This window comes from Entelurus aequoreus, linkage group LG26 (genome assembly GCF_033978785.1).
Source record: "Entelurus aequoreus isolate RoL-2023_Sb linkage group LG26, RoL_Eaeq_v1.1, whole genome shotgun sequence".
In the NCBI taxonomy this organism is placed as follows: Eukaryota; Metazoa; Chordata; class Actinopteri; order Syngnathiformes; family Syngnathidae; genus Entelurus; species Entelurus aequoreus.
In genome coordinates, this window is record NC_084756.1 from 33,517,296 (window position 1) to 33,589,384 (window position 72,089).

At 39.9% G+C, this 72,089-nt stretch overlaps 4 protein-coding genes across 4 annotated transcripts in view; 2 read left to right on the plus strand and 2 right to left on the minus strand.

Annotated features, from left to right (window-relative positions):
• Positions 1 to 1,908, minus strand: part of tafa3a (TAFA chemokine like family member 3a) — a 112,787-nt gene extending 110,879 nt beyond the window's left edge. Inside the window, exon 1 of the mRNA XM_062038231.1 lies at positions 1,504 to 1,908. The gene's annotated coding sequence lies outside the window, so the exon portion shown is untranslated. The remainder of the gene's footprint in view (positions 1 to 1,503) is intronic.
• A 12,872-nt stretch (positions 1,909 to 14,780) lies between these two features.
• On the plus strand, positions 14,781 to 40,286 carry LOC133643611 (gastrula zinc finger protein XlCGF28.1-like). The gene is made up of 2 exons (XM_062038282.1): positions 14,781 to 14,893; positions 38,524 to 40,286. The coding sequence occupies exon 2, from the start codon at positions 38,574 to 38,576 to the stop codon at positions 39,930 to 39,932; it is 1,359 nt and encodes a 452-aa protein (XP_061894266.1). The 5' UTR covers positions 14,781 to 14,893; positions 38,524 to 38,573; the 3' UTR covers positions 39,933 to 40,286.
• On the plus strand, positions 20,365 to 21,046 carry LOC133643612 (oocyte zinc finger protein XlCOF22-like; the record flags this gene model as incomplete). Its single annotated transcript, XM_062038283.1, is given in 3 exon segments — positions 20,365 to 20,641; positions 20,644 to 20,826; positions 20,907 to 21,046. Coding segments are annotated over 3 exon segments (600 nt in total), but the record flags the coding sequence as incomplete, so codon positions are not given.
• Positions 40,287 to 60,011: 19,725 nt separating the features above from the next.
• On the minus strand, positions 60,012 to 65,628 carry LOC133643608 (zinc finger protein 391-like). Its single transcript, XM_062038279.1, has 2 exons — positions 65,138 to 65,628; positions 60,012 to 61,344 (listed from the first exon to the last, which is right to left on the minus strand). Exons 1-2 carry the CDS (start codon positions 65,322 to 65,324, stop codon positions 60,047 to 60,049), a joined length of 1,485 nt encoding a protein of 494 aa, XP_061894263.1. The 5' UTR covers positions 65,325 to 65,628; the 3' UTR covers positions 60,012 to 60,046.
• Between the last annotated feature and the right edge of the window lie 6,461 nt (positions 65,629 to 72,089).

Genomic DNA, 72,089 nt, shown 5'->3' on the forward strand with positions numbered 1-72,089 from the left:
TGCAACAATTATATAACAAGCTCTAAATGAAATTTGATGCATCTGTTCCCCAATAACTACATATGTACATGCTCTAGACATTGTAATAACAACCAAAAAATATATAAAAGACATTTTAATTACTTGAATCTGATGAATCCAGTCCGATGAAACAAATAGATTTTGTTCGAAGGAAACCTCGAGAGGTTGTGTGGGTTCATGGCCAGAAGGCGTGACTTATAAACAAATGTACGATCCAATAGCCTTGTGAGACTGAACGATAGGACCCAATGACTATGTAAATGTGGTAAAAAAAAAATGAAAAAATATATAACGGATTGTTTTTTAGGATGGTTAAAGGTAACGTTGTAATTTTACAACAAGGGGTGTTACAGGGTTAATCTACTTGTTAATTTCCTGTTAATATCTGCTTTCTTTCAGCTGAGAGGTGGTTCAATCTACAATTTGTCAAGTTTACTAAGCACTCAATTTTTGTCTTCTTTCCAGCTAGTTTAGCGGCGAGGTTAGACATTCGCTTGCTCTTCTTCTGTGTGTAACATGCTTAGCTTTGTCCTCCATTCCAAGAAATGTAGTTTATGTGCCACAATGGAGGATTATTGAAAGAATGAATATATCTAGCAAGAACAAATTAAGTACTATACGCGTGCCTTGGGCAAATATCGGATTTTGATGCACTTTGGAGACTTCTGATTCCGATTTGAGGAGTTGTTGGGTCTTTACTTTACCTGTTGTAGTGTGAATCCAAACTTAGCAGTGGCTGTTTGTGTACTCTATTTGTATTTTATGTTTAGTGGCAGGGCTAACAACCACATAACTTGAAAACTTCCACTGAACATGTGACTCACCTGTTGCAAAAATGTTTTACTTTTAAGCAAGCAGTTGAAAATGACAAGAAGAGTATACTTTTCCAAAAAGCTTTTCTAACAACTGACGAGCGGACACAAGTGGTAGTTTTCCACCATCAATGTGGAAATGACAAGTTATTTCTATGACACTGGCCCACATTCCACTGGATTGTGTTTGCCCTGAATGAATGGTAATACAATAACATCCTGGCATTTCCCCCAATGGTTGCCAAGATCAGGTCCTGCATGTGCAGCTAAACACTGTCAATTGTGTCTTTGCGACAGTATGTCTGCCATTCTTCCACACAAGCTGCACCACAAGGTGGAACCGTGAAGTGGGATTGTTTACGGGGGCATGGAGTCATTTTGTCTTTCACACTCCTGCTGCTGTTTGATCTGAACGGCACGCATAGATCTCGCCACTTTCTCAATGAACATCACTCATTGCCTTGGTCGTGCAAAGTGGACTTGGCCATGGAGGCTGCAAGTTGTGTGCACACACAGGAGCCCTGGTACATTCCAAAAGTGCATGTTGCATACTGCCTGCCAGCATGCAGCTGCAACATAACCTCGTTATTGGCTGCTACTTCATGAGTGGACACCATTTTCAGCCTCTTTACATTTTTGCATCAGGAATTACAAGTTAAAGTCCTCTTACCTTTTGGTTGTGCTTTCAGTTAATCCCAGTTGTCATTTATTATCCATTTTTCACCACAAAGCCCAGACATCTTCTTTCAAGCAAAAGCACTTTGCATGCCCCCGCTTCAATTGGAACTCCACATAACATAATCTACCTTAAAACCCACATGGTTTGTGTTTCCCTGGTCCACAGAAGTGTCTCCAACATTAAGTGAGGAGACAGCAGGCATCAAAGTTCCTGCTCCTCAAATTGTCATCGTCCCGATCTGCAGAGCACCTGGACCACCCTCATGCATACTCTGTACTGTCAGTCTTTTTTCTTTTTAAAATTGTCTTTCAAATACTCCATCCATGCTCTTGACGCAGTTGGCTCTACAGCTGCATGTGCGAGGATGATCTGGAGGCGTCGGAGGGAAGCGAGAGAGCAGCCATTCATTGCGGAGCAGCTGGGAGCGTCTGGACCGGTGCTTTAGCGCTCCTCAGTGGTGTTGTCCGGTACTGCTGGCAGGAGCTGCAGCGCCATTCACCTCATGATGATGATGATGCTGATGGTGCAAAAAGCCCTAAGTGAATTCATGTCAATATTTGGATGTGAATACGTGATGAACTGTACAGTAAAGTGACTGAAAGTGTATTTGCATGGAGGGCTCATGATCATTTTGCTTCCACTCTCCTCCAGCATTAGTGTCAGGAACTCTTCTTCCTCTTGGAATTTCATTACCATCGCAATTGCATTTTCTATTTCTCACGCAGTCCCGCATGCAGCGTCTAAAAGCTTTATTTACAGAAGAATAAAAGCGAGTTGTCGAAGTGACGCTTCGCCTCGTGAGCAGGCCAGCTGGCACGGTAAACAAAAACAAAAGCAGAAAAACATAGTTATTGAAAAAATAACTAGGAAGGAAATGTATATTTACATGCGACAAGTCAGTTGGAAACGTTTCGGTAGAAAATCTTCATCAGGCCTGACTGGTCAAAAGAGAAATAGCAATAGCAGGCTAGCGCGACAGGTAGGAGAAATTGTCCTTCACCTTGTCGTGGAATAAAGGTCATGTAAATGGCTAGGTGCTGATAGCTATAAACAAGGGGGTAGGATCCCCGTAATTCACTGTGTTGGACTTCAAAATAGAAGTTTTACCAAAACTAAAGTGTAAAAAAAAAAAAAACACGGCGACCCTCTGTGGCCCCAAACTGCTAAAAGTCAGCGAAGGTCGGGTAAGGTTCGCTTCTCAAAGAATAAGATGTATTTAGGCCGTCTGGGTCGTAATAACGGTCGTCTTCCGGGGGCACCAATCTGGAGGCGGAACCTGGCGCTGCGGTCTTCGTTTCCGCCCCGCCTTGACCGGAACCCATCCGTCGTTATATCACTCCGACATTGTTGTAAAAAATTATTTTGCGGGTGTGGATGGTTTGAAAAAAGTCAGCGAAGGTCGGGTAAGGTTCGCTTTTCAAAAAATAAAATGTATTTAGGCCGTCTGGGTCGTAATAACGGTCGTCTTTCGGGGGGAACCAATCTGGAGGCGGAACCTGGCGCTCCAGTCCTTGTTTCCGCCCGGACCTGACCAAGACCCATCCCTCGTCATACCACTCTGACGTTGTTGTAAAAAATAATGTCGCGGGTTTACGTATGCGGCTGTTGTGTATCACTAAGGGGAGGTGACGGCAAACAGGCACCAGGGGGAAGTATGTACAATTATTTATTATAAATATATAAATATTCAATATATATATAATAATAACAAACAATAATAATATAATAAACTAAGGAAATGGAGTGGGAACTAGATCCGAAAGGGAATGAGTGTGTGGTGTAAGACTATGTGTGTAGTTAACTGAAGTGTGTTACCAAGTGTTGACGAGAGCAAACGGGCAGTCCATGGGGCAGGCAGGTGATCCGGGGCGAGAGAGAAGCGTCAGAGAAGGAAGTCCAAGCGGGAGGTCGAGAATCCAAAAGGCAGTCCGGAACAACAAGGGATCACAGACACAGGGGAACACGGGAAGCGCTGCGGGGAGACAACAAGAACATAAGAACAACGGAAACATGGAAGTCACAGGGAAAGAGCGAGTTCGCGGGATGGAAGCCAGATACAGGATGCTTACAAGGGTAAAGAAGACTATACTCCGGCGCCGCCTGGCAGGTTCTGATAGCTTATGAAGGCAGGTCCTTCATTAAGTGCAGGTGTGCAGAATGCCAGTGATCGTTTGCAGCTGGCGGCTGCTGCGGGGCGGAGACGCGCACGGCGCGCTCCTGGATGTGCGCGCCCGTGGGCGTGTCCCGAGGTGCGCTCACTGGAGCGCACAGACGGATGAGAGGCGTTGGCAGGAGCCTGAGCCGTAACAGCGGTTATTTCTTTAGATGCTAACCAACACATATGTAAGACTATTGACAATATACTTGTTGACTTTATTTGGAAAAACAAAATTCATTATATTAAGAAATGTGTTATAATGAACAATTATAATCAGGGTGGTCTAAACTTTCTGGATTTCACTACACTAAACAACACCTTGAAGATGAATTGGATAAGACACTATTTGAAAGACCCTACCTCAATTTGGAACTTCATTTCTCATCATGTATTTTCTAACCTTGGAGGCCTAAAATGTTTGCCATTGTGTAACTACAACATTGATAGGATTCCTGTTCTTCTTTCAAACTTCCACAAACAAGCCCTTCTAGCATGCTCTCTTGTATACAAGCACAATTGCTCACCTACCAAATATTTCATTTGGAACAATAAATACATACTGTATGTTACAAAAGGAAATATATTTTCCTCAACAATTGGTTCAACAACGATATTATTTTAGTGAGTCAACTTTTCAATAAGGAAGGTCAACTTTTTAATTACCAAGAAATTCTCAACCCTTTTAAGGTCCATGTGACTCCCAAACAAGTTGCTATTGTATTTGATGCCATTCCAACAGGTGTTGTTATGTTGTACATTCCAACAGGTGTTGTTATGTTGTACATTCCAACAGGTGTTGTTATGTTGTACATTCCAACAGGTGTTGTTGTGTTGTACATTCCAACAATTGTTGTTATGTTGTACATTCCAACAACTGTTTTTATGTTGTACATTCCAACAACTGTTGTTATGTTGTACATTCCAACAACTGTTGTTATGTTGTACATTCCAACAGGTGTTGTTGTGTTGTACATTCCAACAACTGTTGTTATGTTGTACATTCCAACAACTGTTGTTATGTTGTACATTCCAACAGGTGTTGTTGTGTTGTACATTCCAACAACTGTTGTTATGTTGTACATTCCAACAGGTGTTGTTATGTTGTACATTCCAACAGGTGTTGTTATGTTGTACATTCCAACAGGTGTTGTTTTGTTGTACATTCCAACAGGTGTTGCTATGTTGTACATTCCAACAGGTGTTGTTGTGTTGTACATTCCAACAACTGTTGTTATGTTGTACATTCCAACAACTGTTGTTATGTTGTACATTCCAACAGGTGTTGTTGTGTTGTACATTCCAACAACTGTTGTTATGTTGTACATTCCAACAGGTGTTGTTTTGTTGTACATTCCAACAGGTGTTGTTATGTTGTACATTCCAACAGGTGTTGTTATGTTGTACATTCCAACAGGTGTTGTTATGTTGTACATTCCAACAGGTGTTGTTATGTTGTACATTCCGACAGGTGTTGTTATGTTATACATTCCAACAGGTGTTGTTATGTTGTACATTCCAACAGGTGTTGTTGTGTTGTACATTCCAACAACTGTTGTTATGTTGTACATTCCAACAGGTGTTGTTGTGTTGTACATTCCAACAATTTTTGTTATGTTGTACATTCCAACAGGTGTTGTTGTGTTGTACATTCCAACAACTGTTTTTATGTTGTACATTCCAACAGGTGTTGTTGTGTTGTACATTCCAACAGGTGTTGTTATGTTGTACATTCCAACAGGTGTTGTTATGTTGTACATTCCAACAGGTGTTGTTATGTTGTACATTCCAACAGGTGTTGTTGTGTTGTACATTCCAACAGGTGTTGTTATGTTGTACATTCCAACAGGTGTTGTTATGTTATACATTCCAACAGGTGTTGTTATGTTGTACATTCCAACAGGTGTTGTTGTGTTGTACATTCCAACAACTGTTGTTATGTTGTACATTCCAACAGGTGTTGTTGTGTTGTACATTCCAACAATTTTTGTTATGTTGTACATTCCAACAGGTGTTGTTGTGTTGTACATTCCAACAACTGTTTTTATGTTGTACATTCCAACAGGTGTTGTTGTGTTGTACATTCCAACAGGTGTTGTTATGTTGTACATTCCAACAGGTGTTGTTATGTTGTACATTCCAACAGGTGTTGTTGTGTTGTACATTCCAACAGGTGTTGTTATGTTGTACATTCCAACAGGTGTTGTTATGTTGTACATTCCAACAGGTGTTGTTATGTTGTACATTCCAACAGGTGTTGTTATGTTGTACATTCCAACAGGTGTTGTTATGTTGTACATTCCAACAGGTGTTGCTATGTTGTACATTCCAACAGGTGTTGTTATGTTGTACATTCCAACAGGTGTTGTTATGTTGTGCATTCCAACAGGTGTTGTTATGTTGTACATTCCAACAGGTGTTGTTGTGTTGTACATTCCAACAACTGTTTTTATGTTGTACATTCCAACAGGTGTTGTTGTGTTGTACATTCCAACAGGTGTTGTTGTGTTGTACATTCCAACAGGTGTTGTTATGTTGTACATTCCAACAGGTGTTGCTATGTTGTACATTCCAACAGGTGTTGTTATGTTGTACATTCCAACAGGTGTTGTTATGTTGTACATTCCAACAGGTGTTGTTATGTTGTACATTCCAACAGGTGTTGTTATGTTGTACATTCCAACAGGTGTTGTTATGTTGTACAGGGCTTACTCATCTCCTCTTTCTGCTGTAAAAATGGTGAATGATCCACTTGACACTCCTGTGGGGAAACTGTGCTTTGATCAGAAAAATAACAGAAAAATCCGCAGCTTATTCCAAAATGATTGTGTGTCTGTCTCCTATGTAATTGCGCTCTGGAATAATGTTGTGAATGACATCTGCTGGGTCAAAACATGCTCCCTTCCTAACAGGTATTTACTTATCAACAAAGTCAAAGAGATATCTTTTAAAATCATAGATAAATAAATAATAATAATAATAATGGATTAGATTTTATATTGCGCTTTTCTATTATTAGATACTCAAAGCACTCACAGAGAAGGGAGAACCCATCATTCATTCACACCTGGTGGTGGTAAGCTACATTTGTAGCCACAGCTGCCCTGGGGTAGACTGACGGAAGCGAGGCTGCCAGTTTGCGCCTACGGCCCCTCCGACCACCACCTACCATTCATCATTCATTCACCAGTGTGAGCGGCACCGAGGGCAAGGGTGAAGTGATCTGCTCAAGGACACAACGGCAGTGATTTGGATGTCAAGAGGCGGGGAGCGAACCTGCAACCCTCAGGTTTCTGGCACGGCCGCTCTACCCACTATGCCATACCGCCCCAAAGACTGTGATGGTTAGATACAAGAAGGACATTGATTTTACCTGCAGCTTATGTAACATGTATGTTGCACCTTATGTTATTTACACCTTATGTAACATGCATGTTGCACCTTATGTTACCTGCAACTTATGTACCATGCATCCAGAGACTGTTTACCACCTGTTTTGGACTTGTGAAAGCACTCCATCAATATGGCAGGCATCTGTCGCTTCATCCTGGACAATATTCATGAGAAATTTGTGCTTTGTTTTAAAGATGTGCTATTTGGATTTACACTGTATGAAAAAAAGGAATTTTACCTTTGCAACCTCATTATACAATTGGCTAAGTTTTATATTCATAAATGTAAGTTTCTCAATACCCGACCAGTTTTTTTGTGCCTTTAAAAAAGATTTAGAAGTCTACGTTAAAACACTCTCTACCTCTAACAACCAAAAAGCTGTGAAAACGATGATACTGTGTTTCAAATTTAAATTATTTACTGAAATTGTGTGAGCCTATGGCTTTGCACTTTGTTATATATATATATATATATATATATATATATATATATATATATATATATATATATATATATATATATATAGCATTTTAATGTAGTTACTTTGAATTTACAACCCCTGGCGCTGTTTTGTACTGTTTTTGTACTGTTTTTGTACTTATTATTTCTCAACTGTTTGTAAATGTTGCAATTTATAAATAAAGGTTTATAAAATTCAAAATAAATAAATAAATAAATGAATAAAAATTTATAAAAATGAATACAAATAAATAAATAAAAGGTCAACACGGAGGCATAATTGTCTTGCTATGCCGGTGATGGGGGGACAGCACCCCCCTCAGGCCAAACACAAATACAACAAGGTGTACAGTTTTTCTCCATTGTCGAAATGATGTAGAAAATAGAAATAATAATCAAAAATAATAAATAACAAAATATCAATTTTCAAATAAATAATATGAAATAATTTGAAAAATAACAAAAAACACCCTTAGTTAAGAAGCATAACCAGGTGAAAAGAGAACTGTGTCCCAAAAAAAAGTGTTTTTGGTCAGTTTTTTAAGACTAAAATTCAGTTCTCTGCAACCCCAAATAAGTAGCACAGTAGTAATAGTAATAGTCAGTATTGAAGCTCTGCATCTCCAAATAGGTAGCATAGTAGTAATAGTATTCCAAATTGATGCTTAAGTAGTATAGTAGTAATAGTAATAGTCAGTATTGAAGCTCTGCATCTCCAAATAGGTAGCATAGTAGTAATAGTATTCCAAATTGATGCTTAAGTAGTATAGTAGTAATAGTAATAGTCAGTATTGAAGCTCTGCATCTCCAAATAGGTAGCATAGTAGTAATAGTATTCCAAATTGATGCTTAAGTAGCATAGTAGTAATAGTAATAGTCAGTATTGAAGCTCTGCTTTTCCAAATAGGTAGCATAGTAGCAGTGGCGTGCGTTGAGGTTAATGTCTGGTGAGGCACTGCATCATCACAGTCAGATTTACAAACATATGAACCCTACATAGTATCTTATTCACCATGTGATTGGCAGCAGCTAACGGGTTATGTTTAAAAGCTCATACCAGCATTCTTTACACATACAAACTGTGGCACACAAAAAAGCACATTTAATAAAAAAAACATTATTATGGTCTTACCTTTCTTGCTGGACATCCACACAGCCAGCCTTTGTGTGTGTACCACACCCTTTGAAAAGAACGGGTCTTCTGTCCCGAAGTCAAAAGCAAACCTTTTAGCTCCGGCGTTGGTCTACCTTAAATTATTACCTCCTGCTTCGATTGAAAGTCCAGTTTAGAAAACTGTTTTATTTTACATATGTAATCCTCCATGTTTTTAATAAAAGTCCAGGCGAGAGGAAATAAACAATCGCTTGCAAACTTTTTTTTTCTTTTTTTTTTTTTCTTCTGCGGCCGAGGAATGATCTCTGGGATCACTACCGCCCTCTACCACCAGGAGGCTGGATTACTGCGAGCCTCAACCAGTACGTCTTTTGCAGCAGATTTATGAATGCTCAGCACAAGAAATACGTTACACACATACAGTTTTTGACAAAATACACTGTACATTATATACCTCAGCTAACTAAACTATGCTATAGTTTAGTTAGCTGATATAATTCATATAGCAATACAGTCTCACTGCACAGCAGCTCAGCAGTTAGCCCAGTCATTGTGCACAATCCATGTTGAGGCACAACTGAGTGACGTGCCTCAACTGGCTGCTGATCACCGCATCGTCTCTTCTCAGTATTTGAACGGCAAATGTGAAAATAAAAATTAAAATAATGTAAAACCGGTGAAGTTAAATGGAAAATAACTTTAGTATAATCACTGAATACATATAACAATTTAATTTTTTTTTTTTTCTTTTTACATTTTTTTTCTTTCCATGATGGCAGGTGAGGCCCCGCCTCCCCTGCCTCTAGTGACTGCACGCCACTGCATAGTAGTAATAGTATTCCAAATCGATGTGAAGTAGCATAGTAGTAATAGTGGCAATCAAGCTGATGTAAACATGTATGTTGCTTTAAAGAAAATGGGCTCCCAGAGAACAGCGATGGTCTCTGGCTAGTTAGGTTTAGAATAGAGGATGGGGGAGGGGTTAGGGTACTATCTTAACACATCTGGGAGATCAGCACAATGCAACCTGGGTGGCGTGAAATAAATGATAAATGGGTTATACTTGTATAGCGCTTTTCTACCTTCAAGGTACTCAAAGCGCTTTGACAGTATTTCCACATTCACCCATTCACACACACATTCAGAAAGAAGATGTGCAGCCAAGACAGGAGCCAGCAGGATATGAAGGAGTGATGAGGGGCCCAACACAGGTGAGGACAGAAGGCAGGTGCAGCTAATGCAATGTTTGCTGTAGAGTAAGCTAAGAAATAATGTCCAATCACCTTTTTTTCAAAGCATGTGTAGCTCATGTAACCACAAGACAAAATATCCCTGCTGTTGAATTGGCTGTGGGAGTCCAAGGAAGACATTCCAAAATGTTTGGACACAACTATAGCTATTTGAAAACATGCTATTACAACTACTACCTAAACATTGGCACGTGAACATTATAAAGTCTTTTAATAGGTACAACATATGTTTTTAAATGACTAAGTACAAACCCCGTTTCCATATGAGTTGGGAAATTGTGTTAGATGTAAATATAAACGGAATACAATGATTTGCAAATCCTTTTCAACCCATATTCAGTTGAATGCACTACAAAGACAACATATTTGATGTTCAAACTCATAAACTTTATTTTTTTATTGCAAATAATAATTAACTTAGAATTTCATGGCTGCAACACGTGCCAAAGTAGTTGGGAAAGGGCATGTTCACCACTGTGTTTCATGGCCTTTCCTTTTAACAACACTCAGTAAAGGTTTGGGAACTGAGGAGACACATTTTTGAAGCTTCTCAGGTGGAATTCTTTCCCATTCTTGCTTGATGTACAGCTTAAGTTGTTCAACAGTCCGGGGGTCTCCATTGTGGTATTTTAGGCTTCATAATGCACCACACATTTTCAATGGGAGACAGGTCTGTACTACAGGCAGGCCAGTCTAGTACCCGCACTCTTTTACTATGAAGCCACGTTGTTGTAACACGTGGCTTGGCATTGTCTTGCTGAAATAAGCAGGGGCGTCCATGATAACGTTGCTTGGATGGCAACATATGTTGCTCCAAAACCTGTATGTACCTTTCAGCATTAATGGCGCTTTCACAGATGTGTAAGTTACCCATGTCTTGGGCACTAATACACCCCCATACCATCACACATGCTGCCTTTTACACTTTGCGCCTATAACAATCCGGATGGTTCTTTTCCTCTTTAGGCTGCTGCCCCCGCGATCCAACCTCCGAGAGCGGAATAAGATAATTAAATGGATAGATCATTCACTCATATGTTTTCTGTACATAAACTTTGTCTACTTTCTCACAAGCACACACATTTTAGACAATTTCCAGACTTTTACAGATAGCGGGGCTGTGAGAAAAAGCGTGAAGGGAGGGGAGGGGGGAGGTTGCGTGAGGGAGGGGGAATACCGAGAGGTATAATGTTGTCCTTTCATAAGAGGGGAATTAAAACCGATAAGAAACCAGGTGCTACACAAAAGTTATTAAATTAAGCATATATCTAAATGTACCAACATAAACTGACTCACTCAATACACACACATTTCAGCATTCATCATTATACACACACATTTATAAATTGCAATACCACCCCATGTCCGGACAAATATAAACAACTAATGCACGCGTGCTTTTGTGGAATCGGCCGTCTCATATCACAAAAACCAGGTTCCATCATTGCTCATACAACGGCGATTAACCCGTTTCATTGGAGCAGCACCTGCGTTATCCTTCCTGACCAACACGGATAACCGGCCTAAGGCCCTGTAGAATCACTAGGAATCACCCAACAATCCTACAGTACATCGTGTCTGGTCAGTCCATATAGTTTCACCAAGGCTTTACCATATGGAGCCCTTAACTCTATCCATCTATACTGCAGCAAATTTCCAAATTCGTGACAACTTGGCTCAGTTGATCTCCTTTACCGGAGTCACTGAACGATCACCTTATATCAGGCTTTTTACCCGGCTGCAGTTTCCACATAGACAGATACGTAGGACCTTCATAGACGTCATAAATTTGTGTGGGCCAAATGTCACACCAGTTAGCAAACCTTGCCTTAAATTTCGCTGTGTCCAACTCTGGCTAACCTAATGTACGTGCAGAAAAAAGCATCCTCTGCCAACAACGACAGAGGATGAAGAGGTTAAAAGAAATTTTTCGTCTCACATAGTCTATGCTTCAAAAACACTCCAAACCACCAAAATTCTATTAACAATCCCCTTATAGCTAAAAACAAGAAATCACAAGTTTTCAACAAACACACAGACAAATCATCACATATAAAACAACTCAAGCCAACCATAATTTACCCCATTCCAGGTTGTTTTTGGAGAACCTGACTAAACCTATCTTTTATCAAAAACAGGTTCAGCTTTAGTCTTATCGATCTGGCTCTCTCCAGGCAGAAAATGTTTACACTTTAAAGCAAACTGCTTACCTTGTGATGCGCGCGTGCAACACACTGTCTGCCTGACAGAGGGAGCGGGAGCGGCTGTCGACCTGTAGCTTCTGGGCCATCCTGTTTGTGACGCCAATTTGTGTAGTGGATTGTCCGAAGCTTAAGCAGGCAACAAAAGTAGTTTAGTACAACACATTTATTTACCCATTATCAGAAGTGCAGGTTGAATTGAGTTGTCCGTGCAAGCAGACACAATGTACTCCAGAGCACACAAGACACACACAAGCCAAAATCACTCCCTAGTCCTGGTCTTCTGCCATTTTTTATATGTCTCTTGTGCGTCACTGTTTTTTGTCTCGTGCGTCACTGTTTTTATCTTGTGCGTCATGATTGTTTTGTTTTGGTTTGTCTGTTCCAAAACAACCTCGTATCTCTTAGTCATATTTGGAAAATCTAAACATTCTGTAGACAGGTTGGCATAACTCCATATTCACCTTTGTCCCACAACTGGTCCATTCAATGGCACAAAACAGAAGAGAATTGAAAATGAGCAGACATTCTTAATAGACAAGAAATATAGGTCAAAAGGTCAGAAATTCTACGACAGGATGATGTTTGATAAGAAATTATGGAGTTCGAGCCTATTATCGAATCCTCTTATCGAACCGATTCCTTATCAGTTCTCTTATCGAGTGCAGATAGGTTGTTGTATATGGAAAAAAACACACAATATTTGGTTTAACAAAAGCTCACTTTTATTATATAAGAAAAAATAAAATCTAATAAATGAATAAATATTGACTGTTACCCCCCTAAAAAAATTAAATAAATAAATATTGACTGTTGTTACCCAAAGTATATTAAGTGTGATTTTTCAGAAAAACAAATATATACAGTAACACAAAAGCAACCTGTCTCTGTGATCACTATAGGTGTATAAATAATAATATAATGTTAAATAAAATCAGTCCCTTGGGCACAAAACTGAAAATAATACAGTTCTCCAAAAAGTGCCCTTCTGCTGCTATTGGAACATACTAACTACAGCTATTGGAACATACTAACTACAGCTATTACTCAGGAAAAGGCTCAACATGACTCAGCTGGACCTGCAGAACTTGCTGACATGGAGCCTGACCTTGCTGACCAAGAACTGACAGCAGTGTCCGCGTCACCTGCTGTTGAGAGACTGTCTAGACCTAAGAGACATGTTCAGCCACCTAAGAGGCTGATTGAGAGTTGTTAAGAACTCTTGGTTTTTTCGAGTTGTTTTAAAAAAAATAAAAAATAAAGTGTTGACATAACTATTTATGATGCTTTTACATTTTTGCACTTTATTTCTTTATTGAAAGAAAATTCTATGAAGAGAAAAGTTGTTTGCAAATATGGTTACAATGCTAAAAAAATGAAAAGTTAAAGCTAAAAAAAAAGAAATACACTTTATTGAGTTAACATTATTTCTTTATAAGGGGAAAGATGTGATGTTATGAGCTAGGGAATATAACAACTACACTACCCAGCATGCAACGGGAGTGACGAGCATGCGCGGTATCCCTGAAAAGTGTTGTTGCATGTCGCCACCCGGCAGCTAAGAATGTGCACGCTGTGAAAGTAAACGTCAAGAACTCAGCCAACACGCCTCGTCTGCATTATTTATAATTAGACAGACAACACATATACGGTGTGATTTTGTTTTGTTTCAAGGAAAGAAAAACAAAAGTTAAAAAAGGGAGATGTCATATGTTGTATATATATGTATGTGCTGCGGTCGATGTAAGAACGTTGCGACAACTGCTGTAAAGGAGGTGCGTTGCTAGCCTGGTTGCTATGTTTCCGGTTGGTCGTAAAAGTGTTGGTCATGTGTTTGTACCCTGCTCAAATCTCTCAGTAAAGTTATTCATTGGATTATACCTTTTGTTTTGAACTTTATTACACCTTGGAGCGCTTTTTCCTGTCCATTTTTTTCCTGCTTTCCCTATCTGCGCCTAATGACTGAGCTACGTGACGTCATTTCTTGTGATGTCCCACGGGGCATTTCTGGTCGGGACGGGATTTGTTCCCAGGGATTGGAATAAAGAACCAACTCTTTTACTTCACTGTAGTGGTCTCGATAAAGGGTACCGGTTCTCAAAAAGAAATTCGAGTCCGAGGAGTCGGTTCTTTTCTTATCGAACAATCGGGAAAACCGGTTTCGAGTATCATCCCTAGTGATGGGTCAAATGCAGAGAACAATCTGGCCACACCTAGTGTGTGTGTGACAATCATTGGTACTTTAACTTTTTATAGTGGCAGTGATTGTCGAAAAAAACAAAGCCTGATCTAAAGATGACATCTTGATCTCATACCATCTCAAACCAATTGGCCGTTCATTATTAAGTGAAATGTCTTATAGTCGCTTAAATTTGTCTTTAACCAAGCAACACAATGTTTTATCCAGTTACTCGATTAATCGAAAACATTTCCAGTAGAACACTTGATTAATAACATTTTCAATAGCCACAGCCCACTATTTTATGTACGATTTAATATTTAGCATGTAGGAGTTAAAATGTGTTTTGTTTGTGTCCTGTAGACATCCATCAGCTGATTGGACACCAAGAAGAATGTCTCCCTCATCTGCAGGGGGACCGTTTCACTTCAGAGTATCCACAGCCCTCACATTTTAAAGGGGACGAGGAGGATCCACAGCTCACTTATTTTAAAGAAGAAGAGTAGAGAGGGTGTCTTGTAGGGCAGGAGGAGGCTGATGTCACCAAGTTTCCACTGACTGTTGTCTCTGTGAAGACTGAAGAGCATGAAGACAAAGCACCTGAGTCCTCACAGCTTCATCACAGTCCAAGTAAGCACAACATCCACATATCATCTAATACAATGTTTGTGACACATGTATATTGTGTAGTTATATTTATATGGTAATTATTATTTTGTGACTGTAAATTGTTTGCTTGTTTTTTATTGATGCTTTTATTTTTTTCTGTATTGTGTAGTTATAATTATATGCTTTTACTTGTAATTGTATTGAATTGTGAACCCCAGGAAGACTAGTGGGTTGTTGAGGCAACCAGCTAATGGGGATCCTTAATAAAAATCAAAATAAAAATCAAATGTTCATCCGGGGGCCACATTTATGACTAAAAATGGATATATATTTGCCATTTAAAAATGAATGCTCATCAATCGTGTGAATTAGTGAAGTGAATTATATTTATATAGCACTTTTCTCTAGTGACTCAAAGCGCTTTTACATAGTGAAACCCAATATCTAAGTTACATTTAAACCAGTGCGGGTGGCACTGGGAGCAGGTGGGTAAAGTGTCTTGCCCAAGGACACAACGACAGTGACTAGGGTGGCGGGAGCGGGGATCGAACCTGGAACCCTCAAGTTGCTGGCACGGCCACTCTACAAACCGAGCTATACCGCCCCGGTCATATCATCAACAATGTAATTGCTGGGTTTTAACCATGTGACCTGGAGGCCGTCCTCCTTACCTCACGTGGTCAAGTGAAGTCAAACATTCAATATGGCTACTGTTTATTTACCTTTAGCAGCACATATGTCAGCATATTTCAAAGGTTTAGTGGTGAAGATTAGGGATGTATACCAAGTATCATTTTTTTTTTTAGTACTGGTTCCTAATTATGTCATCCATGAGGACCGTGGAGATTCTGGACTAATGACACAACTATTGGTATTTTTAATTCTAGCTGACTGACGTAACTATGACACGTTGTCACATTGAGTTCAGCTGCCGCTGCTACACATTAAAGTCAGCTTTGAATAATGACAAATAAGGGAGCAACCACACGCAAAAGTTTGATGTGTGTGTTCTTTACAAGAAGATGACATAACTGCATTTCACCTTGCACTGCACACATAGTTGACTTCTTCAATACTTCAAATAAACAGCTGTTGATAAAAGACTTCCCTGCTCTGAGATGTTACAGAACATCATGTTGGAGGTGTTCAACCTCTTGTGCTAATAGAGATGCTAATTAAAATGCCTTTTTTTTTCCTTTTTATTTCCACAAATTACATATAGTACTGATAAATACTTGTATCGATAAGGAATATCAATTGGGGTATCATATCGATAAATTCTTAACGATTTACATCCCTACTGAAGATACAAGCCAGATATCTTAAAAAAATAATATCGATGTTTATTTGGATTTAGTTACTTCTCTGCTGTCTAGCAATGTCTCAACACCTATGATAGATGAATGAATCTAGTTTATTATTACTAATTAGCTATGTTTTGTTGATGTTAAACATTGCAGCATACAAGCTACAACAACACACAAATCCATTGTATGTGAAAGTTTCCTAAAGGAAAATGTTGATATGTAAATAAGTAGAGTAAATAAATCATTAACAGGATTTTACAGTTTAAATGCAAATGTCGATGCTCCTCTTAGACACACGTAATAAAGGTGTTTGTGAAATCCCCTGATGTCTTTTTGGTGCTAAATTAACCAAAACATTAGCGCCGCATAAAACACCATGTTGCTATTGGTTCGACATTTCAGGAAAAAAAGTTTAAAAAATACTTTAAAGCCTTATCCAGCTATTTACTGATGTAATCTAGTCATGTTTAGCCAAATTCTAAAAGAAAATGTGCAGGTGCAGTCTCCCTTTAAAATATCACAGAACTAATGCAAACAGGTGCTACTTCAGTGGCGCCATTAATACAAACAGCTACAAAAGTAAAACACAAGTTTAACATGTAAATGTGGCAAATATGAACATTTGCTTGTAAACCACTATCACAAACATTTGAGCCAGGCCTCAGGTTTCTGAAAAGTAGGTTTTATTTTTTTTAGTCATGTTCTTTGTTCTCTTTCGGGTGCACAAGCAGCTGTCTTGTTTGTATATAAGTGTTTTACTGCTGTGTTAATTTTTTTCATGAGTTTTTGTATTGCTTCCCTGATGTACGGTATGGTTTTGACATCTTGAATGCCAACGTGGTGACTGATGAGATCCTCAGAGACATTATCAAAACATATACTGGTGCAGGACAATGTGTCATGTGACTGGGTAAACCTGGACTTTTTAAAGCATTTGTTCGTCTAACTTGTGTATTGAAAAACATCTCCCTGAGCAGCAAGAGCGGACCTCAAGAATGGAGCAAAATCAGTCACAACCCCCCTATACCAAAAAGGAAAATGAGGAGCTACTTTAACTTTAATTACCTGAGATACTAAGTATGTCATTATTTTGACTTAGTAAATATTGTTTTACTAAGACAAAATAATGACTAAGTTAAATTAATGACTTACTGTAAATAAGCGTTTGCAATAAGCGTTTGAAAAAAAGAGTTAAAAGTGGGGCCACATGCTGACATATGCTCAACTCATCATGCTTAATTTATTACAGCATTTGGGAATAGGGATGATGTCTGATAAGAAATTATCGAGTTTGAACCCATTATCGAATCCTCTTATCGAACCGATTCCTTATCGATTCTCTTATCGAATCCAGATAGGTTGTTGTATATGGGAAAAAACACAATATTTGGTTTAACAAAAGCTCACTTTTATTTTATAAGAACATTTAAAAAACATAAAAATAAATAAATATTGACTGTTACCCCCCTAAAAAATAACAATAAATAAATATTGACTGTTGTTACCCAAAGTATATTAAGTGGGATTTTTCAGAAAAACAAATATATACAGTAACACAAAAACAACCTGTCTCTGTGATCACTATAGGTGTATAAATAATAATATAGTGTTAAATAAAATCAGTCCTTTGGGCACAAAACTGAAAATAATACAGCTCTCCAAAAAGTGCACTTCTGCTGCTATTGGAACATACTAACTACACACACTATGACACTAAGAACACCACAGTCATCAATCAACAATTCTTCTTCCAAAAATTTAGCATGTCTGCTTTTTCAGGATCGAGTCTGACCCGCTCTTCGCTAATTGTGTCGCCAACGGTGGAAAAAACACGTTCGCTTGGCGTGGAACTAACTTGGACACACAGATAGGTTTGACGACATCCTCCTCCAGTCTGTATCTAAACCTTCTGGGGTCCATCAGTGTGGCCTCCTCCAAGAATGACTGCACGTCCTTGTCCTGGAGGGAAAATGAGGGACAGACATAGCATAGAATTAGGGGGGACATTAGCTGAATTGATTGATTGATTGAGACTTTTATTAGTAGATTGCACAGTACAGTACATATTCCGTACAATTGACCACTAAATGGTAACATTGGAATAAGTTTTTCAACTTGTTTAAGTCGTGGTCCACTTAAATCAATTCATGGTACAAATATATACTATCATCATAATGCAGTCATCACACAAGTTAATCATCAGAGTATATACATTGAATTATTTACATTATTTACAATCCGGGGTGAGGGGGGGGGTTAGGTTTGGTTGATAACAGCACTTCGGTCATCAACACTGAATATGAAGACTAGGGTGTCTGTTATTAAGTCTTTAGTATTAGTATGTGGAATTAAATGATGGACTGGATTAAGTAATGAAGTTAAACATTGTACTGATATGATCCACTTTAAGAGGTTGTTCAAATTAATAGTGCTTACAAAGTACAAAGAATTATGAGAAATACTTTCAACCTTATTGAAAATAAGATATTCTTCATCTCAGTATATTAATAATGACTGAATTATTAATTACATATTACAAAACTGTTGTATATACTAATTCACAGATGTTATTTTATTATAAAAAGGTCAGTAAATGATGTATATATTTGTAAATGCTCTGAAGTGGGAAAGGGGTAGGACTAAATAAGCTTTACTTCTTCCTACTCTTTTTCGGACATGATTTAAAGTGAAATGATATGAAACTGTGATCATATTTAACTAAATTAGGAGTCTGTGTAGCCTGTTTTAAAATGGTTCTATTAGTAATTCTATACGAAATAATAAATCGCAAAATCAATTTCAAACCATATCGTCTATCCATAGTAAAAAGTCCTGTTGTCCTGTTTTGTTTTTATTTTCCTGTGAAAAATGTTGTGAAGAGCAGCGTGTTTGTGCGTCACTGAGATTTCAAGACAGTTCATAAGATAGCTAGTTTTTCCTAAGTGCATGTAAAAGTACTGAATGCATGGTATGTTTATCTTGCAGACATCTGTGAAGACCATCTTCACCCTGAGCAACAGAAGTGGAGCTTCAAGATGCGGACGGAGGAGCCACAGCCCTCCTACATTAAGAAGGAAGAGGAATACCCACTGATCCCCCATTTTAAAAAGGAAAAGGAGGACCCACTGACACCCCATTTCAAAGAGGAAGAGGAGGACCCACTGACACCCCAATTCAAAGAGGAAGAGGAGGACCCACTGAGCCCTCACATTAAGGAGGAAGAGGTGGATCCACTGACACCCCATTTTAAAGAGGAAGAGGAGGACACACTGAGTACCCATTTTAAAGAGGAAGTGGTGGATCCACTGAGCCCTCACATTAAGGAGGAAGAGATGGATCCACTGACACCCCACTTTAAAGAGGAAGAGGAGGACCCACTGACACACCATTTTAAAGAGGAAGAGGAGGACCCACTGACACACAATTTTAAAGAGGAAGAGAAGGACCCACTGACACCCCATTTCAAAGAGGAAGAGGACCCATTGACATCCCATTTTAATGAGGAATCAGTGGATCCACTGAGCCCTCACATTAAGGAGAAAGAGGTAGATCCACTGACACCCCATTTTAAAGAGGAAAAGGAGGACCCACTGACTACCCATTTTAAAGAGGAAGTGGTGGATCCACTGAGCCCTTACATTAAGGAGGAAGAGATGGATCCACTGACACCCCATTTTAAAGAGGAAGAGGAGGACCCACTGACACACCATTTTAAAGAGAAAGCGGTGGATCCACTGACCCCTCACGTTAAGGACGAAGAGGAGGACCCACTGAGCCCTCACATTAAATAGGAAGAGGAGGAACACAGCATCAGTCAGCAGGGAGAGCATCTTGAAGGACTGGAGGAGGTTGATGTCACCAAGATGCCAGTGATTGGTGTCCCTGTGAAGAGTGAAGATGATGAGGTCAAAGGTGAAAGTGAGGAGAAGAGAGAGGCGGAGCCTCCAAGCAGCAGCTCAACACAACACATGACAACAGAAGCTGATGGAGACCACTGTGGAGGATCACAAGCAGACAAGATGTTAGCTCCACTATCAGATAGTGAGGACACAACGTCACACTCTCCTGACACTGATGATGAACACTCTAAAGATGATAAGACATGTCACACTGACTGACAACACTCACTTCACATGTTCTCACTGTCACAAAACTTTTAAACACCATCGTAGTCTGAAAAGACACATGAGAACACACACTGGAGAAAAACCTTTTTCATGTTCAATCTGCGGTAAAGATTTTACTCATAGGCACGCTTTGAAAAGACACATGAGAACACACACTGGAGAAAAACCTTTTTCATGTTCAATCTGCAGTAAAGATTTTACTCATAGGCACAATTTGAAAATACACATGAGAATACACACTGGAGAAAACCCTTTTTCCTGCTCAGAATGTAGTAAAAGTTTTGTAATAAATCAAAGTTTAAAAGTACACATGAGAATACACACTGGTGAAAAACCTTTTCTTGCTCAGAATGTGGTAAAAGTTTTGTAAGAAATCAAAGTTTAAAAGCACACATGAGAACACACACTGGAGAAAAACCTTTTGCATGTTCAATCTGCGGTAAAGATTTTACTCATAGGCAACATTTGAAAACACACATGAGAATACACACTGGAGAAAACCCTTTTTCCTGCTCAGAATGTAGTAAAAGTTTTGTAATAAATCAAAGTTTAAAAGTACACATGAGAATACACACTGGTGAAAAACCTTTTCTTGCTCAGAATGTGGTAAAAGTTTTGTAAGAAATCGAAGTTTAAAAGAACACATGAGAACACACACTGGAGAAAAACCTTTTTCATGTTCAATCTGTGGTAAAGATTTTACTTATAGGCCACATTTGAAAACACACATGAGAACACACACTGGAGAAAACCCTTTTTCCTGCTCAGAATGTAGTAAAAGTTTTGTAATAAATCAAAGTTTAAAAGTACACATGAGAATACACACTGGTGAAAAACCTTTTCTTGCTCAGAATGTGGTAAAAGTTTTGTAAGAAATTGAAGTTTAAAAGAACACATGAGAACACACACTGGAGAAAAACCTTTTCATGTTCAATCTGCGGTAAAGATTTTACTTATAGGCCACATTTGAAAAGACACATGAGAACACACACTAGAGAAAAACCTTTTTTATGTTCAATCTGCGGTAAAGATTTTACTCAAAAGCACAGTTTCAAAGCACACATGAGAATACACACTGGAGAAAAACCTTTTCCATGTTCAATCTGCAGTAAAGATTTTACTCGAAGGGACCATTTCAAAAAACACATTAAAATACACACAGGAGAAAAACCTTTTTCATGTTCAATCTGCAGTAAAGATTTTACTCGAAGGGACCATTTCAAAACACACATGAGTACACACACTGGAGAAAAACCTTATAAATGTTCAGTATGTTGTAAAAGTTTTATACAAAGTCAGCATTTGAAAAGACACATGAGAACACACACAGGAGAGAAAGTGTTGAGTTGCAGTGTGTGTGGTGAAAGATTGTCTTCTAAGTACCAGTGTAAGAAACACAAGTGTGCTGGTGAGAACAGCAGCAGCAAATGAAGATGCAGGATTTGAAATAAACTGTCAAAAATTTTACTCTGACCTTCTAACAACATCAGCACATAGATTCTAACATTTATAGATTAGATATTTTAGATTATTGCTTTTTTTCAGTCAAGTACATGTTTTAATATACAACATTGTGTACTGTTATTTAAAAATGAACACACCACTTTGACTGTAAAGGTGAGAATAAACAGGACAAAACATGTTGCAAATACTTTTTATGTGTATATAGATATTCAGAAATCATTTTTAATGTTTAATGATGTTATAAATGAACTCCTTTAAATGATGTTCATATTTTTTTACATTTGTTCATACCTCTGCTTTTGAGTACACATAAATCCCTCTTAGTGCATATTTACTGGTTCACATGTGAAACATCTTCTGGACCACTTCTGGAAGCATATTATTATTTACTTTATACATCATTTGAGCAGTTGTGTTTTATACAATTTTAAAATGTGTGACTTTATGAATCATTTGTTGGGTCTCTATAATCCAATTTATTAATTGTCTTTATTCCTCTCTTGTGTAATATGAATATTGTTGTGTGATTGTTTTATATGTATGTCCCCAGACCTTTATGCAATAAGCAATGTATGCTTCAACTAAAGTTGTGTACAATAAATGTAATTAATATTTGTGGGTATGTATTTTATTGTATTTATTATCACAGTCAATTTTGTAAATGTTATCTTTATATGACTTACATGTAGTTTCCAGCTTACTTCATCATCTAGACCAGGGGTCTCAAACTCAATTTACCTGGGGGCCACTGGATGCAGAAACTGGGTGAGGCTGGGCCGCAAGAAAAGATTTCTTAAAAAAAATCTAACATGCACTTTTTAATGAATTCACCTCCTTTGAATGGCTTTCCCGCCCTAGCAACCATCTCACTCACCATGTAGCTAGCTTTGACTGCTGCATCGCTCTTTTCGCTTGCTTTCTTGACGAAATCTTGTTGCCTCAGTAGACTGGTTTTAAAATTTGCAACCCGGTTCACTCCCCTAGTATTTTGCATACTCCTCAGCATGTCTAGTTGTATAATGACGTTTCAAATTGTATTCCTTGTGCAACGCAACTTTCTCTGTATCAACTACAGAAAAGAGCTATAAGGATTATTCATAAAGTAGATTACTTAAAACACACTAACATATTATTTATTAATTCTGGTTTATTGAAACTACAGGAGCTAGTAAAGTTACAGACATTATGTGTCATGTTTAAGGCTAAAAGTAAAACATTACCAGCAAATTTACAAAAAATGTTTGTCATCACTTCTGAGAATGAAGAGCATAGAAGAAAAGGTCATTTCAATTCTTGACGAAATCTTGTTGCCTCAGTAGACTGGTTTTAAAATTTGCAACCCGGTTCACTCCCCTAGTATTTTGCATACTCCTCAGCATGTCTAGTTGTATAATGACGTTTCAAATTGTATTCCTTGTGCAACGCAACTTTCTCTGTATCAACTACAGAAAAGAGCTATAAGGATTATTCATAAAGTAGATTACTTAAAACACACTAACATATTATTTATTAATTCGGGTTTATTGAAACTACAGGAGCTAGTAAAGTTACAGACATTATGTGTCATGTTTAAGGCTAAAAGTAAAACATTACCAGCAAATTTACAAAAAATGTTTGTCATCACTTCTGAGAATGAAGAGCATAGAAGAAAAGGTCATTTCAAACATCAGTATTCAAGGACAACTTTAAAACAAATGTGTATATCAGTGGTGGGGGTTAAACTATGGAATTCTCTTTACAAGAGATAAAAGATTGTAAAAATATATTCCAATTGAAAAAATATATAAGGACAGAACAATGAGATCATATGGACAGCCATAACTGTTTACATTTTGCTTTATATTTATTATTTTACTTATTTTATGCCTAGTTTTGTATTTGTTTTGTATCATCCTGTGAGGTGTATACTACTTATTTTGTTTTTTTTGTTCTTTTTGTACATCATGAAGTTTTGCACTTCTTGTGTTTTTTTGTTTGTTTTCGTTATATTTGGATGTAATTGTTTGTTTATATGATATCATTAAGTAAGACTACGTACTATGTTGAAGGGGGCAGAAAAATATAAGATTTTTCTTCATCCTGCTCCTTCTCAGGCATTGGTGTGTAAATGTATAATTTAAAAATTGAGGTATAATTGTCTATCGATCAAAGATGCACATCAATGAAGGAGATAAATAAAAATGAAATGAAATGAAATAAGACACGTCGGGGTGCCCCTGTGAAAGAAATATTGCATCAAAAATCGTCTCTGTCTGGAGCCAACGGGAGGAGGGTGGGGGGTGGAGTTTACAGTTACGGTAGCACAATTAGCCCCGAACGGGTTAACATCACCACGTCTGTATCAGCGCTGGGGTCCAGTGCACCACACTTTTGTATTGTCGCTCGCTCCTTCGGCGGAGTGCTCGTCTTCCCCGCCCGGACTGTTTACAACGGGGGCGGGAGCGAGCAGGCGGGCGAGGGAGGGAGGCAGGGAGGGAGGAAGGAAGAGCGTGTGTCATAGAAAAGCGGCAAAATGTTTCTCTGCTTGCATTACGCAAGTGACATCAATGCATACTTGCCAACCTTGAGACCTCCGAATTCGGGAGATGGGGGGGGTTGAGTTGGGCGGGGTTAGGGGTAGCGGGGGTGTTTTTGTAGCCCGGAAGAGTTAGGGCTGCAAAGGATTCTGGGTATTTGTTCTGTTGTGTTTATGTTGTGTTTAGGTGCGGATGTTCTCCCGAAATGTGTTTGTCATTCTTGTTTGGTGTGGGTTCACAGTGTGGCGCATATTTGTAACAGTGTTAAAATATAAATAAAATAAAATATGACCACCCTCAGTGTGAAATGTATGGCTGTTCCTCAAGTATGTCTTGCAATAACCTGCGTGTGTCTCTAGAAGCCTCATACAACATGTGTCTGGGCTGGCACGCTGTTAGTATGGAGAAAAAGATGATGCGGTGACAGATTCTAGAGGACACTGATGACAGTGCCATCACGGCACGCCCTCGATATTGTCGAGAGCCTCATACCACAACGTGATTGGTAGATTTCTTCAGCTCCGCACACAACGCTGTCAAGCGCCTTTCATTTAAAACTCGCGGGCCGCACTAACATTAAACTTTCATATTAAGGTGGGGGCCGCAAAATAACGTCTCCCGGGCCACAATTGGCCCGCGGGCCGCGTGTTTGAGACCCCTGATTTAGACTAAGTCAGCCTGGAGGATGTGTGTAATGTTGAGATGTGTTGGAGATGTCTTGGTTTGTTTGGATGTTGTCAACCTGTCAATTGTTCTATTTAAACATGTTGTCAGATCTCGCGAGAGAAACAAGCAACCAGCTCTATTACTTCTTCTTCTTACTGGCAGTTTGCAGCCATAACTTGAAAGGTTCATACTGCCACCTACCGGACTGTAGAATGTAGTGTGGGCCATAGGACAGAAGGAGGAAATCCCGTTAAGAACCTGTGGAGGGCAGCAATACACCTAAGATGTTCTACTAGTCTGCTGGAAATAGAAAGAAGAAGAAGAACGAGGGGCAAGCAAGATAGCGTTTGTTGGAGAAAGTCTAAACGTGGGCATTATAGTTCTGTATTTTTAATCAGTGCATACATGTGCACATATATGTGGTTTTATATAGGCTACCTTTTATTTTGTTTCCCGAGTATCCTGGTTCCTTGATTTTTGTAAGTAAAAATAATCTTCAATGGCGCTGCTGGATCAGTTTGAATTAGTGGATGGATAGCGGGAAAAGGAACAATATGTGACAAGGAAGGCTGTGCATGGTGCGAGTCAGACAAGATGCCAAGTGGAACAAACATTTGAACAAAGGGCTTATAGGAACAATGGTAAATGACTTATACTTGTATAGCGCTTTTCTACCTTCAAGGTACTCAAAGGGCTTTGACAGTATTTCCACATTCACTCAATCACACACACATTCCCACACTGATGGTGGGAGCTGCCATGCAAGGCAATAACCACGACTCATCAGGAGCAAGGGTGAAGTGTCTTGCCCAAAGACACAACGGACGTGACGAGGTTGGTAGAAGGTGGGGATCGAACCAGGAACCCTCAGGTTGCTGGCACGGCCACTCTCCCAACCGCGCCAATCCCTTTCAGTGTTTTCTGCAACTGACTCTGACTTTGTCTTACCTCTCTATTTTTGGAGGTAAAACTCTGAAGCTTTTGAAGTGGTCTTGTCATCGTTGTCCGGACAGAAGGGCGACACGGCAGTGCGGCTGGATCAAAAGAGACGTCGGAGACGCTTTACTGAAGCAAAAGTTGCTTTATTACCAGCGAGCGTCATTTACACAGGACTGCAGTTCCTGGGAGGAGGTCAGGTCAAATATGGAGGACTCCTCTCCCGGAGAAGCCAAACCATCCTTTTATATATTCCTTCTTTCACTGTCTGGGTGTGCTAAACAGCACCACCTGACCACGAAAGGAGATGTTGGTGTGTAAGTGTCTGGAAAACAACTGCTTTTGAGGTTGGCGTTTGAGCTAGACAAGTAGTCTCCTTTCAAGGATATGGTTGTCATTTTTGCATTCCCAAGTCCCAATTAGGGCCTCTTTTCCTACGAGAAGTGATCCAATTCCCCTGCCAATATCGAACTAAGGGTCCTTATCTTGTCATGTGCTCAAACTGAAATACCACTGTTTACTCAAACCTGATGGTTTGCTTTCTCCCAGATCAATATGAACATTCACCAAGTGTAGAACACGATATGAGTTCATTAATACACTTCATTTTACATACTCAGGAGTTTGCACTTAACCTGCTCTCTGGAATATTCCCCCGGTGACTGTGTGACTTTTGTATAAACATGTTGATACACATTGTTACAAACTGAGTGGAACATCAACCTCTCATAAATATTGTGTGTCTCAAACTGTCTTGGCGTCTTGTCCAGGGTGTACCCCGCCTTCCGCCCGAATGCAGCTGAGATAGGCTCCAGCGCCCCCCGTCACTCCGGAGGGAATACGCAGTAGAAAATGGATGGATGGATGGATGGCTAATCAAGGAAAAAAATAATAATAATAAAATAAAATAAAATTTTAAAAAAATATATATATAGATATTTGCATATATATATATATATATATATATATTATATATATATATATATATATATATATATATATATATATATATATATATATATATATATATATATATATATATATATATATATGTCTTAATTAGATTATCCAAAAAATAGTGCTCGATACCGTGGTAGAGCGTAATATGTATGTGTGGGAAAAAAATCACAAGACTATTTCATCTCTACAGGCCTGTTTCATGAGGGGTTTTCCTCAATCCTCAGGAGGATTGAGGAAAACCCCTCATGAAACAGGCCTGTAGAGATGAAATAGTCTTGTGATTTTTTTCCCACACATACATATATATATATATATATATATATATATATATATATATATATATATATATATATATATATATATATATATATATATATATATATATATATATATATATATATATATAGATATTTGCATATATATATATATATATATATGTATTTTATTTTTATTTTTTTCTTATGCTACTGTTGTTTCAATACATTGTTAAATATTTGAATATTTTTACGAAAATAAGTTGTATGTGAATGTTGTCTGTCTATCTGTGTTGGCCCTGCGATGAGGTGGCGACTTGCCCAGGGTGTACCCCGCCTTCCGCCCGATTGTAGCTGAGATAGGCTCCAGCGCCCCCCGTCACCCCGGAGGGAATACGCAGTAGAAAATGGATGGATGGATGGATGGCTAATCAAGGAAAAAATAATAATAATAAAATAAAATAAAATTAAAAAAAATATATATATATATATATATATATATATATATATATATATATATATATATATATATATATATATATATATATATATATATATATATATATATATATATATATATATATATACATTTCTTTTTTTCTTTCCTTATGCTACTGTTGTTTCAATACATTGTTAAATATTTGAATATTTTTACGAAAATAAGTTGTATGTGAATGTTGTCTGTCTATCTGTGTTGGCCCTGCGATGAGGTGGCGACTTGTCCAGGGCGTACCCCGCCTTCCGCCCGATTGTAGCTGAGATAGGCTCCAGCGCCCCCGCGACCCCAAAGGGAAAAAGCGGTAGAAAATGGATGGATGGAAGTTGTATGTCTTTGTTTTGAAAATGTAAAATGAACATGTTTACTTTTATTTTCAGAATGTTGAAATAGTTGTACCGGGGGTGGGGGGAAGAGAGCTGGTTACTTGTTTCTCTCGCGAGATCTGGAAAAGACCTTGTTGCTTGTTTCTCTCGCGAGATCTGACAAGACTGCGCGGGAAGCAAACACGGCGAGGATAAGGCAAGATGGCGTCTGACGGTGAAGACGTTATTGCAGTCGTCACAGTTCATTGTTCTTAATCTGTGCGTCCATGTACACATATATGTCCTTTATTACACTCTATTAAATAGAGTAATAATAACTGTTTGTATATTAGTCTGAGCGCACTTTGATGCTAGCTTAGCCTGCTAGTTAGCTTAGCTTGTTAGCTGCTAACAAAGAGAGGCGGAAGTGATGAAAACACATCGCTAAGCAGAGATCAAGTGTGAGTGTAAAGTGTTGTGATTGTGTGAAAATGTACGAAAGGACCATAGCAGAGTACGAGGAGGAACTTTGTCCAACAAAAGAGGAGAAGGAGCGACAACATCAAGTTGTGTTACACACAACAGGTTTGTTTACTTCTTACTCTCACATCTTTACTAACCTTATATTTATTATTAACACTATTCTTCAATAGATTGTCTATAGGAAGATGAATTGTCATGTGAGGATGATGCACTGATTGTTTTATGTTGTTCATAAAAACCAGACAGTTTCCGACACACAATATTTATGAGAGGTTGATGTTCCTCTCAGTTTGTAACAATGTGTATCAAAATGTTTACACAAAACTAAGTCAGAGTCAGTTACCATGGTAACTGACGCTGTCAACCTAGCCTGCTACCTGGCAGGTTTGACAAGTTATTTATGTGTGTAAAAGCTATACTGACCTGTTATTTCCTTCATATTGGTGCAGCCATTAACCTACTACATCCACCTACTCAGTGGCCTAGTGGTTAGAGTGTCCGCCCTGAGATCGGTAGGTTGTGACTTCAAACCCCGACTGAGTCATACCAAAGACTATAAAAATGGGACCCATTACTTCCCTGCTTGGCACTCAGCATCAAGGGTTGGAATTGGGGGTTAAATCACCATAAAAATGATTCCTGGGCGCGGCCACCGCTGCTGCTCACTGCTCCCCTCACCTTCCAAGGGGTGATCAAGGGTGATGGGTCAAATGCAGATAATAATATGGCCACACCTAGTGTGTGTGTGACAATCATTGGTACTTTAACTTTTTAATGTGGCAGTGATTGTGGAAAAAACAAAGCCTGATCTAAAGATGACATCTTGATCTCATACCAACTCAAACCAATCTCCACAAAACGTACTTTATTTGTCACCATGGAGGCGAGGATTAGTGATTTAGAAGTAGCTAAAGCACTGCCGATGGCAGATGGACCTTATCCGCTAGCTAGCTAGCCATGTCTTAAAGCATCTCTTCCTGAGGGTGTTTCAGTGTTATAACTTCACCTTTATCTTTACTTTTTACACCAAAATGCGTCTGTTCTCCCTTTTCTGTCTACACACTGTGTCTGCTTGTAGGTAGTCCTTGATTGTGTGCCGCCGAACATGCTCGTCTGCTCGTAAACCAGCAATGTCACGACGTGACTTCGACGTGGGAGCGGGGGGGTGCGGGACCGGTACGTTTCAGAGAACGGTATAGTACCGAAAATGATTAATTAGTATCGCGGTACTATACTAATACCGGTATACCGTACAACCCTAATAGGTGGTTTGGCACATTTATAATTAAAATAACAAAATAATGTTGGTTTTCATCAGATATGTTCTAGTGTTGTATATGTGGATGGGGGCCCTGCTTTGGAAATAATGTGTACCCCTTTCAGAGATCACGTTTAGTTCCACTTCAAACATTCACATGTTGCACAATGAGATGAGTGCTGTAGCACAAGGGTGTGATAACGTGAACAGTTGTGAAACTTTCTAACGAACACAACGTCACTACGTCAGTAGTTGTCAAACTTTTTTCGCCAAGTACCACCTCAGGAAATACTTGGATCTCCAAGTACCACCATCATGAACAGCATTAAAATACAGTAGCATAGTAGGCCTTAAAGGCCTACTGAAAGCCACTACTACCGACCACGCAGTCTGATAGTTTATATATCAATGATGAAATCTTAACATTGCAACACATGCCAATACGGCCGGGTTAACTTATGAAGTGCAATTTTAAATTTCCCGCTAAACTTCCGGTTGAAAACGTCTATGTATGATGACGTATGCGCGTGACGTCAATCGTTGGAACGGAAGTATTCGGACCCCATTGAATCCAATACAAAAAGCTCTGTTTTCATCTCAAAATTCCACAGTATTCTGGACATCTGTGTTGGTGAATCTTTTGCAATTTGTTTAATGAACAATGAAGACTGCAAAGAAGAAAGTTGTAGGTGGGATCGGTGTATTAGCGGCGGACTACAGCAACACAACCAGGAGGACTTTGAGATGGATAGCAGACGCGCTAGCCGGTGACCTCACCTTGACTTCCTCCGTCTCCGGGCTTTCTCGACTCTCATTTTCAAAAGGATATAGTATCCGAGGTGGTTTAAAATACAAATCTGTGATCCACAATAGAAAAAGGAGAAAGTGTGGAATCCAATGAACCCTTGTACCTAAGTTACGGTCAGAGCGAAAAAAGATACGTCCTGCACTGCACTCTAGTCCTTCACTCTGACGTTCCTCATCCACGAATCTTTAATCCTCGCTCAAATTAATAGGGTAATCGTCGCTTTCTCGGTCCGAATCGCTCTCGCTACATTGTAAACAATGGGGAAATGTGAGGAGCCTTTCAACCTGTGACGTCACGCTACTTCCGGTACACGCAAGGCTTTTTTTTATCAGCGACCAAAAGTTGCGAATTTTGTCGTCAATGTTCTCTACTAAATCCTTTCAGCAAAAATATGGCAATATCGCGAAATGATCAAGTATGACACATAGAATGGATCTGCTATCCCCGTTTAAATAAAAAAAAATTGTTTCAGTAGGCCTTTAATTATTCATTAAAAACAAGGAGGACACTTTATTTAACAAGTATATTTAATATTTTAGCCACTGTAATATTACACACAATGGAAGCACCATCCACAATAATACAATGCAAGGTAAGTCAACAGCTGAGTGCATGATGCAAAGTGTTTGAAAATGAACATGTCATCGTTGGTCATTCTTCTAGTTACACTTTATTAAGTGTTGCCTATAGTGTCTTGTTATTGCAGCGTTTTTCAACCTTTCTTTGAGCCAGGGCACATTTTTTGCATTGAAAAATTGCTGAGGCACACCACCAGCAGAAATAATTAAAAAACTAAACTCAGTTGACAGTAAAAAGTTGTTGTTGCAATTGTTGGATATGACATTAAAGCATAACCAAGCATGCATCAATATAGCTCTTGTCTCAAAGTAGGTGTACTGTCACCACCTGTCACATCACACCCTGACTTATTTAGAGTTTTTGCCGTTTTCCTGTGTGTAGTGTTTTAGTTCTGGTCTTGCGCTCCTATTTTGGCGATTTTTTTCTCTTTTTTATTTTTATTTTCCTGTTGCAGTTTCATGTCTTCCTTTGAGCGATATTTCCCGCATCTACTTTGTTTTAGCAATCAAGAATATTTCCGTTGTTTTTATCCTTCTTTGTGGGGACATTGTTGATTGTCATGTCATGTTCGGATGTACATTGTGGACGCCGTCTTTGCTCCACAGTAAGTCTTTGCTGTCCTCCAGCATTCTGTTTTTGTTTACTTTGTAGCCAGTTCAGTTTTAGTTTCGTTCTGCATAGCCTTCCCTAAGCTTCAATGCATTTTCTTAGGGGCACTCACCTTTTTTTTATTTTTGGTTTACACATTAGACACCTTTTTACCTGCACACTGCCTCCCCTGTTTCCCACATCTACAAAGCAATTAGCCACCGGCTGCCACCTACTGATATGGAAGAGTATTACACGGTTACTCTGCCGAGCTCTAGACAGCACCGACACTCAACAACAACACATCATTTGCAGACTATAATTACTGCTTTGCAAAAAATATTTTTACCCCAAATAGGTGAAATTAGATAATCTCCCACGGCACACCAGACTGTATCTCACGGTACACTAGTGTGCCGCGGCACCGTTGTTGAAAACCCCAAATTTGGATGCTATCAGTGAGAGCGACACGTACTGTAGCAGAGATACTTTATCTTACTTTTAAATTTAGTGTTAAAAACAAATCCTAGCAGAAACACTGCAACTTGTTTTGTTTTTACATTAGAGTGTGTGTGTCAGTCAGATGATTATAATAATAATCATCCTCTAATAAATATAACATATTCCTTATTTACAGAGTTGGCGTGCACAGGGCAAGTTGGATGCCACACTAACAGTACATCATCATCTACCAACATCACACATACAATACCTGATGTCTTCCAGAAGCAGCTGCTTGTGCTCCATCCTTAAAATGGCAAAAGACCTCACTGCAGTGCTGTCATATTTCATTGGCAAACTTTCAAATAGTTGAGAGGTGTTCTCTGATATGTGTAAGACTAGACCTCTCATGTATCAACACTATTGTTGTATACGAGGACAAATAGTGCACTTACATCTTATGGCCATCATGTGCCAACTTGCACATGTATTTGTATTGAATTGTTTTTTAGTTTCTGCCAAATTGCTTTGTTAATAATGCTCTTATTGCTTTCATATGCACATTTAATTTCTACTGGAGGTACATGTGACGTTGTCTACAATAATGTTTCTTCTACAAAGTACATACTTTTGAATGTGTTACTTTTAAATAAAACTTATAGAAAATGTTGAGCAAATTTGAAAAATACCACGATAATAATGATAACCGGGATAAGAAATGTTCATACCGTGACATCCCTAGTGTCTATGTTTGTGTGGGTCTATATGAATGTATGTATGTATGTTGTTGCGTCGACCAGCATTCCTCCAATGGGGAATTCAAATTGCTAGTCTCTCCCAGATTCTTTTTATGGCAATATGCTGTTGTTTATATTCAATCACCAGGCAGAAGTTGGTATTTTGTGGTTTATTCTCCAAGCTTAGAGGACAAACCTGAGACCAATCCAGCACCCAAGCATTCCCTAGCCCGGTCCAGATCGGTCTACCAAAACCCCGGAACTCCTCTCTACTTCCTCCTTCTCCTGTCCCCCCCACCTGCTGTTTCCCCAGTCTAGCTGTGCTTCTTATCTTAGGAATGTAATGGCAGTCTCAACAAAGACAGTGCTCTGACTCTAACCAAGGACACTCGAATCCAAGCACTTTGTACCACACGAGACATTAGCTGATGTAAATATGACTATAGGAGTTTTTAGAAAGAAGTAACACTTAAATATGGATATGATTCTGATCTGCTTCCATCAATGTACAGTCGCGATCAAAAGATTACATACACTTGTAAAGAACATAATGTCATGGTTGTCGAGTTTCCAATAATTTTTACAACTCTTGTTTTTTTGTGATGTAGTGATTGGAGCACATACTTGTTGGTCACAAAAAACATGAAGTTTGCTTCTTTTATGAATTTATTATGGGTTTACTGAAAATGTGAGCAAATGTGCTGGGTCTAAAGTATACATACAGCAATGTTAATATTTGCGTACATGTCCCTTGGCAAGTTTACCTGCAATAAGGCGCTGTTGGTAGCCATCCACAAGCTTCTGCTGGAATTTTTCACCACTCTTGACAAAATTGGTGCAGTTCAGCTAAATTTGTTGTTTTTTTGACATAGACTAGTTTCTTCAGCATTGTCCACGACGTTTAAGTCAGGACTTTGGGAAGGCCATTCTAAAACCTTGTCTGGGGGGGCGTGGCCTGCAGAGAAGTGGGGCGTGTCAGGACCAGTTTAGAGAATAGCGGCAGGTGTGTAGATTACACAGCTGTGAGTGTTTGTCTGATCACCTGTCGCTCTATTAAAGGCAGCAGTCGGGAAGGAGAGAGGTTGTTGTTGTTGGTGATGGCGGTTGGTGACACACAAAAATAAGACCTTCTGGAGAAAAGTTATGTGTAATACCCCAAGATAACATGCAGTATCTTATTAATTTATAGCCAAAAAAATTTGTTTTTTATATATATTTTCAAAGCAGAATAATGTCCTTAGGGCCCTCTGGCACCCCATGGGGCCTCTTAAGACCTCACTGTTTGTGCTAATCGACCTGTTTCTTCTCCTTTTAAAGGCCTACTGAAATGAAATTGTTTTATTTAAACGGGGATAGCAGATCTATTCTATGTGTCATACTTGATCATTTCGCGATATTGCCATATTTTTGCTGAAAGGATTTAGTATAGAACAACGACGATAAAGGTCGCAACTTTTGGTATCTGATAAAAAAAAAGGCTTGCCCCTACCGGAAGTAGCGTGACGTAGTCAGTTGAACATATACGCAAAGTTCCCTATTGTTTACAATGATGGCCGCATGAAGTGAGAGAGATTCGGACCGAGAAAGCGACAATTTCCCCATTAATTTGAGCGAGGATGAAAGATTTGTGGATGAGTAAAGTGCAAGTGAAGGACTAGTGGGGAGTTGAAGCTATTCAGATAGGGAAGATGCTGTGAGAGTGACCTGATATTCAGCTGGGAATGACTACAACAGTAAATAAACACAAGACATATATATACTCTATTAGCCACAACACAACCAGGCTTATATTTAATATGCCACAAATTAATCCTGCATAAAAACACCTGCGTGTTTGTTATGCTAGCTCCTAGCTCCTCTGCTAGCTCCTAGCTCCATAGAACACGCCAATACAATTCAAACACCTGATCAACACACACAATCACTCAGCCCAAAAGACCGTTCACCTAACCCAAGGTTCATAAAGCTTATATATTTTTAAAAAGTTACGTACATACGCAAAAAAAAGTTGCGCACATACGGTCAAGCGATCAAATGTTTAGAAGCCAAAGCTGCATACTCACAGTAGCACGTCTGCGTCTTTGTCATCCAAATCAAAGTAATCCTGGTAAGAGTCTGTGTTGTCCCAGTTCTCTACAGGCGTCTGTGTATCGAAGTCAAAAGTCCTCCTGGTTAGAGTCTCTGTTATCCGAGTTCTTCCATCTTGACTGCATCTTTCGGGAATGTAAACAAAGAAGCGTCGGCTGTGTACTGTTGTTGCTGACTACGTTCGAAAAATACGTCCATTTCGCACCGACAACTTTCTTCTTTGCTTGCTCAGCTTCCTTCTCCATAATGCAATGAACATGATTGCAACAGATTCACGAACACAGATGTCCAGAATACTGTGGAATTATGAAATGAAAACAGAGCTTTTTCGTATTGGCTTCAATGTGGAAGGCATACCCGTGTTCCCCGGTCTACGTCACGCGCATACGTCATCCTCAGAGGCGTTTCGAACCGGAAGTTTAGCGGAAAATTTAAAATGTCACTTTATAAGTTAACCCAGCCGTATTGGCATGTGTTATAATGTTAAGATTTCATCATTGATATATAAACTATCAGACTGCGTGGTCGGTAGTAGTGGCTTTCAGTAGGCCTTTAATATTTGCTTACATGTCCCTTGGCAAGTTTACCTGCAATAAGGCGCTTTTGGTAGCCATCCCCAAGCTTCTGCTGGAATTTTTCACCACTCTTGACAAAATTGGTGCAGTTCAGCTAAATTTGTTGTTTTTTTGACATAGACTAGTTTCTTCAGCATTGTCCACACGTTTAAGTCAGGACTTTGGGAAGGCCATTCTAAAACCTTGTCTGGGGGGGGGGGGGGGGGTGGCCTGCAGAGAAGCGGGGCGTGTCAGGACCAGTTTAGAGAATAGCGGCAGGTGTGTAGATTACACAGCTGTGAGTGTTTGTCTGATCACCTGTCGCTCTATTAAAGGCAGCAGTCGGGAAGGAGAGAGGTTGTTGTTGTTGGTGATGGCGGTTGGTGACACACAAAAATAAGACCTTCTGGAGAAAAGTTATGTGTAATACCCCAAGATAACATGTAGTATCTTATTAATTTATAGCCAAAAAAAATTGTTTTTTATATATATTTTCAAAGCAGAATAATGTCCTTAGGGCCCTCTGGCACCCCATGGGGCCTCTTAAGACCTCACTGTTTGTGCTAATCGACCTGTTTCTTCTCCTTTTAAAGGCCTACTGAAATGAAATTGTTTTATTTAAACGGGGATAGCAGATCTATTCTATGTGTCATATTTGATCATTTGGCGATATTGCCATATTTTTGCTGAAAGGATTTAGTATAGAACAACGACGATAAAGGTCGCAACTTTTGGTCTCTGATAAAAAAAAAAGCCTTGCCCCTACCGGAAGTAGCGTGACGACACCGGAGGAAGGACTGCTCATATTTTCCGATTGTTTACACCAGCAGCGAGAGAGATTCGGACCGAGAAAGCGACGATTACCCCATTAATTTGAGCGAGGATGAAAGATTTGTGGATGAGGAACGTGAAAGTGAAGGACTAGCGTGCAGTGCAGAACGTATCTTTTTCCGCTCTGACCGTAACTTAGGTACAAGGTCTCATTGGATTCCACACTCTCTCCTTTTTCTATTGTGGATCACGGATTTGTATTTGAAACCACCTGGGATACTATATCCTCTTGAAAATGAGAGTCGAGCACGCGAAATGGACATTCACAGTGACTTTTATCTCCACGACAATACATCGATGAAGCTCTTTAGCTACTGAGCTAACGTGATAGCATCGGGCTTTACTGCATATAGAAACAAAGCAAATAAGTCCCTGACTGGAAGGATAGACAGAAGATCAACAATACTACCAAACTCTAGACATGTAAATAAACAGTTAATGCTTTCCAGCTTGGCGAAGCTTACTAATGCTGTTGCTAACGACGCCGTTGAAGCTAACTTAGCTACGGAACCTCGGCAGAGCTATGCTAAAAACATTAGCTCTGCACCTACGCCAGCTCTCATCTGCTCATCACGACCCATGCTCACCTGCGTTCCAGCGATCGACGGTACGACGAAGGACTTCACCCGATCACTAGGGTTGGGTATCATTTGAATTCGAACGATTCCGATTCCGATTCTTTGTTTCGATTCCGATTCCTGGCGATTCTCGATTCAGATTCTTCTTGTACCATGCCGGGATCAATGTGTTTGACAGGTAGTCCCTGGAAGGTGGTATGTATTCTGGGTTGAGAGTTTTCACCATATCCCTGCAAACATAAACAAACATGTAATGTTGCTGTTACTGTTTAGCCCAGTATCAATTAGCTTAGCTCTAACGTTATTGCTTAACTAACCTAAATGTTAGAGATTCCACCTCTGAAAAGGGATGCAGTCTTTTGACTATGTGTGCAGTGACCTTTCTGTGGCACTCTTCCATCTGTGGCACCGACATCTTCCCCATTCCCGCTACGGTGAACAGAGTACGCTGAGCACATCGCGGAGCCTGGCTAGCAGGTTGTAAATTGTCTATGAAAAAATATGTGAGCTAATTTGTTAGCTGCCTCAACGTTGGCGCAAAACACATTATTTATTGCATATATATTGTTTTACTTACCGGATTCGGACTGCAGTGCAGGTGCCAGGCTGGGCGTCGGAGGAAGAGGCAGAGGAGAAGGGTCGGCGCAGCGCGTCGAAGACGGGAAGTGCATTTATTTGTACTCCATGAACTCGGAGGTGCTTCATCATGTTCGACGTGCACCCTCCTAAGCACAAAACAGTCCTGTCGCACGTGTTACATTTCGCCGATATTTCATTTTTTTTAGTAAAATAAAGCCACACTTCCGACCGCCGACGCCCGCTATCCATGTTTGACTGACTCGCTCGGCTATGCTAACACTTCTGGCGGTGGGCGCTTCTTCGTTGGTGTTCAGCGGCTTCTTCTTCCGGTTGGCGGACTTATTCTTTTTTTTCCGGTCGGCGGACTGGGTATCGAAACTAGGAATCGAAATTTAAACTTTTGAACGATTCCGGGAGAATCGGAAGGTTAGTCCCGGTTCCAATCGATACTCGATACCCAACCCTACCGATCACCGATGCGGTCGGCGGCCCGGAGACGGAGGAAGTCAAGGTGAGGTCGTTCGGCTAGCGCGTCTGCTATCCTCAAAGTGCTCCTGGTTGTGTTGCTGTAGTCCGCCGCTAATACACCGATCGCACCTACAGCTTTCTTCTTTGCAGTCTCCATTGTTTATTAAACAAATTGCAAAAAATTCACCAACACAGATGTCCAGAATACTGTGGAATTTTGAAATGAAAACAGAGCTTTTTGTATTGGATTCAATGTGCTCCGAATACTTCCGCTTCTACTGTTGACGTCACGCGCAAATGTCATCATATCGAAACGTTTTCAGCCGGAAGTTTGCCAGGAAATTTAAAATTGCACTTTATAAGTTAACCCGGCCGTATTGGCATGTGTTGCAATGTTAAGATTTCATCATTGATATATAAACTATCAGACTGCGTGGTCGGTAGTAGTGGCTTTCAGTAGGCCTTTAACCGACTTTGAAAGCAAAATTAATCCACAAATAACCGAATGGTAAAGCAGAATTGAAAATGAAATCTGAATTGGTAAAATCCTATCAATATCGCTCCTAACATGTGACTAAACAAAGATGGCTTGTCTTCAAGAGCATGTTTGTCTTCTTGTGTCCTGCAGACGTCTGTGAAGAACATCTTCTCTCTGAGCAACAGAAGTGGAGCTTCAGGATGGACAAGGAGGAGCCACAGCCCTTCCACATTAAGGAGGAAGAAGAGGCGCCACATACATTACGAATGCAAAGGGACGAAAATAACCCATTGATCTCCCATTTTAAAGAGGAAGAGGAGGAACACAGCGTCAGTCAGGAGGGAGAGCATCTTGAATGGTTGGAGGAGTCCCCCGTGATTGGTGTCCTTGTGAAGAGTGAAGATGATGAGGTCAAAGGTGAAAGTGAGGAGAAGAGAGAGGCGGAGCCTCCAAGCAGCAGCTCAACACAACACATGACAACAGAAGCTGATGGAGACCACTGTGGAGGATCACAAGCAGACAAGATGTTAGCTCCACTATCAGATAGTGAGGACACAACGTCACACTCTCCTGACACTGATGATGAACACTCTAAAGATGATAAGACATGTCACACTGACAACACTCACTTCACATGTTCTCACTGTCACAAAACTTTTAAACACCATCGTAGTCTGAAAAGACACATGAGAACACACACCGGAGAAAAACCTTTTTCATGTTCAATCTGCGGTAATTATTTTACTCATAAGCACGATTTGAAAATACACATGAGAATACACACTGGAGAAAAACCTTTTTCCTGTTCAGAATGTGGTAAAAGTTTTGTAAGAAATCAAAGTTTCAAAGCACACTTGAGAATACACACTGGAGAAAAACCTTTTTTATGTTCAATTTGCGGTAAAGATTTTACTCATAGGCAACATTTGAAAATACACATGAGAATACACACTGGAGAAAACCCTTTTTCCTGCTCAGAATGTGGTAAAAGTTTTGGAAGAAATCAAAGTTTAAAAGAACACATGAGAATACACACTGGAGAAAAACCTTTTTTATGTTCAATTTGCGGTAAAGATTTTACTCATAGTCAACATTTGAAACGACACATGAGAACACACACTGGAGAAAAACCTTTTTCATGTACAATCTGCGGTAAATATTTTACGCAAAAGCACCATTTCAAAGTACACATGAGAACACACACTGGAGAACAACCTTTTTCATGTTCAATCTGCGGTAAAGATTTTACTCGAAGGGACCATTTCAAAAAACACATTAAAATACACACAGGAGAACAACCTTTTTCCTGTTCAATCTGCGGGAAAGATTTTACTCAAAGGCACTATTTGAAAAAACACATGAGTACACACACTGGAGAAAAACCTTATACATGTTCAGTATGTTGTAAAAGTTTTATACAAAGTCAGCATTTGAAAAGACACATGAGAACACACACAGGTAAGAAAGTGTTGAGTTGCAGTGTGTGTGGTGAAAGATTGTCTTCTAAGTACCAGTGTAAGAAACACAAGTGTGCTGGTGAGAACAGCAGCAGCAAATGAAGATGCAGGATTTGAAATAAACTGTCAAAACTTTAACTTTGACTTTGTAACAACATCAGCACATATAACATGTGTGACATCATTGTTGTGTGTGTAACACAATCTTGTTATTATGCTTCTAACATTTATAGATTAGACACTTCAGATTAGTGCTTTTATTTCAGTCAAGTACATGAGTTAATATACACATTTGTGTACTTTAAAATGAACAGAACAATTGGACTGAAAAGGTGAGAATAAACAGTACATAAAATATGTTACATACGATAAACATTGTATGTGTAGATATTCATAATTCACTTATACTTATTCATAATAGTGTTTTATATGTTTTTTTAAATAATGAAGGGTTCTATAAATTAACTCATTTATATGATATACAAACCCCGTTTCCATATGAGTTGGGAAATTGTGTTAGATGTAAATATAAACGGAATACAATGATTTGCAAATCATTTTCAACCCATATTCAATTGAATGCACTACAAAGACAACATATTTGATGTTCAAACTCATAAACTTTATTTTTTTTTTGCAGGAGACACATTTTTGAAGCTTTTCAGGTGGAATTCTTTCCCATTCTTGCTTGATGTACAGCTTAAGTTGTTCAACAGTCCGGGGGTCTCCCTTGTGCTATTTTAGGCTTCATAATGCGCCACACATTTTCAATGGGAGACAGGTCTGGACTACAGGCAGGCCAGTCTAGTACCCGCACTCTTTTACTATGAAGCCACGTTGATGTAACACGTGGCTTGGCATTGTCTTGCTGAAATAAGCAGGGGCGTCCATGGTAACGTTGCTTGGATGGCAACATATGGTGCTCCAAAACCTGTATGTACCTTTCAGCATTAATGGCGCCTTCACAAATGTGTAAGTTACCCATGTCTTGGGCACTAATACACCCCCATACCATCACACATGCTGCCTTTTACACTTTGCGCCTATAACAATCCGGATGGTTCTCTTCCTCTTTGCACTCCACGTGTTGCTGGCATTAAATTCTAAAGTTAATGATTATTGGCAAAAAAAAAAAAAGTTTATCAGTTTGAACATCAAATATGTTGTCTTTGTAGCATATTCAACTGAATATGGGTTGAAAATGATTTGCAAATCATTGTATTCCGTTTATATACAATTTCCCAACTCATATGGAAACGGGGTTTGTACACTCCATACTTAGTTGACCAGGGCTGGAGTTTTGACAGTGTGGTGCTTTCCCAAATCAATGATGTTGGTTACGCACTTAAAGGAAAGATGAGCTTGGCAATATATAAAGTTGGCGATGATTGAGGCAAATAAATATAACTTTGAGCACAAATACACCAATTGGGGCGTGTTAGGTGCAACATCCCATAAAAAGCAAACACACAGTTTTTGTTTCAGACCTACATTTTACTCCTTGGACTATTTTTGCTGTTGACTTAGCTGCAGTTAACTTTGCCAGTTTAAGAAATGTTTTTCTTTTTTTTTTTTAAGCCGCTGCACTCCCCCATAGGAGGTCCGCTTCACACTTTGACCACTAGATGATGCTAATAGTCAGTGTTGTGTAGTAACCCAGTACAATACAGTACAGCTCTACTTTGCTTTTTGGAAGTGATCCCTTTCAAAAGGTCGGAAAAAACCCGACACAGTTTTATCTTTAAGAAATGATGCAAATCCAAAGATGCCCGAAATATGAACGCAAAACACATTTTATGGGGAATAAGTCAAGTTTGACATGCAACAAACAATGTGTGATACATACTAAGGTGGGGAGAATAGACAAACATTGTATTCAACTAAAACTACTTTACACTAATATGACTCAAGTCAAAGCAAAAAGAAGTCGTGTGTGTGTGTGTGTGTGTGTGTGTGTGTGTGTGTGTGTGTGTGTGTGTGTGTGTGTGTGTGTGTGTGTGTGTGTGTGTGTGTGTGTGTGTGTGTGTGTGTGTGTGTGTGTGTGTGTGTGTGTGTGTGTGTGTGTGTGTGTGTGTAATGGGAGCTGTGTATACATGTTTTAAGTTGTCTGTATTATGATGTGTGTGTGTGTCTGCGGCATGGCATAGTTGGTAGAGCGGCCGTGCCACAAACCTGAGGGTTGCAGGATTTAGAGGTCTATGGTATCATTATAGTCCTCAATTGGAACTGGGTCTGGAATCCTTTCTTCCAATTTTAGTCCAATATTTACAAAATAATTATTGAAGCTTTCAACTACTTCCTTTATGTTGTCATTTTTTTTATTTCCGTCTAAATAGTATTGAGGGTAGTCCCTCTTAGTGCCATTTTTAATAATGCTATTGAGGATGCCCCATGTTGCTCTCATATTATTTTTGTTCCTGTCTAATAATTCATTGTAATATTATTTTCTACATGATCGTAGTATGTCTGTTAACTTGTTTTTATACTTTTTGTACTTAATTTCTGCCTCTATAGTTCTTTGTGCTATACATTTTTTATATAGTGTATTCTTCTTCTTACAAGCATTTTTTAATCCTTTTGTCATCCATGGTTGATTATTCTTTCTCTGCTTATTACTGAGTTGTATCCATGGACAATGTTTGTCATAAAGTATTATGAACTTGTTTAAGAAATGTTCATATGCTTCATCAACCTCTTTTTCCTTGTACACATTGTCCCAATCTTGCTTTTGTAGCTCAATTTTGAAGGCAATCATCCTCTTCTCTGTGCACAGTCTTCGAAATGTCCTTTTGTCTTCCATGTTCTTCTTGTAGTTTCCATCATATATTGTAAAAACTGGCAGATGATCACTAATGTCGGTTATAAGTAGACCACTTGTAGTGTTATTATCAAAATCATTGGTAAAAATATGATCAATAAGCGTGGCACAGTGTGCTGTGATTCTGCTTGGCTTTGTGATTTTAGGATATAGACTGATGCTGTACATTGTATCAATGAAGTCATCAATAGACTTTTGCTTGTTAGGGTTCAATAAGTCAATATTAAAGTCACCACATAAGAACATTATTCTTTGACCATTGTCCATGTAAGTAGCCTTGATCCATTCTTCAAATGTTTCTATACTTGACTTAGGTGATCTATATATACAACTAATGAATATGTTTTTGCTTTTTTCCTGACATATTTCAATGGTTATACATTCTAAGATATTATCTATAGCAAATGACATGTTTTTTACCACTTTGTAGTTCAGGTTCTTCATCACGTACACAGCTACTCCTCCTCCATTTTTGTTGCTTCTGTTGATGTAGTTTAGTTCATATCCTTCCAGATCAAAATCTATTCCTTTTTTATCATCAATCCATGTTTCTGTGACAGCAATCACTTTGAAGGGTTTGTTGATGTGTTCCAAAAAGTTCTTAATGTTGTTGTAGTTTGCATACAAGCTTCTGCTATTAAAATGAATAATTGACAATTTGTTATCACATTTAATGTTGCTATTATATTGATCATCTGTATAATAAAAACAATTATTACTGATGTGGGAGAAAACTAGGGATGTCCGATAATGGCTTTTTGCCCATATCCGATATTCCGATATTGTCCAACTCTTTAATTACCGATACCGATATCAACCGATACCGATATCAACCGATATATACAGTCGTGGAATTAACACATTATTATGTCTAATTTGGACAACCAGGTATGTAATTTGGACAACCAGGTATGGTGAAGATAAGGTACTTTTAAAAAAAAATTATAAAATAAAATAAGATAAATAAATTAAAAACATTTTCTTGAATAAAAAAGAAAGTAAAACAATATAAAAACAGTTACATAGAAACTAGTAATTAATGAAAATGAGTAACTTTAACTGTTAAAGGTTAGTACTATTAGTGGACCAGCAGCACGCACAATCATGTGTGCTTACGGACTGTATCCCTTGCAGACTGTATTGATATATATTGATATATAATGTAGGAACCAGAATATTAATAACAGAAAGAAACAACCCTCTTGTGTGAATGAGTGTAAATGGGGGAGGGAGGTTTTTTGGGTTGGTGCACTAATTGTAAGTGTATCTTGTGTTTTTTATGTTGATTTAATAAAATAAAATTTAAAAAAACGATACCGATAATTAAAAAAACGATACCGATAATTTCCGATATTACATTTTAACGCATATATCGGCCGATAATATCGGCAGGCCGATATTATCGGACATCTCTAGAGAAAAAATTTGTATCTGGATCTATATCATTTTCCAAATCCTGGTTTTTGTGATCTTTGTGGCAGAATTTTTTTAGTTCCATATTTTCTTGTTCAACAATCTTTGATGTTGTTTCAATAATCTCTATAAGTGTAGGTGGATGCAATCCTCAATCTAGGTCCTCCTGTTTAGTCGTCCCTTGGAACATAGTAGTGTCGATGCTGAATTTAGGTGCTTGTTTTCTGTCAGAATCCATTATCATCGTTGTTGTGGAAGCTGTGTAAACTTTAAAAATTGTCCAGGTACTTGCTGTCTGACAGCAAGTACTCTTGCTTCTGGACCTCCATTCAGCTTGATGTAGATTTTACAGTTGGCGCTCCAAGTTCCCTGGATTTTTCCCTGCTTTCTCAAGTCGCGTGCTTTCTTGGCGATTCCAGCATTACGTTTTGTGAGATGCTCAATTATGTACACATTTGTTCCCTTCAGTTTCTTTCCCTGTCTCAGCAATGCCATTTTAGATTTTCTGTTTACGAGTTTCACGAGCACGACCGGAGTGGCGTTGTTGTTTCTTCCGTTCAGTGGGATGCATGTTTCCATGGTATTAATGTCAATTTCAATTTCTTTTGATTGCAGAAAGTTGACCACTTGCTGTTCTGCTGAGATCATATCCATTTCATCTGGTTCACCTTCATTATTCACAGCTTTCGCATAGGATCTTGGTTTAATTCGGTGCCCTGTCACGATGATATCATTCATTCGTTTATCCTGATCCATTTCATCTATGATATTCCTCAGCATGTTGTTGTCTTCTTGAAGGATCTTCATTTGTTTGCTCATTTCAGTGCCTTCATTTTTTCTGGAGTTGTTCTGAGTTTGCAGACTTTCTGTATTTTGCTGCAGACTTTTCACATCTTGTTTGTGTTCTGTTGTTGCTTTTCTCAGATCTTTTTTCATTCCTTTAATTTCTTCTTTAATTTCTTTCATATCATCTTTCCATCCATCCATCATTTCTTTCCATTCTTCTATCATTTCTTCTTTAAATTCATGGAATAGTTTTTGTAGTATCCCTTCTTGATTCCCATCATGTCCTGTGTCCAGCCTCAAATCTTGTTCCCATTTGTGTTCTGTGTCAGTTGACCCCAAAGGTTTCAGGATTTCAGTCTTCCCTTTACCTTTGTAACGACCTGGTCGCATCGTGGTGCGAGGTGTTCTCCCAAGGATGCAGACGGCTCGGACACAGCTTGCAGGTAGGAAAATGATTTATTTCCACAAATAAATCAGACAGAAAAAAACAAAAACGACTAGCGTGGGAGCTAGTAAGCAAAATAATATAGCATGAGAGCTAGCAGGAAACAAGGTGGTCGTTAGCTGTTGCGTGAAAGCAAATTACGAAGCCAGGCAGAGTGCTGCCCGGGCAAAGACTAAATAGCCCTCTGATTAGTGCCCGGACAACAGGTGAGCGTCTCGAACACTAACCAGAGGCAGCTGAGCATAATCTGACGTCATGGCAACAGAAACAAACAAACACGTGACACTAAACTGTAAACAAACTGATCCGAGCAGCGGATCCTAACAGTACCCCCCCCTAAAAGGACAGATTCCAGATGTCCCTTGAAAACAAAAAAACAACTGGAACCCAAAAAAACAAGCAATAGTTCATGAGTCAAGGGCGGGCGGGGGGGTGACTTGGTGGTGGGTCGCCAGGCCACGTGTCCCCGAATCCACCGGGGAAGGGTCAGGTGGCGGCGGCGAATGGAACGCCGCTGCCGCTGGCGAGGCGGGCGAGGCGGGCGACCACGGTAAGGCCACATTCGTGGCCGCCGAGAAGGTGGGCGTGAGTGGCGCCAGAATTTCAGCAGCCTCTGAGTCCTCTGAGAGAGCTGCTTGCGCAGCCGGACCACTCGAGGTCGCTGAGACGTCGCCGTGGAAGCGGTCGCTGTCGACGTCGCTGTCGCGGCAGCCGGAGTCGCTGTCGCGGCAGCCGGAGTCGCTGTCGCGGCAGCAGGAGTCGCTGTCGCGGCAGCAGGAGTCGCTGTCGTGGCAGCCGGAGTCGCTGTCGTGGCAGCCGGAGTCGCTGTCGTGGCAGCCGGAGTCGCTGTCGTGGCAGCCGGAGTCGCTGTCGTGGCAGCAAGAGTCGCTGTCGTGGCAGCAAGAGTCGCTGTCGTGGCAGCAAGAGTCGCTGTCGTGGCAGCAAGAGTCGCTGTCGTGGCAGCAGGAGTCGCTGTCGTGGCAGCAGGAGTCGCTGTCGTGGCAGCAGGAGTCGCTGTCGTGGCAGCAGGAGTCGCTGTCGTGGCAGCAGGAGTCGCTGTCGTGGCAGCAGGAGTCGCTGTCGTGGCAGCAGGAGTCGCTGTCGTGGCAGCAGGAGTCGCTGTCGTGGCAGCCGGAGTCGCTGTCGTGGCAGCCGGAGTCGCTGTCGTGGCAGCCGGAGTCGCTGTCGTGGCAGCCGGAGTCGCTGTCGTGGCAGGCGGAGTCGCTGTCGTGGCAGCCGGAGTCGCTGTCGTGGCAGCCGGTGCTGGTGCGAGAACCAGCCGTGGTGCAGGTGCTGGTGCGAGAACCAGCCGTGGTGCAGGTGCTGGTGCGAGAACCAGCCGTGGTGCAGGTGCTGGTGCGAGAACCAGTCGTGGTGCAGGTACTGGTGCGAGAACCAGTCGTGGTGCAGGTACTGGTGCGAGAACCAGTCGTGGTGCAGGTACTGGTGCGAGAACCAGTCGTGGTGCAGGTACTGGTGCGAGAACCAGTCGTGGTGCAGGTACTGGTGCGGGGACCAGTCGTGGTGCAGGTACTGGTGCGGGGACCAGTCGTGGTGCAGGTACTGGTGCGAGAACCAGCCGAGGTGCAGGTACTGGTGCGAGAACCAGCCGAGGTGCAGGTACTGGTGTGGGAACCAGCCGAGGTGCAGGTACTGGTGTGAGAACCAGTCGAGGTGCAGGTACTGGTGTGGGAACCAGTCGAGGTGCAGGTACTGGTGTGGGAACCAGCCGAGGTGCAGGTATTGGAACCTGTGGTGGAGCTGGTGCTAGCCTTAGCCTTGGCGCTAGCTTAGGTGCAGGTGGCCTGGCTGGCGGTTGCGGCTTAGCAGGCCGACGGACTGGTGGCGGTGGCCGAGCAGGAGGTTGCGGCTTAGCACGCCGTTGTGCCACCCCACTCGCACAGCTCCCAGTACTAGCCCCCCCCTCAAAAAGCGGATCCCAGACGCGCTCCTTGCGGATTGGAACCGTCTTCAAGGGTGGGCGGAGGGAGGTCGGGGGGAGGGCTGAATCCTCTCCTCTAAATTGTCCAAACTGTCTATTGTCACCCCACACTTGAGACTGGGACTGACTAGATTTAGTCCTTAAAAAAATGTCCTGATAATGATTAATCGCAGAGTTAAGGTTACTTGAAAATGGCTGGCAGGAAGAATTGACATGATGTCTAAAAAAGTCTTTGTCTATGACGTCATCCAAAGTGGGCGGGATGACGTCATCCGTGTGGGTCTCTAGCTGACTGACAGCCCAATCGGTGAAATGTTTGGCAAAGTGGTCAATTGGGTTGCCAAACATTTGAGGAGGGGAATCTTGGGCTGAATATTGCTTACTGTGTACCGGTGGTGGAGGAGTCTGTGGGGGTGGCGCGTCTTTGCAGCGAAGTGAAGACCTCGTTGGCGGCTTCCGTCTTCGCTGACGCGTCCAGTGGTGCGGAGGTGTGGCGATGTCCTCGGGCCAAACGGAGTGGATTGGGACCAACTTTCCGTTAGGACCCCAGATCAGGTCCTGGCGCTCCGAGGGGGAATAGCGGAGAGTCTCCGCCTCCATTGCTCGCAACACCATCCACGCACCTTCGTCCATCTCCTCCGACGTGCTCGTTGCGGGAGAACTTCTTGCTGCTGGCTTCGTACTGTAACGACCTGGTCGCATCGTGGTGCGAGGTGTTCTCCCAAGGATGCAGACGGCTCGGACACAGCTTGCAGGTAGGAAAATGATTTATTTCCACAAATAAATCAGACAGAAAAAAACAAAAACGACTAGCGTGGGAGCTAGTAAGCAAAATAATATAGCATGAGAGCTAGCAGGAAACAAGGTGGTCGTTAGCTGTTGCGTGAAAGCAAATTACGAAGCCAGGCAGAGTGCTGCCCGGGCAAAGACTAAATAGCCCTCTGATTAGTGCCCGGACAACAGGTGAGCGTCTCGAACACTAACCAGAGGCAGCTGAGCATAATCTGCCGTCATGGCAACAGAAACAAACAAACACGTGACACTAAACTGTAAACAAACTGATCCGAGCAGCGGATCCTAACAACCTTTTGGCATCGCGGCAGTCGCTGACGTCAGTGCCTCTGTCTTAATGGCAGTTACTTCTTTAGCGACTTGTGGCACTTTTAACTTGTTTTTTCAACAATTTCGTACCTTGCGCCATTCAGAGATCAATTTGAGGTGTCAGCCTGTCAACTTATATCACTCTGGGACGTCTGAATCACTTTAAACTCGCCGTAGCTTTTGGTTGCATCAAGGCCATTCGAGGGAGTCAAATCGTAGATTAAGATGTTGTTTTTCTTCGAGCAGTCAAAACAATGACATTCCTGCTCTGTGTCCGTGCTGGCTCTCTCAGCTAGGCTAACGGCTCTTCCAACTCGCCTTATTTCAGCGTATCCGTGCCTCTCAACTGACCAAAATCAGATGGAAGATGCCAGGTGACTCTCCTGCGGCTGTGATCGCAAATCAGTGGTCAAAATCCTCAGACTTAACAAAAACTCCGGTAGCAGAAGCGGAGCCTTTTTCTTTGCGTCCTTTCTCATAGACAGGAAGTGACGAACTTGTAAGATCTGTCGTGCAAGCGTGCGCTGAGCGTCACGCACGTCCGCGCCGGGTGGGATGTAAACAGCCACCAGAAGGAATGAAATGATCTCACGCGGTGAGTAAAATAATAAGGCGCTTTTGGTAGCCATCCACAAGCTTCTGCTTGAATTTTTGACCACAAAATTGGTGCAGTTCAGCTAAATGTGTTGCTTTTCTGACATGGACTTGTTTCTTCAGCATTGTCCACACCTTTAAGTCAGGACTTTGGGAAGGCAATTCTAAAATCTTCCTTCTAGCCTGATTTAGCCATTCCTTGACCACTTTTGAGGTGTGTTTGGGGTCATTGTCCTGTTGGAACACCCAACTGCGCCCAAGACCCAACCTCCGGGCTGATGATTTTAGCTTGTCCTGAAGAATTTGGAGCTAAGCCTCCTTTTTCATTGTCCCATTTAAAGCAGCAGTTCCATTGGCAGCAAAACAGGCCCAGAGCATAATACTACCACCTCCATGCTTGACGGTAGGCCTGGTGTTCCTGGGATTAAAGACCTCACCTTTTCTCCTCCAAACATATTGCTGGGTATTGTGGCCAAACAGCTCCATTTTAGTTCCATGTGACATCACATGGACAAAGATAAGACCTTCTGGAGGAAAGTTCTGTGGTCAGATGAAACAAAAATGGATATATTTTAGTTTGAATAATCCTGACCTTGTGTGGTTTCTATATTCTACTTTAAAAATAATACCAATTGCTCTTTATGTAAAAGAAATAAAGGCATTATGTTGCTGTGATATGCATTTCCCCATATTTCTGCACAATAATTGAAATAAGGTAGAATAATTGAGCAATATAACATTCTCATTGTATTATACGGGAAACTGTATTTAACCTTGTTCAAAATAAATAAGCTTTTAGATAGCTTATTTTTCCACATGCAATATATGAGCTTTCCTTGTCAACTTTTTATCTAAGATGACCCCAAGAAATGTGATTTCAGACACCTTCTCAATGTTCACATTGTTTATGGATAAACTAACTTCTACCTTTCTTTTATTACTGAATACCATACATTTAGTATTTTCCAAATTTAAAGATGATTTATTTACATCAAACCACAATTTTAGTTGAAACCATGTCCTCTTCAATATTATCAGCTAAGATTGTCAAGTCATCTCCTGAACCGTATAAATTTGTATCGTCTGCCAATAATACGTACTGTAACATTTTCGAAACCTCACAAATATCATTTATATATCAAATCAAAAGTTTGGGTCCTCACAAGATGGAAACAAACTATGTGTGACATTCATGAGTGTTATTTTGACTCAGGAAGATGTGTTTGTGATCCACCATTCAAACAGTACCCGTTTCCAAAAGATCCACACATGAAAATAAGATTCATTCATTTCATTTTTTTTTTCATTTATTTATTTATTTCAGGCAATGACATAAAGAAGTACAAAGTTGACAACACATAATAATATAAATTAATATAGTGCAAAGGTAATGTATAGTATGTAATGCATGACGTTAAGATTAAGATCATTGCGATGGATTAAGGCCGTTAATAGGAAATGTAAGAATGCTAACAACAAGTGGGTGGACTGGAAGCCTACAAAAGACTCACAGATCTGCAGTAAACATTTCTTGCATGGTAAACCAACGGATGACCACCTTTGCCATTGTTAGAAATGGGCTATACATCAACAGTTAGCGTGAAAAGAAGAAGAACACTAGTGCGGCATGAACCTACACAAACATCAACATCAGCGTCAACTACTGCTGCTGCTTCCATGGATGAAGTTATCCCACAGACTGGCCAAGTAGAGGATAGTTCTGAATCCACCACACCAGGTATGATAAAACATGACATGGACAGTAGTTGAAATAAACATTGTTGAAACATATTGCTACAAATATTGTGTACAAATATTCATAAAAGGTACATGACATCATTGTTATCCTGTAATCAGAAATGTTCTAAGTGTCATGGATTATCTACTAATAGGTTATATCAATTGGCAGTTATTTTTTTACGAAAAAGGACCAATTAACAGTTATATTACTCGGCAAATTATTTTAAATGACACATTTTTCTTCTTTTTTGCAGTCCCCAAAACTCAACACTGGAGTGGAATCTGTGGAACATGATCATCATCAAAAACATGTTTTTTTCCATGAGTCACAAAAATCATTGTAATTTAATCAAAACTTCAAAATCATCCTAAATGTTGAACTTTTACACAAACAGAATGAATATTACATGCATTGCCTTTTGGGTTCAAACTTAAGCACTACACAAGTAAAACATTTAATATGAATTTTATTATTCAGATTGGGTTTTCTATGATCCTATATAAATACACACCCAGCAAAACAGGTACAATATGCACTATTGACTTCTTCTCAATAGCAAGCCACAGCTTATGGGAGCACAGTGAACATTCACGGAAGGCATCCAGCGCCCCCCGCGACCCCGGAAGGGACAAGCGGTAGAAAATGGATGGATGGATACACTCGGCCTTAAAGGCCTACTGAAAGCCACTACTACCGACCACGCAGTCTGATAGTTTATATATCAATGATGAAATCTTAACATTGCAACACATGCCAATACGGCCGGGTTAACTTATAAAGTGCAATTTTAAATTTCCAGCTAAACTTCCGGTTCGAAACGCCTCTGAGGGTTGACGTATGCGCGTGACGTCAATCATTGAAACGGAAGTATTCGGACACCATTGAAGTCAATACGAAATAGCTCTGTTTTCATCTCATTATTCCACAGTATTCTGGACATCTGTGTTGGTGAATCTGTTGCAATTTGTTCATTGCATTATGGAGAAAGAAGCTGAGCAAGCAAAGAAGAAAGTTGTCGGTGCGAAGTGTCTATTTTGCGGGGGAAGTCAGCAACAACACGTACACAGCCGGCGCTTCTTTGTTTACATTCCCGAAAGATGCAGTCAAGATGGAAGAACTCGGACAACAGAGACTCTTACCAGGAGGACTTTGATTTGGATACACAGTTGCGATAACGTGAGTACACAGCTGCGCTTCCAAACATTTGATCGCTTGCTATAACTAGCTCGAGCTAGTAGCTAGGAGCTAGGAGCTAGCATTAGGATTAATTTGTGGCATATTAAATATAAGCCTGGTTGTGTTGTGGCTAATAGAGTATATATATGTCTTGTGTTTATTTATTGTTGTAGTCATTCCCAGCTGAATATCAGGTCCCACCCGCGCGCTTCCAAACATTTGATTGCTTGCCCGTACGTGCGTGTCATGTACGTAACTTTGATTAAATATATAAGCTTTATGAACCTTGGGTTAGGTGAACGGTTGTTTGGGCTGAGTGAGTGTGTGTGTTATGCAGGTGTTTGAATTGTATTGGCGGGTTATATATACGGGATCCCGTCCATATTACCCGCTCGAGCTATAACTAGCTCGAGCTAGTAGCTAGTAGCTAGGAGCTAGGAGCTAGCATAACAAACACCTAGGTGTTTTTATGCGGGATTAATTTGTGGCATATTAAATATAAGCCTGGTTGTGTTGTGGCTAATAGAGTATATATATGTCTTGTGTTTATTTACTGTTGTAGTCATTCCCAGCTGAATATCAGGTCCCACCCGCGCGCTTCCAAACATTTGATTGCTTGCCAGTACGTGCGTGTCATGTACGTAACTTTGATTAAATATATAAGCTTTATGAACCTTGGGTTAGGTGAACGGTTGTTTGGGCTGAGTGAGGGTGTGTGTTGTGCAGGTGTTTGAATTGTATTGGCGGGTTATATATACGGGATCCCGTCCATATTACCCGCTCGAGCTATAACTAGCTCGAGCTAGTAGCTAGGAGCTAGCATAACAAACACCTAGGTGTTTTTATGCGGGATTAATTTGTGGCATATTAAATATAAGCCTGGTTGTGTTGTGGCTAATAGAGTATATATATGTCTTGTGTTTATTTACTGTTGTAGTCATTCCCAGCTGAATATCAGGTCCCACCCGCCTCTCACAGCATCTTCAACTCCCCACTAGTCCTTCACTTGCACTTTCCTCATTTAAAAATATTTCATCCTCGATCAAATTAATGGGGAAATTGTCGCTTTCTCGGTCCGAATCTCTCTCACTTCATGCGGTCATCATTGTAAACAATAGGGAACTTTGCGTATATGTTCAACTGACTACGTCACGCTACTTCCGGTAGGGGCAAGCCTTTTTTTTATCAGATACCAAAAGTTGCGATCTTTATCGTCGTTGTTCTATACTAAATCCTTTCAGCAAAAATATGGCAATATCGCGAAATGATCAAGTATGACACATAGAATAGATCTGCTATCCCCGTTTAAATAAAAAAAATTCATTTCAGTAGGCCTTTAACATTGCAACACATGCCAATACGGCCGGGTTAACTTATAAAGTGCAATTTTAAATTTCCCGCGAAATATCCGGCTGAAAACGTCTCGGTATGATGACATATGCGCGTGACGTCACGGATTGAACGGAAGTATTGGGACACAATGGTGTCCCAATAGAAACAGCGTCCGTTTTCATCTCAAAATTCCACAGTATTCTGGACATCTGTGTTGGTGAATCTTTTGCAATTTGTTTAATGAACAATGAAGACTGCAAAGAAGAAAGTTGTAGGTGGGATCGGTGTATTAGCGGCTGGCTACAGCAACACAACCAGGAGGACTTTGAGTTGGATAGCAGACGCGCTATCCGACGCTAGCCGCCGACCGCACCGATGATCGGGTGAAGTCCTTCGTCGCGCCGTCGATCGCTGGAACGCAGGTGAGCACGGGTCGTGATGAGCAGATGAGGGCTGGCGTAGGTGGAGAGCTAATGTTTTTAGCATAGCTCTGTCGAGGTCCCGTAGCTAAGTTAGCTTCAATGGTGTCGTTAGGGTAGTGGATTGTCCGAAGCTTAAGCAGGCAACAAAAGTAGTTTAGTACAACAAATGTATTTACCCATTATCAGAAGTGCAGGTTGAGTTGAGTTGACCGTGCAGACAGACCACATGTACTCCGGAGCAAACAAGACACACACAAGCCAAAATCTCTCTCGAGTACCGGTCTTCTGCCATTTTTTATATGTCTCCTGTGCGTCACTGTTTTTTATCTCGTGCGTCACTGTTTTTATCTCGTGCGTCATGATTGTTTTGTTTTGGTTTGTCTGTTCCAAAACAACCTCGTATCTCTTAGTCATATTTGGAAAATCTAAACATTCTGTAGACAGGTTGGCATAACTCCATATTCACCTTTGTCCCACAACTGGTCCATTCAATGGCACAAAATAGAAGAGAATTGAAAATGAGCAGACATTCTTAATAGACAAGAAATATTGGTCAAAAGGTCAGAAATTCTACGTCATTAGCAACAGCATTGCTAGGCTTCGCCAGGCTGGACAGCATTAACCGTGTGGTTACAGGTCCAGTGTTTGGTTCGGTGTCTCCTGATAGTAGAAGTAATAGTAGTATTGTTGATCTTCTGTCTATCCTTCCAGTCAGGGGCATGCTTCTTCTGTTTCTATCCGCAGTTAAGCACGATGCTATCACGTTAGCTCCGAAGCTAAAGTGCTTCGCCGATGTATTGTCGTGGAGATAAAAGTCACTGTGAATGTCCATTTCGCTTTCTCGACTCTCATTTTCAAGAGGATATAGTATCCCAGGTGGTTTAAAATACAAATCCGTGATCCACAATAGAAAAAGAAGAAAGTGTGGAATCCAATGAGCCCTTGTACCTAAGTTACGGTCAGAGCGAAAAAAGATACACCCTGCACTGCACTCTAGTCCTTCACTCTCACGTTCCTCATCCACAAATCTTTCATCCTCGCTCAAATTAATGGGGTAATCGTCGCTTTCTCGGTCCGAATCGCTCTCGCTGCTGGTGTAAACAATGTGCAGATGTGAGGAGCTCTTCAACCTGTGACGTCACGCTACTTCCGGTACAGGCAAGGCTTTTTTTTATCAGCGACCAAAAGTTGCAAACTTTATCGTCGATGTTCTCTACTAAATCCTTTCAGCAAAAATATGGCAATAGCGTGAAATGATCAAGTACGACACATAGAATGGACCTGCTATCCCCGTTTAAATAAGAACATTTCATTTCAGTAGGCCTTTAAGGAAACAAAACAGCCTTTCATTGCTGATAGGATTGTAGAACAATTCCTTCATCCAAGCTGCATGAATAGTCATACATTTAGTATAATGGTGTGTAGTGTGTTCAACGTCACAAGTAGGGGTGAATGTGAAGTGAAGAACTTTTCAAATTAATGAAAAAAACATTTCATAGATTGCATTTACCAATAATTACTCTTTAAGCAGTCTGTTGAAAATAAAACACAACTATTGCAACTCTAATTATGTTTAGCTATTGCATCAAAATAGATGATGTACCAAGTATTTTAAATACAAACGTGTACATGCACAATTGTGTTGGAAAACTTATTATACCAAATATTGCTAAATAAAATTACCAGGTGTGTGACTGCTAGATATTAGTGAAAAACAACAACAACAAAAACGTTCATGTAGCTAAAATATGGTGATCTCACCCTATGGTATCATTAAAATACAAACATCTGACCTGTTGTGAAATAACTGTAACCCTTGCCTTCTTTACAACTTTGAAGCTTTCTTCTGTCCATGTTTGTAACACCAAGGCACATGCCTATATCAAAGTACATATGTGTAACACCAAGGAACATGCCTATATCAAAGTACATATGTGTAACACTAAGGTACATGCCTATATCAAAGTACATGTTTGTAACACCAAAGAACATGCCTATATCAAAGTACATATGTGTAACACTAAGGTACATGCCTATATCAAAGTACATGTGTGTAACACCAAGGTACATGCCTATATCAAAGTACATATGTGTAACACTAAGGTACATGCCTATATCAAAGTACATGTGTGTAACACCAAGGTACATGCCTATATCAAAGTACATATGTGTAACACCAAGGAACATGCCTATATCAAAGTACATATGTGTAACACTAAGGTACATGCCTATATCAAAGTACATGTGTGTAACACCAAGGTACATGCCTATATCAAAGTACATATGTGTAACACTAAGGTACATGCCTATATCAAAGTACATGTGTGTAACACCAAGGTACATGCCTATATCAAAGTACATGTGTGTAACAACAAGGTACATGCCTATATCAAAGTACATGTGTGTAACACCAAGGTACATGCCTATATCAAAGTACATGTGTGTAACACCAAGGTACATGCCTATATCAAAGTACATGTGTGTAACACCAAGGAACATGCCTATATCAAAGTACATGTGTGTAACAACAAGGTACATGCCTATATCAAAGTACATATGTGTAACAAAAAGGTACATGCCTATATCAAAGTACATGTGTGTAACAACAAGGTACATGCCTATATCAAAGTACATGTGTGTAACACCAAGGAACATGCCTATATCAAAGTACATGTGTGTAACACTAAGGTACATGCCTATATCAAAGTACATGTGTGTAACAACAAGGTACATGCCTATATCAAAGTACATATGTGTAACAACAAGATACATGTCTATATTAAAGTACATATGTGTAACACTAAGGTACATGCCTATATCAAAGTACATGTGTGTAACAACAAGGTACATGCCTATATCAAAGTACATATGTGTAACACCAAGGAACATGCCTATATCAAAGTACATGTGTGTAACACCAAGGTACATGCCTATATCAAAGTACATGTGTGTAACACCAAGGTACATGCCTATATCAAAGTACATGTGTGTAACACCAAGGTACATGCCTATATCAAAGTACATGTGTGTAACACCAAGGAACATGCCTATATCAAAGTACATGTGTGTAACAACAAGGTACATGCCTATATCAAAGTACATATGTGTAACACCAAGGTACATGCCTATATCAAAGTACATGTGTGTAACACCAAGGTACATGCCTATATCAAAGTACATGTGTGTAACACCAAGGAACATGCCTATATCAAAGTACATGTGTGTAACAACAAGGTACATGCCTATATCAAAGTACATATGTGTAACACCAAGGAACATGCCTATATCAAAGTACATGTGTGTAACACCAAGGTACATGCCTATATCAAAGTACATGTGTGTAACACCAAGGTACATGCCTATATCAAAGTACATGTGTGTAACACCAAGGAACATGCCTATATCAAAGTACATGTGTGTAACACCAAGGTACATGCATGTATCAAAGTACATGTGTGTAACAACAAGGTACATGCCTATATCAAAGTACATATGTGTAACACCAAGGAACATGCCTATATCAAAGTACATGTGTGTAACACCAAGGTACATGCCTATATCAAAGTACATGTGTGTAACAACAAGGTACATGCCTATATCAAAGTACATGGTAGGCAGCCAGAGCTTCATGCCATCCTTTTCTCCTACCCAACCGTCAGAAATAGAGAGGGTCTGGCAAAAAGTTCCCAGTGTCTTTTACTAACAAAGTGTTTTGGTAGTCCTCAGCCTTTTCCTCCTTCACCTCTTGTTCGCTTTTCTAGGCTTGGACTCTCATTTCCCACGCAGCAAAAGTCCTGGCAGCAAGATATTTTTTTTATTTCCGAATGCCTTCAATCCACAACGACACAAATGGGCTTTCAAGGAGTCAACACTCCTTGTATTAAAGTATTAAAAGTCGACATTCACTTCCAAATCAACACCACTCGGTAATAAGGAAGCCATTTTCTCCGTTTGTTTATCCCTCTCGACCTTCGACCCGTCAATTGAGGGTCTCGTGAGAACGAGACCACTGAATCCCGAACAGGTCCATTGGCCGTGGGTTCGATTCTTGGCAACGTCAGTTCCCAATTGTGTTTATCACTGGAAACATTATATTATACATAACATTATATTTATTAAAGTAAAGCATCTTTTTAACCAGCTACCAGAAATCAATAGCGGCATAATGGAGAGGTTTTGTCAAAAAAAAAAAAAAGAATCGTCTGAAACAAAAATTAAAAATAAAAATCTCCTCTGTTCTTTACATCATTGTCCAAGTGACATTATATTGTCCTCTTCCTCTTTATGCCATTTCCTCAAGGTGACAGAAAAACATGATACAACCTGCCAATCATGTGATTCTACCATGTTGGCAAAATACAAACACACAATATATTTACATGTATAACACATAAAACATGGAATTAAAAGTGAACAGTACCCATCCCTACCAGCAAGTGTTGTACTGGAAACTAATTCACGAACACAACTTCATCACACACAATACTCCACTATGTAATTGTTGTTGTATTAAAATGAGAAATTGATGCTCTTAATGAGTGATAAAAGTATTTTATTATTTGAAGATTTCATTGTTAAGTACGAGCTGGGGGGAAAAAAAATTTAAAAAATTAAAAAGGCTTTTGTTCAAAATATTCTAATTATAGTATATCATCTTTTTAATTATTTACTATTTATTATTTACTGTACTTTCTCTGGAACAAAAAAATATACTCATATCTTGAAAGTTTCCATTCTTCCAAAAGCAAAGGAGTTAATTTAAGAAAAAAAAGACAGAATTGACCACTTAAAATATTTTTTAGGATGTTGTTTTGCAATTGAAGACAACACTTGTTCGTTCTGTGATAGGGAAACAAAATAAACAGCTTATTTTATGAATGTATGCAAAGTGAATCTCTGTGGGATGATGTACAATATTGGCTTTTGCCTGACACTCCAAACTTTGATTGCATATTAATGCATGTACTTGACTGAAAAAAAGCACTAATATAAAATATCTAATCTATAAATGTAGAAGCATATTAAAGAGATTGTTACACAAACAACAATGTCACACATGTTATATGTGCTGATGTTGTTACAAAGTCAACATTAAAGGCCTACTGAAAGCCACTACTACCGACCACGCAGTCTGATAGTTTATATATCAATGATGAAATCTTAACATTATAACACATGCCAATACGGCCGGGTTAACTTATAAAGTGACATTTTAAATTTGCCGCTAAACTTCCGGTTCGAAACGCCTCTGAGGATGATGTATGCGCGTGACGTAGACCGGGGAACACGGGTATGCCTTCCACATTGAAGCCAATACGAAAAAGCTCTGTTTTCATTTCATAATTCCACAGTATTCTGGACATCTGTGTTCGTGAATCTGTTGCAATCATGTTCATTGCATTATGGAGAAGGAAGCTGAGCAAGCAAAGAAGAAAGTTGTCGGTGCGAAATGGACGTATTTTTCGAACGTAGTCAGCCACAACAGTACGCTTCTTTGTTTACATTCCCGAAAGATGCAGTCAAGATGGAAGAACTCGGATAACAGAGACTCTAACCAGGAGGACTTTTGACTTCGATACACAGACGCCTGTAGAGAACTGGGACAACACAGACTCTTACCAGGATTACTTTGATTTGGATGACAAAGACGCAGACGTGCTACTGTGAGTATGCAGCTTTAGCTTCTAAACATTTGATCGCTTGACCGTATGTGCGCAACTTTTTTTTGCGTATGTACGTAACTTTTTAAAAATATATAAGCTTTATGAACCTTGGGTTAGGTGAACGGTCTTTTGGGCTGAGTGATTGTGTGTGTTGATCAGGTGTTTGAATTGTATTGGCGTGTTCTATGGAGCTAGGAGCTAGCAGAGGAGCTAGGAGCTAGCATAACAAACACGCAGGTGTTTTTATGCAGGATTAATTTGTGGCATATTAAATATAAGCCTGGTTGTGTTGTGGCTAATAGAGTATATATATGTCTTGTGTTTATTTACTGTTGTAGTCATTCCCAGCTGAATATCAGGTCACTCTCACAGCATCTTCCCTATCTGAATAGCTTCAACTCCCCACTAGTCCTTCACTTGCACTTTACTCATCCACAAATCTTTCATCCTCGCTCAAATTAATGGGGAAATTGTCGCTTTCTCGGTCCGAATCTCTCTCACTTCATGCGGCCATCATTGTAAACAATAGGGAACTTTGCGTATATGTTCAACTGACTACGTCACGCTACTTCCGGTAGGGGCAAGCCTTTTTTTTATCAGATACCAAAAGTTGCAATCTTTATCGTCGTTGTTCTATACTAAATCCTTTCAGCAAAAATATGGCAATATCGCGAAATGATCAAGTATGACACATAGAATAGATCTGCTATCCCCGTTTAAATAAAAACAAATCATTTCAGTAGGCCTTTAAAGTCTTGACAGTTTATTTCAAATCCTGCATGTTCATTTGCTGCTGCTGTTCTCACCAGCACACTTGTGTTTCTTACACTGGTACTCAGAAGACAATCTTTCACCACACACACTGCAACTCAACACTTTCTCTCCTGGGTGTGTTCTCATGTGTACTACAAGGTTTGATTGGTCACAAAAGCTTCTGTTGCAGATTGAACATGTGAAAGGTTTCTCCCCAGTGTGTGTTCTCATGTGTCTTTTCAAATGTTGACTTTGTGCAAAACCTTTACCACAGAGTGAACAGATAAAAGATTTTTCACCAGTGTGTGTTCTCAAGTGTTCTTTCAAACAGCGACTTTCTACAAAACCTTTACCACAGATTGAACAAATACAAGATTTTTCTCCAGTGTGTCTTCTTTTGTGTTTTACCAAACATGAACTGTGTGCAAAACCTTTACCACAGATTGAACAAGAAAAAGGTTTTTCACCAGTGTGTCTTCTCATGTGTGCTTTCAAACTGTGACTTTGTACAAAACCTTTACCACAGAGTGAACAGATAAAAGATTTTTCACCAGTGTGTCTTCTCATGTGTATTTTCAAATTGTAACTTTGTACAAAACCTTTACCACAAAGTGAACAGTTAAAAGGTTTTTCTCCAGTGTGTGTTCTCATGTGTGTTTTCAGACGACAATGGTATTTAAAGGTTTTGTCACAGTGAGAACATGTGAAGTGAGTGTTGTCAGTGTGACATGTCTTATCATCTTTAGAGTGTTCATCATCAGTGTCAGGAGAGTGTGACGTTGTGTCCTCACTATCTGATAGTGGAGCTAACATCTTGTCTGCTTGTGATCCTCCACAGTGGTCTCCATCACCTTCTGTTGTCATGTGTTGTGTTGAGCTGCTGCTTGGAGGCTCCGCCTCTCTCTTCTCCTCATCATCTTCACTCTTCACAAGGACACCAGTCACTGGGAACTCCTCCTCTTCTTCTTTAATGTGCAGCGGCTCTTGGTCCTCCTCTTCCTCTTTAAAGTAGGGGTTCAGTGGGTCCTCCTTTTCCTCTTTAATGTGAGGGGTCAGCGGGTTCTCTTGCTCCTTAAAGTGAGGGGTCAGTGGGTCCTCCTCTTCATTTTTGCTGTGTAAGACCAGTGGGTCCGCCGCTTGACCTTTAATGTGAAGAGACAGTTTAACACTATGGGTCTGTGGCGTCTCGTCTTCCTCTGTAATATGGGGGGGTTGTGGCTCCTCCCCTCCTTCTTCAATGTGATGGGAATGTGGTACATCTTCCTCTTTAATGTGGTGGGGCTGTGGCTCTTCTTCCTGCTCACGAGGAAGATGTTCTTCTACGACATCTGCGGGACAGGAGAAAACAAACATTCTTTAGAAAAGTCGAGCTTTGCTCAGTCACTTGAGGCATTGTCCTGCACCAACATATGATCTCACAATCTCATCAGTTTCCCCTCACAGTAGTCAGGCTACTTCCAGCTGACACATGAAGACCTTCAGTGGAATGCCTTCCCAGACCAACGTCCAATCCACCTTATTCATATAAAAACATCCTAAAAGTAATTCCTGCAATCCTTAATGGTAGACGCCATACGTGAAAGTGTGCTGTTCTCCCTCTGAATAAGTCATACACACACAGGACATAATGTACCACATGCCAGCCTCCACGCAGTAGTACTAGTGATGAGCTCCCTCTGCTGGTGGACAATAATTACAGTGATTTTCACATTAATCTTTAGAGACATGTCTGCTCTAAAAAAAGCATGAGCACAGTCAACATGTTAGCCAAAAAAGATTACATCTGTTTTGCTTTCATTTAGATAGTGTTGCCATAGTTAAACTGGGAAGCAGTAATCAGATTACTGACTATTCCTTCAAAATATAACTTGTTTACCTTATTATTAATAGTAATAATGGATTAGATTAATTTAATGCGTTTCTAGACACTCAAATTGCGTTAGAGTGAGAACTGAAAAGGCATCATTCATGTGGTCCACACATTCAATGTGGTAAGCTACATTTAATTATAATAATAATAATAACTAGATGAAGCAATCCCTGAAAAAATTGCGTGTGAATGCTCCAATGCTGAAGTTGAACTGAAATGCTGACAGAATGTAGTATGAATGTAAGAATAGTTTGAATGTTGGAATGGTTTGAATGTTGAAGAGTTTGAATTTCGGGGAAACCGGGAATTTTTTAAGTTCTTAAACCAACTTGTTTTTTTGTCCTGACTCAGAGGAATGTTTTGACAATGGAATGGTTGAAATGAGTTGAACAATGTGAAAGGAGTCATCACACTAAAAAAGGTTGGAAATAAGGTTAGAAAAAAAACGGAATTCCTGGAAATGTGTTGAATGTGGAAAAATGGTTGTTTGAATTTCCAGGATGAATTAAATGTGTTGAAGGTGGAATGGTTTGAAAAATGTGGGAATTGTGGAAGTTTGAAAAATGGATAGTTAATTTTGAATGGGGAAATTGTCCCTAAAGATTGGGAATTCTAGAAAATCCGGGAATTTCATTTATTAAGTGTTGAAAGGGATCACACAATTCCTGAACACACTGAATATTTTGAAGTTGGAACGGTTTGAATCGGATGAAAAATGTGCGAGTTGTGGAACTTTCATTTTATTCCATTCAATGGGAATTTCATGGACATTTTTGAGCATTTCGGGGAAAGCGGGATTTTTTTTGAAAATGCTAAAAAATGTGAATGTTCTGAATGAGTTGAAATGGTTGGTGTTGGGATTTTTTAAATCGGTTGAGAAATGTTGAAGTCGTAACATTTTTAATTGAGAAATGGTATTATGGAATTCCTTGAATTTCGGGAAAACCGGGAATTTTTCCAGTTCAAAAAATAACTTTGTTTTCTGTCCTGATTAAGAGGAATGCTTTGACGGTGGAACGGTTGAAGTGGGTTAAAAAATGTTGTAATTTCAATTTCCAGAATTAGTGGAATATGTTGAAGGTGGAATGGTTTGAATCGGTTGAAAAATGTGGAAATGGTGGAATTTTGAAAAATGGCTAATTCATTTTGAATGGGGAAAAATGTCCCGGAAAACGTGGAATTCTGGGAATTTTTGGAATTTGTCAAGGGAAAGCCTGTGATTACCGAATAGGCTGAACAGTTTGAAGTTGGAATGGTCTGAATCGGATGAAAAATGTTGGAGTTGTTGAACTTTGAAAAATGTCCCATTATTTTCAATGAGAATTTCATGTAAATTTTGGGAATTTTGGGAAAAGCGGGACATTTTTTGAAAATGCTAAAAAAAAATGGAATGTTCTGAATGAGTGGATGGTTGGTGTTGGAATTTTTCAAATCGGTCGAGAAATGTTGAAGTAGTAAACATTTTTCAATTGAGAAATAGTATTATGGAATTCCTGGAATTTCGGGAAAAGCTGGAATTTTTCCAGAGAAAAAAAGTTCGTTTTTTAACTTCGTTTTTTAAGAGGAATGATTTGCCGGTGGAACGGTTGAAGTGGGTTGAAAAATGTGGTCGACAGAAAAAAGGGTGAAAAAAGGGTGAAAAAAAGGGTTTGAAAAAAACGGGAATTCTGGGTATTCTTCAAAGTTTTTGGAACTTGGAAAAATTATAGTTTGAATGTCCAGGATTAGCGGAATATGTTGAAGGTGGAATGATTTGAATCGGTTGAAAAAAGTGGAAATGATAGAAATTTGAAAAACGGCCAATTCATTTTGAATGAGAAAAATTACTAAGCACTTATTTATTCTTGTTTCAAGCTAATTTAGCGGCTATCTTAGCTTGCCCGTCCTTTGTGTGTAACATGTTTAGCCTCGTTCTACTGTCCTTCAGTGATAATAATACTTGTAAGAAATGTAATGTATCAATCAATCAATCAATTCCTTTATTGTCATTGTCATAATAACACTTAAGTCATACATGTCAACGAGATTTTGTTTGAGCTTTGTCTAGGGCAGTGGTTCTTAACCTGGGTTCGATCGAACCCTAGGGGTTCGGTGAGTCGGCCTCAGGGGTTCGGCGAACTATCCGCCGCGGAGGGCGAGACACACCCGACTCATCGTGTAAATAAAAACTTCTCCCTATCGGCGTATTATAGATACGGCAACAGCATAAGTCACACATTTTAATGATCACATTAAAATATAAAGGTATCAAATCTTTATAAAAGTGAAAAAGTATATAGAAAACATGCAGGTGTGTAATTTGTTGTGAGTTCATGCACTGTGTTGGTTTTGTTCTTTGATTCATACTTTTTGTCAAGCGATTTTTTTTAAGCAGGGTTGCATGAGGTACCTACACAACGTTACGTTAGTCAATGTATCACACACAGTAACGTAACGTTAGTCAATGTATCACACACAGTAACGTAACGTTAGACGCGGTCAGCAGCACCGCATATTTTAGCAACCTACAAAAAAACAAACCTAGTCAAATAAAGGTTAATTAAAATGTATACTATATTAAGAATATGTGTACATATTGCATAGGGGCCTGACATCTAAAAAGTACAACTCTTTTCATTGTTATGTTCATGTATTTGTTTTGTTTTTCATATGTGCGCACACATCAACACACATACAGTATGAGATGAGGTCAATGAGATAAGGTAAGAACAGGATAGAAAGTGCTGTGGAACTAGTTACAATGCAATATGCCATGGAAATACAATGTTAACACTTTTGTACAAATAAGTACAGTTGCACTTTTTTTTTTAAATGTGTTCTGTAAAGGAATGAGTTAAATGTTTAAAATGACTGGTTAATAGTGCTATTATGAAGTGCAATGTCAGCACTATTTTTTTACCTGCAATTTCAAATTCACTTGTTTTAATAAATTAATACAGCGTTTTAAAAGCATACACAATCTGTGTAAATATATTAGTCTGTGGTTAAAAGGACTCGAAAGGACTCGAAACTCAAAATGCAGGACTTGGGACTTGACTTGAGACTTTCCAGTCTTGACTTTGGACTTGACTCTGGACTTGCCTGTCTTGACTCGGGACTTGACACCGAGACTTGAGGGCAAAGACTTGAGACTTACTTGTGACTTGCAAAGCAATGACTTGGTCCCACCTCTGATATATTCCAAATGTCATTTTCTTGTTATTAGTCAAATATAAAGTTAGTAAAGATTAGAGAGTAAGAAGTCAACAAACCTGTTCTGTGTAACACAACTTGATGTTTCTTGAAAACAGCGTCCAGTAGTTGATAGTTCTCCTCTTTTATTCTAGAAAGTTCCGCCTCGTATTCTGCTATCGTTCTTTCTAACACTACAAATATTTCTTCAACGGCAGCAGTTAGTCGCTGATCCACCAACGCTCTCAACATGTGTAATGTAGACATTTTCACACAATCACAACACTTTACTCTCACACTTGATCTCTACTTAGCGACGTGTTAATAACTTCTGTTAGCAGCTAACAAGCTAAGCTAACTAGCGAGCTAAGCTAACTAACAAGCAAAGATAGCAGGAGAAGCGGCACGGTGCTTCTAGCGCATCCAGACCATTTTATCCTTCAATAAAGAATCAAAGATGTATTTTATACGACGTAAATATTTCAAACTGGAGAACAAATAATAAGACTGACTTATTAGCGTCCTTCTAGCGTCTTTCTCCGTCAATGTGCTTTCACGACAGTTAGCACACTTGACGTTACAAGGCAGGACTGCTCTTCTTCTTCTTCTTTTCTACTTTAACAGCGCCACCTTCTGATATGGAGTGTGGACCGAGATGGAACCCTACATTCTTCTATTGAAATACTTGTACCTCTTCTATATTTTCTCTATAGAGTTTAATTTGGAGCTTGTTTTGAACTTTCCTCTTTGTAAAATTCATGACTTTAGTCTTTCCAACAGAGAATGTTAAAGGCCTACTGAAACCCACTACTACCGACCACGCAGTCTGATAGTTTATATATCAATGATGAAATCTTAAAGGCCTACTGAAATGAATTTTTTTTATTTAAACGGGGATAGCAGATCTATTCTATGTGTCATACTTGATCATTTCGCGATATTGCCATATTTTTGCTGAAAGGATTTAGTATAGAACAACGACGATAAAGATTGCAACTTTTGGTATCTGATAAAAAAAAGGCTTGCCCCTACCGGAAGTAGCGTGACGTAGTCAGTTGAACATATACGCAAAGTTCCCTATTGTTTACAATGATGGCCGCATGAAGTGAGAGAGATTCGGACCGAGAAAGCGACAATTTCCCCATTAATTTGAGCGAGGATGAAAGATTTGTGGATGAGTAAAGTGCAAGTGAAGGACTAGTGGGGAGTTGAAGCTATTCAGATAGGGAAGATGCTGTGAGAGGCGGGGGTGACCTGATATTCAGCTGGGAATGACTACAACAGTAAATAAACACAAGACATATATATACTCTATTAGCCACAACACAACCAGGCTTATATTTAATATGCCACTAATTAATCCTGCATAAAAACACCTGCGTGTTTGTTATGCTAGCTCCTAGCTCCTATGCTAGCTCCTAGCTCCATAGAACACGCCAATACAATTCAAACACCTGATCAACACACACAATCACTCAGCCCAAAAGACCGTTCACCTAACCCAAGGTTCATAAAGCTTATATATTTTTAAAAAGTTACGTACGTGACGCGCACATACGGTCAAGCTGTCAAATGTTTAGCAGCCAAGGCTGCATACTCACGGTACCTGGTATTCAGCTGGGAATGACTACAACAGTAAATAAACACAAGACATATATATATATACTCTATTAGCCACAACACAACCAGGCTTATATTTAATATGCCACAAATTAATCCTGCATAAAAACACCTGCGTGTTTGTTATGCTAGCTCCTATGCTAGCTCCTAGCTCCATAGAACACGCCAATACAATTCAAACACCTGATCAACACACACAATCACTCAGCCCAAAAGACCATTCACCTAACCCAAGGTTCATAAAGCTCATATATTTTTAAAAAGTTACGTACGTGACGCGCACGTACGGTCAAGCTATCAAATGTTTAGCAGCCAAGGCTGCATACTCACGGTACCTGGTATTCAGCTGGGGAAGACTAAAACAGTAAATAAACACAAGACATATATTTACTCTATTAGCCACAACACAACCAGGCTTATATTTAATATGCCACAAATTAATCCTGCATAAAAACACCTGCGTGTTTGTTATGCTAGCTCCTAGCTCCTATGCTAGCTCCTAGCTCCATAGAACACGCCAATACAATTCAAACACCTGATCAACACACACAATCACTCAGCCCAAAAGACCGTTCACCTAACCCAAGGTTAATAAAGCTTATATATTTTTAAAAAGTTACGTACATACGCAAAAAATAGTTGCGCACATACGGTCAAGCGATCAAATGTTTAGAAGCCAAAGCTGCATACTCACAGAAGCACGTCTGCGTCTTTGTCATCCAAATCAAAGTAATCCTGGTAAGAGTCTGTGTTGTCCCAGTTCTCTACAGGCGTCTGTGTATCGAAGTCAAAAGTCCTCCTGGTTAGAGTCTCTGTTATCCGAGTTCTTCCATCTTGACTGCATCTTTCGGGAATGTAAACAAAGAAGCGCCGGCTGTGTGCTGTTGTTGCTGACTACGTTCGAAAAATACGTCCATTTCGCACCGACAACTTTCTTCTTTGCTTGCTCAGCTTCTTTCTCCATAATGCAATGAACATGATTGCAACAGATTCACGAATACAGATGTCCAGAATACTGTGGAATTATGAAATGAAAACAGATGTGTAAGGCATATCCGTGTTCCCCGGGTTACGTCACGCGCATACGGCATCCTCAGAGGCGTTTCGAACCGGAAGTTTAGCGGCAAATTTAAAATGTCACTTTATAAGTTAACCCGGCCGTATTGGCATGTGTTATAATGTTAACATTAATGAAGTTCTCACTGCAGACGCTAAAGTAATTCAAACATATATCTCACATTTCTATCAAAAGCTTGTCTTCTTTTTAATACTGAAGAATGTGACTCAACAGTTCATCACTTCATAACCAAAATGTCTTCTCATAATTCAACATGTGACAGTCCCATAACGATGACAGAACGTGATGATGATAATAATACTGTGGAGGGGGGCGTGGCCTGCGGGCCTGCAGCGAAGCAGGGTGTGCCAGGGCTGGCCTCGAAGTCAGCGACAGGTGCGTAGATGGCCCACCTGGGCCTTTTTATCTAATCACCTGTCGCTCTGTATAAGCAGCAAACTGGGAGGAGAGAGGTTGTTGGAGCTGGAGCAAGACAGACTTTGTGCTAGAAAGCAGAATGATGGAAAACACGGACAATAAAACAGTATTACATCCAGAAACCCGGGCTCTCATGTCGGTACTTGATGGTCAGAAGAACCCCTGGAGGGCAACCGCCACAAATACATTTGACTTATAAGGCACATTTTTCCGGCACCCAAGGACACGGTACAAATACAAACCAAACAATTGGATAAAAACAACAAAGATGGATGACATTTACAGTGAATAAGCAGTCAGGAATTGATTAACGTGGACCCCGACTTAAACAAGTTGAAAAACTTATTGGGGTGTTACCATTTAGTGGTCAATTGTACGGAATATGTACTGTACTGTGCATCTACTAATAAATGTTTCAGTCTCAAAGTCTCAAAGGAATAGGTGTGTTTTGAGTCTTGCTTTAAAGAGGAAATGGAATGTATATAAGGAATAGGGATGTAAAGGTAAACAGTATAATGATAAACCACCATACAATTCCAGACAATAATACCGTTTAATTTCTTAATTGCCGAAAAAGCATACATTTATTAACGCATTCCAGACAACAACGTTTACTTCCTGTTAAACCGAAGCGCCGTCTGGCCTGGGCATGCGCACTCCAGCCGTTCGGTTGGCGTAAACATGGCGGCGACTATACGCCGACTTTGCTTTGAAAATGTTCCCTCCGAGTAAACATAGCTGATGGCTTCCTTTCACTTCATTTCAATGAGACTCGCTGTGCCATGAAGAGCACAATGCTGTTGGAGGATAAACATATTTCATGTTGCACTTTCATTTTCAAGCTGCAACTAGCGTCCTTCCGTCAGCTGCTGGGACTGAGAGTTGGCATGAGGCAGGCCATTTGTGGGCAACCTTCTTTAAAGTCTGCACTTTGTTGACTCCTCCTTTAACTTAACTCATAACTTTATCACTCTTCCAATAACATCAATACTAGCTCAAATGTTTTGGCATCTCATCCAATTGAACGCAGGCGGAGTTGTCGGTGAGGCACAAAGATTGTGTATTAGATGTGAGAGGTATCACTCCAGTTTAAACTGTTGGACTGAAGGACATAGTTGTTGTTGAAGAACAAAGCTTGTTTATTAGACTTTATCTTCATTAGCCAAACTGCTTTGTGTTTTGTATTGATGTCAAAAAGTAAACAAGTTTTTTTTTTTTTTACATGACTTGTGTTTTTTCATTCCACAAAGTAATTACTTTAATAACCATTCATGTGACATAGCATTTTGGTAATGTTTGATGGTGTATAATTAATACCTATACAACTCTTAATGGATCTGTCCTTATACATCAGGTACATGTACACACATTAGTACATGTACATGTACATGTACACACATTAGTACATCTACATGTCATCATCATCATCTGCAGTCACTCGTAGTCGAGTATTATTAGTACATCTACATGTGCATGTACACACATTAGTACATATACATGTACACACATTAGTACATGTACATGTACATAACTTAAAGAAACGCTGATAATAATAATGAACACAAATATTTGTTGTTAAATGTATAGATAATGTTTACCTAGAGCATGTTTTAGATGTTACAAATGACATGATGGCGTGGCGTTCACAAGCCAACACTGTTTTACCTAACATAATGAATAATTCTGATTAATAATCCTGATTTCAATATTGATCAAAATAATCTGAATAATCATTTTGCCCATAATTGTGCAGTCCTATATGTAAGACTAGACCTCATATATTATCACTACTTTTTTATCTACAGCATTTGGACTAAAAGTGCAGTTATGTCTATACGGCTATCTTTCAAAATATTATTTTATTTTTATTTAATTATTGTATTATTTTGTTTGTAATGATTGTTGCTTTCATATGCACATTCAACTTTCTACTTGAGGTACATTTATACATTTTGAATACAACTAGGTTAAAGGAGTTGAGTATAAGTAGTTTTTGCAAACAGTTTATAAGGCAACAGTGAGATGGAGGGATGAAGAGGATCTTGGGGCAGGTGAGGGCGTGGCCACATGGAGCAGGTCAGAAAGATATGAGGGGGAAAGATTATCAATAGCGTTGAAAGTCAGGAGAATGATTGTAAATTGGAAGCGGTGTTTGATGAGTAGCCAGTGGAGTTGCTGCAGAACAGGGGTGATGTGCTGGATTGAAGGGGTTCTGCTGATTATCCAGTTCTGGAGAAGCTGATGTTTGTAGAGTGACTTGCGGGGTAGACCAAGCAGGAGAGAGTTGCAGTAGTCCAGGCGAGAGGTGACCTGCAGGCTATGGAGCAGTATGGCAGCAGTATGTGGGGTAAGGGATGGGCGAAGGCCACTAATATTGCGTAGATGAAAGTAAGCAGAGCGGGTAATGTTTATGTGGGCTTGAAAAGAGAGTGTGATGTCCAGGATGACACCCAGACTCCTAACTTGGGAGGAGGGTGAGACGGAGGAATGGCAGAGTAACAGACAAGCTGTTGGTTTTGGCTAGAATGCATTTTGTACCTACAAGTAATAGAATAGAATAGAATAGAATAGAAAGTACTTTATTGATCCCTGTGGGAAATTCAGCACCACAGTTCGCTCACAATAGACAATAATAATAATAAATAATATAATATATATAATATATAATATATGAATAATATCAATATATTCTACATATATTCTACATTTAAGTGCAGTCAAGAAGGAACATATAAATTATACAGTCTGATGGCTGTCGGTATGAAGGACTTCCTGTGTCGTTCCGTGTTGCATTTTGGGAGTCTGAGCCTTCCACTGAACGTGCTCATTCTCTCTGCAAGGTCCGAGTGTAGTGGGTGGGAGGTGTTGTCCATAATGGCTAGGAGTTTTGCTAGACTTCTCCTCTCTGACACCACCGCCAGAGAGTCTAGCTCCACTCCCACCACGTTACTGGCCTTCTCTACCAACTTGTCCAGTCTGTTTGCGTCCCTCGCTCTCAGCCCGCTGCCCCAGCAGGCCACGGCGTACAAGAAGGCGCCCGCCACCACCGACTCGTAGAACATCTTCATCATCTTTGTACAGACTTTGAAGGATCCGAGCCTCCTGAGGAAGTAGAGGCGGCTCTGTCCCTTCTTGTAGAGTGTCTCAGCGTGTTTTGACCCATTCAGCTTGTTGTCCATGTGTACACCCAGGTATTTATAATCCTCAACCATGTCCACATCCACCCCCCTGATGGAAACAGGTACTCCTTCTCCTTCCCAGGTCCACAACCAGCTCCTTGGTCTTCATCACATTAAGCTGGAGGTGGTTCTTTCCACACCATGTGACAAAGTCCTCCACCAGTGCCCTGTGTTCCTCATCATCACCATCCTCAATACACCCCACTATCGCATAGTCATCAGAAAACTTCTGAAAGTTGCAGGACTCTGAGTGATAGTGGAAATCGGTGGTGTAGATGGTGAAGAGGAAGGTGGAGAGGACTGTGCCCTGCGGGGCCCCGGTGTTGCTGACCAGCCTGTCAGACACACAGTCCTGCAGTCGCACGTACTGTGGTCTGTCAGTTAGGTAATCAACAACCCAGCACACCAAGGGGGGCTCCACCTGCATCGTCTCCAACTTCACACCCAGTAGCCCAGGCTGTATGGTATTGAAAGCACTGGAGAAGTCAAAAAACCTGACCCTCACCATACTTGCCAACCCTCCCGTTTTTAGCGGAAGACTCCCGGTATTCAGCGCCTCTCCCGATAACCTCCCAGCAGAAATGTTCTCCCGACAAACTCCCGGTATTCAGCCGGAGCTGGAGGCCACGCCCCCTCCAGCTCAATGCGGACCTGAGAGTGGGGACAGTCTGTTCTCACGTCCGCTTTCCCACAATATAAACAGCTTGCCTGCCCAATGACGTCATAACATCTACGGCT

Excerpts from the sequence above, each read along its gene's own strand:
- LOC133643608 (XM_062038279.1), bottom strand. The coding sequence starts at position 65,324 with ATGTCTACATTACACATGTTGAGAGCGTTGGTGGATCAGCGACTAACT. Across the intron at positions 61,345-65,137 it reads AGTTGTGTTACACAGAACAG|ATGTCGTAGAAGAACATCTT; the intron begins GTTTGTTGACTT and ends CCTGTCCCGCAG.
- LOC133643611 (XM_062038282.1), top strand. The coding sequence starts at position 38,574 with ATGGACAAGGAGGAGCCACAGCCCTTCCACATTAAGGAGGAAGAAGAG.